Genomic DNA, 71,855 nt, shown 5'->3' with positions numbered 1-71,855 from the left:
GGTTTCTGAGGCAATATCATTGCCTCATTGTTTATTGGGTTTCCTGACTCCTCAGAGTGAGCTGGCTTGTGCGGAAGCCACATCCTCCTGTTCGTCCCCTGCCTGTCACCAGGCAATGGCACTGCAGGTCAAAAGCACATCCATGCAGGATGCTGCCTGCCGACTGCGCAAAAGTCTTGCTGAGTACAAGGAGATGCTGAGATGTTTGAAGGCATTTTTTTGTTTCTTGCGGATTACAGCAGTCCAGATTATATAGGAGGCTATTTTAAAAAGACTGACTTGTTTAGTTTTAGGTCAGATGAACAAGGATTGGGGGAAATTGAGGCTGGGCTTACCAGGGACAGCACAAAATGATGGGATGATGGGCAGGGCGGGGGATGCTCAGCATGGAGAAGTGTTTCTGCACCACACAACCTGGGGATGCTCGTGGGTATTGGGGAATGAGGGAAGCGCAATGAGTAATACATGGAGTAGGTGGTCCCCAGCGTGCTGACCAAATGTTCTTCCCAAGCTACTATATTTGTATACCACAAGCCAAGTGATTTCACTTTCCTGTTTAAAAACAAGCCCCCTGAAGTTACGTTGCTGGCTGCTGACGCTCGTCGAGCAGCAACCCCTCCTCTCCCGCGGGTAACCTCGGGCAGGACAGGTTCTGCCTGGGAGTGAGGGGCTGCAGAGCCGCATTGCTCCCCATTTAATTGTAACCAGATTCCCCTAGAAAGGTCTGCTGAAATATTTATAAATAACATAGTCAGCAGCTGCTAACGCCAAACAGGAAATTTTAAGCTGAACAAACTTTTCCACGTTTCTAAGTGGGAAAAGTAAACTGTAGCTAAGACCAGCATTAAAAAAAAAAAAAGAAGTCTAAATAGCAACAGGCTTCTTCTGTTCCATATCCTGAGAGGAGTTCATGATTTCTTGAAATCTTAGTCCCCTCCAGTTTGGCCATTTTCTGTAAGCAGTATGTCTGCACAGTTATACAGAAGGTGGCTCTAAATTAGAAAATTGGGTTATACCTCAGCATGTGTAATGGTACAGCCTTTAAATCGTGTTTACATAGTGGAAAAGGGCCACTGGGAAGCTTTCAGTTGAAGGTATATATGTTGTACCTTGTGTTAGTTACCCATCTCAGGAGACTGGGATTTTAAGCTGTTGGTTAATGTAATTTTGAGGAGAGAGAGGAGAAAAAACAAAAACAAACAAACAAACAAACAAAAACAACACAAAGAAAATCCAGAACTAGAATGGAAATCAATGAGCCAGGGTTGAGGCTGGTGGGAGAAGTGGCCACTCAAGGAAAGGAGCCAGTTTTGTCTTGCACTTTGTATTTTGGGCTTTTTTTTTTTTCCTGTTCTCCCAAGGTTTTTTTTCTTGAGTTTTTTTTCTGCTCACTCATTACTTGGTATTGAGACAATATTTTGAAGCACTAAAACCTAGACAAAAGGGAACAATAAATCTTTGTGGAATTATCTGTTTTAAACAGCTTCTTCAATTTACAGATTTTCTAAATTCATCTTTAGGAAAAAGCTGTTTACTAAGCTTTTGAAAACTGATTCACAGCACTTCATAGTAAATGGTACTGAAATTGCATATTAATTCTAAAATCAGATCTTCCAAATGGTGAAGTTAAGATCTGTAACCTTGAGCTTTTTGAGGAATGAATCATCAAAATAACTCAGTCTCTACCATCCCTGCTGTGGCTTTCTTACATGGATATTTTTATGAGCTTTTTTTCAATCAACTCTGACTCCTGTGTTACCTTAATGGAAAGAGAAGAGCTTTCCAAAATCTTGAACTGACGCTGATATTTTTTGTTTGTTTTCATCTTCCAGCTGCTGGTAGCAAATCCTTACCCACTACTTTTATGCGAGTTAATTTTCTTTGAAATGAGTCAATGGTGTATGGCGAGGTTGGCAATAAGAGTGCATAGGCTGAACTGCACTTCACTGTCTGTGTGGTTTTTGGTAAGCAGCATGCATTTTAAGAGGCAAAAAGATCACATAAGGAAATGAAGTGTTAAGAATTCTTGTAAATTTTAGTGACTAATAGTAGCAGGATCTCAGGAAGGCTTTATTACAGTATAAAATGTGGAATTCAGCAGCAAATTTATTCATAGCTTTTCTACTTGAATGGACTCTATCTGGTTTAATTCTGAGTGGGAAATAAAGCACACAGGTGGGCAGCCCTGTGAACACTTGATTTTATTAGGAGACTGTGATGAAGGAAGGTCTCAGCCTGGTGTGGGATGAAGGGGACTATTGCTGGCTGGATGGTCTGAGACATCCACGTTGCCCAGAAGTCCCTGCCAGCTTCCTTGGGAACGTGGTACACTATGTTGCCAGCTCACTATCCAGAAATTCGTGAAACTCATACAATTAATGAAATTCATGAACTTCATACAAGAATACTGCAGGAGTTTTAGCCTTAAAATTCCCGGTTTCCATTCTGCTGATCACCTCTGTAGGTTGCTGTTAGACTTTTGGCTTTTAGGATTGATCTTTCTCAGCTGTTACGTAGGTACCCTGCAAAGATGCAGGTGGGGCAAAAGAAAGGGTTCAGTCTCCTTCCTTTGCAGGCAGGTGGTATCAGCACTGATCCTGCCTGGGCTTTCCCCACACATAAAACAGCCCTTTGCAATTACTCTTTTCATGCTGCCACTGCAGATGCTATATGAAAAACCAATCTGAATTTTTCAGCAGCCAGAAAGACACCATAGCAGCTGAAAAGAAAGGTGGGGAGCTTTGAGTAGGTAGTATCCACATAAGTGTTTTTGCTCACAAGAGTTTTAAATAGTTTATCTCACTAGTTGTTTGTCACCAGGTAATCAATCCTCCAGTTCCCTTTAATGCCAAATCTCCCTCAGTACACAGGTTTGCTAAGGGCCAGTCTGCCACGCTTGAGTGCATTTTGCTTGGAAATTGCTCAGAAGTCTGTGTTTGTCCTGTTGTGGAAAGTGAATATCTATCTTAGACCCCAAGTCACCTGCGTCAGAGACTTGACGACTTCTTCCAAGTTCTGGCTGAGTAATATGTACAATGTGCAGACTCCTTGGCAGCTCCCTGCTGCCACAGCATCCTCCTGCTGTACCCTTTAAAGCATCACTGGGTGTTCCTCTCCCTGCCTGACAGGAGGCACCAGGGTTCCCTGGGCCAGAATAGGCATGATGGAGCATGAGTCACGAGTTCTCCATGTTCTAGTATCTGGAACAACTTTCTGAGTCTAATTTAAACCAGACGCTTAGCGAGAAAATGTGCATCTGAGCCTCTGCAGATGTGTAGACAGTCAGGAGGGGCACATCTTAGCAGAGGGAGATGTTTTGTCTCACTCCTAGTTAATACTTAAGAGCTCCAAGTGAGGCTTGAGAAAGCAGTTAAAGAATTTGCTGCCACTGGGTAAGTCTCTAAGGTCTTTGATGTACTCTTGGATGCAGATCTAATAGTGTGAAGCTGGGGTACTCCACACATACCTTTCTTTCAGAGGTATGGCTTTCTGAAATCCTTAGTAATGGCTTTACCCAATGGCTGGTCAAAGTCTTGATATGAATCTTGCATGCATAGATGAGTAGATGATCTAAGGTCTGTGTTTCCCCAGATTTGTGCATCTACCACCACTGGAATGGCCTCAGCTTTTCATTGTCTGCTGTCCTGTGACTTGTTTAGATTCAGATGTCTCCACGATCAATGTCTTCCTCTTACCATATGGATTTAGCAACATCTAAACATGCAGATCCAAGACAAAGCAATTGAGCTGCAGTCAGATGCCACTGCTGTGACAAGGTCTATTTACAAGTCTAGTTTTGCAAAGCCAGCAACTAAATACATTTTTTACACAATTGATGAGAATTCTGGCTGCCTACCACTAAGCTATAACTAAGAATGTGGTTTAGAAAAAACTTTACTTTCCCCAGAATGTGGTGCTGTATGGCTATGGGCTACTTTTAAGTCTCTGCCCATCAGCTTGGATGGGCATTGCCTGACTCCTACACAACTTTTAAAAATTTTATTTATTTTAATATGATTCCTAAGCTGCTATTCTGATATTTTTCTCCCAACCTCCACGTGATGTATAGGAGTTGACAGGAACGGTGACGCTGAGAACCTCTTTTGCGGGGTTTGGGGAAGAACACTACATGGGAGTGCATAGTCGTGTCCTGAAAGGCAAAGCTGACTCACTCCAGACCAAGACAAACATTGAATCAGGAACACATTGCTCTCCACCATCCACTGCCAAACACAAGATTCCAGATGGTTCAGAGCAAGAGATCACCATGGCAGCTTGAGTAGTTAGACATGAAAAAAGGAGCAAGCTACAGATCTAATAACAGCTGCCCACTGCAGATTGGGTTGTTTAAGGTAAAGGCAAACTGGAAAGTCCATAAACAGTGAGAGGAAGGTTGCTGGCCAAAGCACTGTGCATCATGTCCCTGCTGAGGTGGCATCACTCCACATTGCCTCGGGTGCTGGAACTGCGGCACTTGGAGATCTGTTCTGGAATTTTTATTACATTCAGGAGCAAATTAGATCTGGTTTAGGAATTTTCCAGTAAAATCCTTTTTTGCTGGGAAACGTTGATTCACTGAACCCAAAACTTAGCATAATAAAAAGAAAACTTTCTCATTATATCCTGCATGGGCTTTTTGGTAAGAGAGATGGAGACCATCACGGCATAGCTCACACAGGCTTAAGACACTGAGGTTGATATTTCAGACTGGATTCAGGCTAGAGAGGAGCTCATCCATACCTCAGGTGCAACTTGGTGGTTTCCGCCCTTTGAGAGAGGCAAGAGGTCTCCCAGCTCCTCATATGGACTTGGGCAGTGCCATGAACTGAAGGCTGAGGAGCATCAGAGCTGACTGTCTCCTTACAAAGCCCAAGGGAGCTCTGGAATACCAGAGGAGAGGATCTCCCCTGACCAGCCATACAAGGCTTAATCGGCTGGTCATGAGACATCCCTTAAGCACACAGAACTTGCTGGAGATTTACAACAGGTGGAGATTAACGGGTTCACATCTGGTCTTGGCTCTACAATGCAGGGAATTAACTTGTCAGGTTTAAGCACTCCACATCTCTTACAGTTCCACAGACTCTTCCCAGTTGCCATAATGGAAGAGGAAATTAAGTTTTATTAAATCCCCACATGCATTAAAATGTACTATGCCTGTTTACACCCTGCTTCTAATACTTCACCCACAGAGCAATGACTCTTACCTTGAAATTTTCTTCCCTGACTTCTGGGACTGTACCAGATGCTCACCAGGGATGGCAGCTGATTAGAGTGATCGAAAAGAGGAAGAAGTGCCAAATCCTGGTTCTGGGCTGCTCTGCAAAGGGTGACTTTTCTGCTCCATGATGGAGGCTCAGCTGAGCAAGGCTGTTCCACTTTCAGCAGAACAGACCCTTGAAATAGTTTACCCTATTGATTAATCAAGCTTCCTATTAGACAGACTCTTAGAATGAGTCTGTCTCTCAGAAGGAATGAGGCTCTGCTGCAACTGGAGGCTGTGGTTGACCCTAGTGGCATCCACACAACAATGTGCAGGTCAGCTGTATTACAGGGCAGCAGACCTGGATACAAGAGCAGAGCATAGTGGCCACCAGCTCAAGTCACCAGCCTGAGCACCCATGTCCTAGTAATTCTTGGGCTTTTTAATTGTATGGATTGTGGCACATATACCTTGCTGGGCTGACTTAGCCTGAGAGTAATGCCTTTTGGTGACTTGTGTGTTGGTCTACAAGCAAAGACATGTATTAGTGCTGCTGTTCCAGAAGAGCTCCAGCCACCAGGGATCTAGTCATACATGTACCCTTCTGCACATTCAAGTTGTCTTCTTCCAGCCCACTCCTATGTGGAAAGATGTCTTTACCTTCTGTTTCCCTTGTTATTTTTCACCAGGGTCAGAATTCAAACAAGGATATGCAAATGGGAGATAGTGATGGCACCTGCTCACAGCCCTTTCAGAGATGGCCCTGACCCTGCTGCTGGTTTGGTCCCTCCTGCCCCATCTCGACCTTGAAGACCTCAGCATTGTGCTTAGGATGATGCTGAAGCTCAGCTGCAAGTGTTTTGGCTACTGTTGTAAACTGCCTAAATAGACTGATACATACTTCAGTGTACCTACTATAGGTACTTAAGTATGTAATACACAACAGTAATACTACTGTTACACCTATAGCAGCAGCTGCATCCACGTAGTAAATGCATGTTCACATTAGTGTGGCCTTTCAAACAATGGCACAAGGTCTATTTGTGAATGACTACCTGCCCTTTTGCAACTATGTGCCGATGGGATGCAGACATCTGTGAAGTTTTGGTCTCTAGTGGCTGTAATTGCTGCTAGCTTAGTACTGGCAAAGACTCTGGAATTTGTTCTGTGTTTCATCTGTTGGATTTTAATGAGGATTTTTTCTCCATTGCTGTATGTTTTGCACATAAAGATGCCTTGCATTTTATGAGCCTTATGTAGAAAACATACCATCACTCTAAGGTGGTAGTATAATTACGTTTGCTATGAACTCCATCCACATTCTTCTGGTTCTAGTGATTTGTTTCTGGAGACTAGATCGCCAGGTCTCTGGTAGTCCAATATATCATAACCAAGTCGCACGATTACTGTAGAAGCAGAATTTCTGTCACTTGCAGCAAGCGTGTGTTTTTGTGTACAGGCTGACTATAATTGGAACCACCTGCTGTCACAGAAGCCAGGAGCTTTTTGGCTTCAACAGACTTTTGCTGAGGAGGCTAATGCAATTACTTATGTGAACTAATCTGTAAAGGATGTTTTTTCTGTTGTCTCTGAATTAATTGTTTCCAGCTTATGGCATGGGAATGTTATTGGCCCTGGCTGGCCAGGGGGAGAAGGGAAAGAAGAAACGTCAGAAGCAAATGGAAGATTTGGATGAATGCAAGAGATACTTGAGTTTTTTCTTCCTAATCCTACATTAATTAAATCATGGGAACGGAGGTAAAACTATTTGATAAAGTCACACTCAGTAGAGCAGGCCATGGTCTGCCGCAGGGCAGCTGTGAACTATTTTATACCTGCAAAACTTTCTTAATGTGTCATATGGGTCTGCAGGGGTCTCTTGCTGCTTGGGAGCAGGTTTTCAGCCTCCCTTCTGTCCCTGGGGCAATGAACATGCTCTAGTAAAGGTGTGTGTGGGATTCCTCTTTTTCCAAAGACCCTACAGGCAGACTTGCTGTCCCAAGGTGGCTACTTTGGGATCCTGTGGCCTTCCTCAAGCTTTTCTGCTGCTCCCAGTACACAGAAAATGGCTATCAGTAGCTTTCAGCCTGAATGTTATTCTGACTCAAGCTCCACTTGTCTCATCTCCAGCAGCCAGTCTGATCCAGAGAGGCTGCATGGGCTAGACGACCTTTGCTCATTAGCTAATGTATGAACATCTCTTCCCAGCAGTAGCTTCCACATGCTGAAATTACTCACTTGACATCCAAATATTAATGGAAAATGTCTTTTTAATACAGAAAGCTATTCCCTTGCATTCATGTCCAAACTGTAGCCTTTTGGATAAGCTTCTGGCATGCTGCTGGTTTCTTCAGAGCAACCATCTCCTGTGAATGCTAAGCAGCTAATGGAAAAGGAAAATCCATTTGAAGCACTTGGAAAGAGAGATCATGAAGCTACTTCACAGAAAACTGCAAATTTTAATCCCAGATGAAAAGACAGTAGAATTGTTCTTTGGAAATACATATTGCTTTGCATTATGGAGTTCTCCTGGGTGGTTGTATAGACAATGAATAGGAAGGCATAGAGCACACAGCCTGATTGATTGTGATGATTTATGGCTTATTCCAGAAAAATAATCAAAGAGTGAGTACCAGCAGATTTTAACTGGCTGTTCTTTGCAGGCATCGAAGTTTCTCCTATGGGAGCAGAGCAGGGAAGGCAGGTGTCACAGAGCGTTGCTTGTCTGGGTATTCTGCATGGTTCTTTTTGTGGTTTTCCTGGGAGTGTCTCTCCCGTTACCTGTTCCTCTTTTCTGTTCCATTTTGAAAAAGAAAACTACTTGCTGTTCCAGTACTCAGAGCACAGTGCCACAGCAAAAGGCAGTTTTGCTAGATAAAATGTAAGCAATATATTTGCCTGTTTACATACGGTTTCTTGAGGCATGTCAAGTATGTTAGCTCTGGAAGGAGCACAGTCATTTTAAATGGTCAGACTGTACACAGACAGCCTAAGGATTTCAGAAATAATTTCCTTAAATTTATTGCTGTTTCAAGCTTTCGTTTTGTCTGTAATGTTGTGTTTTACTTTGCAGTCTACTCACCATCTGCAGTTGTTTTAAACCTGCTACCATATCTTGATCAGTTTCCTCAATAATCAACATTTTGTACTAAGTGCCTTCACTCTGCTGTGTAGAATCCTGATTGATTTTCACTGAGCCTTGACTCGACTGTCAGTCCCAGGACACCTCATCCTTTCTGCAGACGTGTTGGTGATCTAAACAGGACCACCTTTCAGAAGCGGTGACACCAACCTGGGCCAGGTTTAGGTTGTGATGTGACATTCAGAGCATCTCACCTGTCTTTGCAGAGATGGTGGCTGCAGGGCTGGCTCAAAGGTCAGGCAATGGCTGGAGGTTCCCTCTCCCGTGCACTTTCAGGAAGGTCCTGAAAGGAGAACTGTGCATTGTCTTGCCATTCCTGCTCCGTTTGCTGCCTGTGGATCTCCACACCAGGGCAGCTCTTCCCAGCCTCCTTGACAGAGTTCTAGATTCCCCTCTTCTTGCAAAAGCCTCTCTTTCTTGCTGGCTGTTGGAAGGTGGAGGGATGGGAGGCTAGTGCATCTGGATGCTGAACAGAAATGGATGGTGAAACAGTGAGGTCATTGGAGCAACGTCAGACAAAACCTTTTGAATGTCGTGTCAGTGCAAAAAGGATGTGACTGATGGGTTGCATATTAACTTGACATTTTTCCAGCTAAACCTGAATTAAAAAATAACTTGATGGCTAACTACGTTTCGATAAGGAACGTTAATTTATGGTCAAAAGCAAAACCAGTACAGTGTCATTATTAGGATTCTTGACTACTGCTCTACCATGTGCCATTTTTTCCTCAATTATAGTCAAAATATTAAATTCCAGGTTTGACCCTAAGGTCTTGAAGAAAGCATTTGTCTCTGATTTTACTCAAAAAATATTCTGTTTCTATTGCAACCAAAAAGCCCAGGTCTTTGGCTGGGTTCTGCAGTTTTCAATGGCTGTGGCTCTCCATGTGGTTTTGTTATTCCATGACCAGTTTTGCAATCTGGAACGCTAATGCAGAGCAAGAGCCAGGCATGGACTGTGCACACACCAGCTGGCTCCTAATTTAACATTTCTAGCAATCACTGGTTGTGATGCTAAGGCACGCTGGAGCCTTAGATTCCCTGTGACTGAACCTCCTCCAGAGCCAGTACTGATGGTATAGTCATGAATTCCTTCAAAAATCAACTATTAATCTCAAGTTTCAATTATGTCTTCATCTGTTAAACACCAACATAAATATGTATCCATTACCATGTAATTAAGATCTTTTTCATTTATATAACAGTGTCAGGACTTGGTAGACTTGCTGTTACTCTGAAAAGTGGAAGAATGTGGATGTGAGCTGGTAAATGGGAAAAAAAGTCATCTCCTAAGTCCCTCTGCTGCTGTTGCAGCAGTACGATGTACATAAACTGTGAGGAATACCTTCAGTTCCAGTGTGGACAGATGTAGGTCTCTGGGCATCACTCTGGCTGTTCTTGCAGGAAAACAGCCCAAAGGTGTGAAGGTTTTTCTAGAGGCTGCTCATCATTCCTCTGAGCCTTAGTTGGGGCAAGAAACCTTTCCTGCTCTTAACAAAGGGCTCTTACCTTTCAGGAGCCTTCTTGAATTTGCTTGCTCATGTCAGTGATTGCAGATTGAAAGTGACTCTATTCTTGCGTGAAAGTAAAAGATTTATTTCTGTATTGCCCAGTGTATGCTGGGGTTCTCCTGTATTGGGTTTTGGTTTTGTTTTGTTGTGTGTGCTCAGTGTGTGTGTGTTTTGTTTTTTTGGGATGTGTGTGGGGGTTTGTGTGTTGGTTTTGTTTGGGTTTTATTAGTGGTGGGTTTTTTTGTTTGTTTGTTTTCTTTGTGTGTGTGTGGTTTTTTTATTTTGTCTGTTTGTTTGTTCAGTTCTTCTGAATCACAATACATTTCAAGGTTGAAGAAAGAACTCTTGCCATCTGCTGTTCCTGTGCTGTAGTCTTCCAATCAGACCAAGAAACTGTCAGTTGGCAGGACTCAGTTTTGTTGTCCCCGAACATTCTAACAAGAGTTTATAGGAGGTGAAATTGAGGAGAGAGAGAGAGAGAGAAAGGAGGCTTACTAAAAATGAACTTAAACAAAATAAAATTAATGGGGTGCTGATAGGATAGGATTTGACTTAAAGATAAATGCTTGATGCTCCCAGAGCTCTTGGATGAATTCCTGGAGGATACATAAGGAAACTAGAGAATTCATGAGAAGTTTAGATGTTGGCCTCCAGGATGGATTTCTCTTTTGAAGGTCTATTTGCTGCTTTCTCAGCCTGGCAAACCTCCTTGCAGACCTGTCTTACATGGCAACAGTCTGCTTCACCTAAAACTGATGCCAAAACCTTCTGTAAGAGCTGAAGGAGATGCAAAAAAACCCTTATTTCTGCATACTCGTGCTCGTCCAAATTCTGCTGAAATTAAGAGAAAGTTTTTATTCCAGTATTTTGTATGTAGATTTCTGCAGCTCAGCCCTCTGCCTTGTAGCAGGAATTATAGCTACTGAAATAGCAAGGGGACCAAGATCCTTCATCCGTCTTTCATAGTAAAATGATCCCACCTTTTATGTAACATCTGAATTGTCCAGCCTTTTCTTCTGATGTGAAAAACATGCTGACAGTAATGAAATCTGCTTAGTTTCTGCAGGAATTACTGCTTTAACTTGGTGCCACTGTAAATTCTGGCATGCTTTTACAGGGAAGATGTCTGGAGTTTAGTTTATAGAAGAAAATTAACAATAAGCATGGAAGGCTGATAAGAAAAGCTCTGCTTGCATTTCAGCCAAGCAATTAAAGAATCAGAAAAAATGGTAGGTGAAAGGAAGTTTCCCTAGTTATCTAGACGCTAATTTTGTTGCTATAAATGAATTTAATTAAATGGAATTTTGAAAAGTTGAAAATTACACTTGCGGGGAAAAAAGGCAGTTGTCACTCAACCAGAATTTTAGAGGGAATATTACATTAATGTTGATATTTTAATATGTTTTCTTCTGAACTGCAGCAACCATAAAATCTGCTTTCTCATCTTTCAGAGTCAGGACAATTTAATTCCTAATACCAAGAAATGAGACGCAGAGCAAAGGCACTGGGATGTGTAGGGAAGATGATCCTGCAAGGTGACAGGGAATCACTGCACACCCAGTTTCCATAGTGTGAAGCAAGAATTTTATGACCATCTCTGATATTAACACTGAGTCTCTGGTCGTAGCCATGAAAATATAAGCATTAAGCACCTTCTGGGATTACACTTGGTCAATCATGCCAATTAATGTGGGAGTGTAATGAGGTCAATTAAGTTTGCACAGTGTATGTGTGTTAAGCATCGGAGGCAGCCAGTCAAACCCATCTCTCCTGTCTCCTAAAGGAAAAACATCCACTAAGCAGGGAAAGTGTGTGGTGGGTTTTCTTTCCTTTCATCTTCTGAACTTGATCCTGTTACAATGCCTCCTGGTATCAGTGGTCATCATCTGATAGCATCTCATTTTGCATTGGATCTGTGAGTCTTCAAGGTCATGGGTCCTTTTGGAACCCTGGAGAATGGAAGGATGATGTGGCTGGTAAAAGCCTTGGATTTGAGGTAATGTGCTTGAGACAGAGGGGGATAGTCCACAGGCAGGTAAATAGACATCATGGTATTTTCAGGGCACTGAATGACAATGAGAAATACAAACTGCCCAGAAAAATCCCCCGAAGTGGGGACTGGCTATGCCTTCCCAGAAAGCCCAGTTTCTAGCAGAAAGCATTGTTTATAGACGGCCAGTTGGGGACATGGACTTGCTGCTTGTCCTTAAACCATCCTGTCTATATCTGTCTTTATTTTAATTGGATAATTGTTGGCTCTGGAAGCGTTTCCTTCTAGTAATTACAGCTTTTGTTTGTTCCTCTGTCTCAAACATGTGGTGTGAGGGAGGTTTTGTTGCTTCTTAAGGGCTTCTCTCTCATTACTGCGTTTCTTCTCTGCCAGTGTCTTCAGCAGTTCCCTCTTAAAACACATCAGGGGCTCCTAAATCCCCTTAAATTGACTTGAGTGGTAGTTTGGCAAAGCGGACAAGGGTGGGTTTGGATCTGGAATACTTACTGCCCATGTCTGCTTGTTTTTCTGGGTGTTCTTGGAAAGCTGTCTTGGCCTCAATTTGCTTAAACCTTGTTAATAGATAAGGCTGCTTATTTCTTTTAAACATTTTGAAGATCTCCAGCTACAGAACTTACTGATGAATGACTTTCTGATGTCTGGATCTACAAAGGTGGTGGCGTAGCTCCTTTGCTTCTGCTCATTGAGATGTGAGGTAACAGCGGAGTGCTGCATTATGGCTTTGAAAAGCCCTTTCCCCAGTATGATTTCCAGGTATCTTTTTCCTGGCTCCTTGTTCTTCTGTTGCTGGTTACCAGTGAGGGAGAGTGGCAAGGGCTAGCTGACAGCTAGAGAATTGCTGGAGATCCCAGGGGAGCAGCATTCCTCCTGTGTGTCCTCCCTGGGAAGTGAGTCTGGGCAGGTATTTATTTTACTGCCATCTAACAAAATGCCTTTACAAGCTGACGAGGTCTTCCGAAGACCTCCTCCTTTTTCATGGTGATGTGCTGTTTCGAAATGGAGGCCACAGATTTCTATTGTGGAAGGTGATGCTTATAAGCAAATGCTGATATGAAGGAACAAACGAATTCCTGTTCAAGCACAAAGTCCTATGCTGCTGCCTGCCGTCACAACCTTGTGTGTGATGCCCGGTGTCTGGCCATTAAAGTATTGAGGTGACAGAAGGACAGAGCTCCTCACATAAACATCACTGACAAGACAAAAGACCCATTGGAGAAAGGAGCTAAATTTGGCTGTACACAGAGATGACTCACACAGAAATCTCATCCATTTGTAGGTTGTCTCCTGGATAGCAACGGGTCCAATTCCCCTTGGAGCCAATGGAAACACTTACAGGGATTTCAGTGGGAGTTCAACTTGGCTGTAGGGAATATTTTTTCACTTTGTAGCTCTTTGTTGTTTGGTTTTGGTTTTTTTTTTTAATTGTTTCTTCCAAGACTGTGGAGCATTAATCAGTAGCAGCACGATGAGGCAGGCATGTAATTCTTAAAACATCCTTACTTCTGCTAATGGTGAAACACTGCTTTGTGCTGAAATAATGTCTGGGGCATTGGGAAAACTGGGTTTGAAGCAGATGTTGGTGTGTTGCTCCCTGGAGATTGCTGCAGGGAGATGCTGCTAAATCACCCATCAAAACAGCATTTGCATGAGTGTGCTACTGAGTGAAAGCTGTGGGACTGGAGAGGGACAGTGCTGGGGAGAGGAGGTGAAAGTCTGAAACAAGTGGCAGGTCAGGAAAGGATGGGGTATTTCGAGGACACCAGGCAATGCTGGGGAAAGATCTGCCCTTTGCCTGGAAGGAGAAAACTACAACTAAACAGCACAAGACTAATGAAGGGCAGGCAGTTGGCAGGGGGCTGTCACATTCACGGAGCAGCAGCTGCCCTCGTGATGTCCCCAAGGGAGCAGCAAAACCAAGGGAGATCTGGGGGTTTTCCTTCTCTGTGGGGCAATGGATCACAGCTGGGGTACCTCACTGCTGGTGTTTGTAGAATGAACCCCCCCATGTCGCACCACAAAACCTGGGGGCACGGCAACTCCTTTGGAGGAGAGGAGGCTGGAGCAGCACATGCAGCGTCCCCGTAAACACCCGCCCCACAGTCGGCACAGCACAGGCCTGCACAATGGCCCTGGGGACGGCTCCCTTCCAAGTTCAGCAGTTAAAGGAAGTTATCATATCAAGAAAGGAAACCCCCTTAACATCAATACGAGAATTAATCTGCACATAATTCAGAGCGTTTGTGATCCTGAGCTTGCAGACATTGTTTCTCACTCGTGCGAAGGCTGCTTACTTTGGGCCTGGCCACTTACATAGGGAAGCACAAGCCGTTTGCAAAGGCTGCACAACACTTTCATGTATGAAATTTTACCATATAATTATTAAGCATTTCAGTTGTCAGCACAAAATTTATTAATAACCAGGTGGAGTCATGCATGTGGGTGGCTACCAGTTTTTTGAGGTACCATTTAGGATGACCATTTTTATCATTATTGAAGAATGCTCCACAGTAAAATTATTTTTATATCACACAAAAAAGGATATCTGATTCATTGTGCATTCTGGAAACAGAGATCAGACCCCAGAGAAGGGAAAAAGGGAAAAGAATGAGAAGTTAAAACACGAATGGAAAGAAGAGACAGGGAGGGAATGGGTAATTTGGACACGTGTACAGCAGGAGTCTCCCCACTCTGCAGGCACTGCTGGAAATGTGGTTGGGGATGGCTGCAATCTGGCAGGTACAAGGGATTAATGTGCTTTAACAACAGAACTAAATTTTGACACAGCCAAACCTCAATAACGCACCAAGCATCCTCAAAATTCCTTAAATCAGAAGGATGTAAGAGGTTTTCTTGTGGCTATAACTACAGCTTCCATGGTTCAAAATATCCCCTCAAACCAACCCCAGAGCTGAGTCCATCTGCTTCCAGTGCCTACACAACAAGAGAGTTCTTGTTCTTCCTGTGGTTTAATTCCAAGGTTTTAGTTTCTTTGCTCCTAAAGCATAAACCATAAAACCCCAAAATATTTTAAAATAAATCCTTATGCCCACATTCTTATTATCAACCTATAAATTAATACAGTGACCAGGGCTTAAGCGCTTTCTGTCCACTGAGCTATGGTCTCACCATGCCAAGTCTTCTACCTAAAGTACCTCAGGAGAGCCTGGAGAAGAGTGTTCCTCACCTGTACTGACACGACGAATTTCCAAGATTGCTCTGGGAGGATGACCTGAAATTTATTTGTTTGGTTTTATTTTTCAGTTGCCTCTCGGAGAGGGGAAAAAAAAATAAATAGGATTTTGGAAAGGAGAAGGAGCAGCCCAGCAGCCCTTGGCTGGCTGCCTGTGGCCAGTCCTGGTGGGAGCAGGGAAAAGGAATTCCCTGGGATGACAATACAACATCTGATGCTGCCATAGAGTATAGCAAATAGGCATAAAAGCTTAAGGCCTCTTTTGTGAGGGTAGTTACACCAAATTATACTTTATAAGGGTAGTTGCTCTGAATCGACGCAGAACCAGGTGCCGAAATGCCAAATCACTGGGTGTCCCTGTTGCTTTTTAAACTGAGTGCTGTAAAAATTGGTGATGCGGGTCAGAGCTTCAGCATGGATGGAAGCACCGGGTGGTGCTGGGGCTGGAAGGAAACTTCTCTGCTTTAACCAGCTCAAGGGAAAGGGGTTTAAGGTGTTATTTTCTGGTGCTGCCTGAGAGCATCACATGTGCTGCAACAGAGCAGTAATTCCCATGCATTTCCAAAGAAACCATCTGGAAAAGAGGGTTAATCACAGGCTTCTGCTCACAAATGTTTGTGTGTATTTACTTGCCCCAAACCCCTTCTCCAAACAGCCTCAGCAATTAAACTCTATCACAGCATCTCTGCTCTGAGGCTGCTCTTGCTAACTCAGGCTAATGTGAAAAAGCAATATAATATTAACTAGCGGCTGTGGGTGCCGCTGGGCCACCTGCCCTCCCCATGTTACACGACTCCCTGGGTGTTTGTGAGGCTGGGGGTTGCTGCAGGTACATGCTGGCACAAACTGCCCCTTGAGCAGCTCTGTATCCTTTTCTCCTTGTTTTTGCTGCTCTCCTGGTGATTTTGGGAGGCAATCTAACCTCTAATCCAATTGTTGTCAGAGTTTATTTATATTTGGGGTCATGCTAGAAAGAAATTAAAAGAAAAATCACCCAGCAGAGCGGCTGGGGCTCAAAACTGCTTCCTTGGCAGGTTCCTCCTGCCCCTAGACCCTGCATGAGCTGAGGATCCTATTAGGAGAGGGAAGAAGAAATTGTTCAGCCTTAAATAGTCACTCTGATAACATCCACTTGGTCTGTGCAGCCTTGAATCTACCCACGGAGTGGTTAATCATGCATGGCTCCTGGGCTTTGGGCACCACGGGTGTTCTGCCTCTCCTCCGAGGTGTGGATGGGGAGTTTCTGCAATGAAATGGTGTTTAATGGGAGACGGGGAACCCAGTTTCTCAAACATTTTTATGCAAATGTACTGATTTGATTTCACTCTAGTTAGGAAATCCCCAAATCAGAAGGAATTAAATGAAATTCTTACACAAATGTTAGTGTGAGGAATGAAAGTTTCCATTCCTCTTCAGATTTAAGCTACAAAGTCTGGTCTGAATTGGGTGGAAAAGGAAGATGATTCTCTGTGAATGGTACCGGATCTTGAGACGTTTGATGTGACACAAGGACTGTGCATGTGCGCTTACTCTTGTTCGATGAGGTTTGATTTGGGATGGATGGAGAAAGGCAGAAGCTGTTGACATGCTGAAGTCCCTATGTTCCCAGTGGTGATTTATCGGCAGCTTTGCCAAGAAGTGAGGCCAAAACCACCTTGTCACTCCTGCACCTCCTTCCTCGCGTGTGCTGGCAGCAGCTGTTGCCGGAACAAGGAGGGTGTGTTGTTTCCTCGAAAATAAGAACAGGGCTTTGCTCTCCTGGGACCTCTGTAGTTACATCCCGAGATAGTCATCCGAGCCTGGGCTCAGAGCGAGGGCTGCTGTTCCTCACCATTGCTGTGCAGGAATTTGTCTTCAGCGAGCAATCTAATTTCATGATGGCCACACGTCAAGGGGCACCACCAAGAGTGGGGCTGCCCTCTGTTCTCCCCCCATGCCTAGGGGAGGGGGGTGCTGCTGCATTAGCCTCCCCCTCCCTCCCCAGCAAATCCAGCTTACTTCTCCAAAAAAGCTGAACCCAGGTGTTGACCCAGGGAGAAACACATGGGTAACACAGCTGGGAGCTGCCTCTGCCCAGCCCACGGTTCACCCTGGGGCAGGAGCTTGGTAGGAGCCTGGTTTCCCCAGCTCTGAGCAAGAGGTCCCTCTGGTGGGGATCTCTGCTCTAAACCGAGCCCAAAGCAGCACTTGGACCTCTAGCCAGTCTGACCAGTAACTGTCTGCACCCCTAGACATGTTCCCCACAGGCAGTGTAAGAAAACAGCTGGTTTGCCTACCTGACCCTGTAGCAAGGAGGGGAGGCTCCTGCTTTGGGGCTGATTTCTGATGCTCCTCTTTGCTCGCTGCCCCTCCTCACTAACCCTTCCTTGCTAGGTCCTTTGGCTGAACACTGGCCAGTGGCTTTGGCTTTATCACACTGCTCTGCTTTTGCAAACACACCAGGGGATTTGCCCCCTGTGCAGCCGAGCAGCAGCGCCAGGGCTGGCAGATATGCACCCAGCGAGGGGATCCAGGTTCTGTCCATGTGTAGGAGGGTGGTGGGGGCTGCAGCATCTCCCTCCCTCACAGCACAGCAGGGCTGCCCAAGCACTGTGTTTGCAGCTGGGGGTAGGCAGCAGTGCATGCCCCTCTCCCCTCTAATTGCAGTCTCCTTATTGCAAAAATAACCCAGGAGAAAAAAAAAAAAAAAAAAAAAGAAAACATCAGGGACAAGAGTTTGCTTTATACTTTGAAGGACTTGCTGATAGCACAGCAAACTCCCATTACAGAGGTCAGCGGAGAAGCTTTTCTCTATGCTTGCTAGGGGAGGGAGAAATCACCTCTCCTCAGCTTTGGATGTGTTGTTGGTCGAGCCTTGAGTGTTGTGGCTTGCTCCGCTTTGTTTATGATTTCTGTGATGTCCCCACCCTGTGTCCAAGGGCTTGGCAGCCTTGGGGAGGGGAGGCAGCGGGGTGGGAATGCTGCCAGGCAATGCAGGCACAGGGGATCCAAGTGCTCGCGCTGGGCCAAGGTCAGCTATTGTTCCAGGGGTTATAAATAGCTGTGCTGGTAATAACGCAAAACTAAGCCTTGAAATAAAACCATCGTTTCTTCTTTAGTTCTGAGGTGAGGAAAGTGGAACAAGTTACAAAGCAGTGGCAGGGCAAGAAAGAAGCATCTGCAGGAACATCCCCACCCACAGATCAGATCTATAAAATAAGATTATAAAGTTATACCTGAATTTCCCACTTACACCAATAATGATGATGATTTTGTGTTTGTGGGGTTTGTTCGGTTTGTTTTTTTTTCCTGCAAACCACAACAAGTAAATCTGCTCCAAGGAGAGATGGAAAATAATGAGGGTGTTTTACCCTGTTATAAACAAATTTGACATTTGTACCTGAATGTGCATGGCAATGTCAAAGCTGGCTTTAAATCATAGAAGTGGGAGATGAAAAACTACTTCTTATATAATGATCCTCCAAAGTCAGGTTCAGAAAAATAAATCAGGTTTCCGCTTAACAAATTTTCAGATGCGAGAACTGGGTAGTGGTTTGTAATGGTTTGCTTGTTTGTTTGGGGTTTTGTTTGTTTGTTTCCAATAGCACAATTAAAACCTAGAAAAACCCATTCTGTTAAGGCCTTGTGTTTTGCCACTTTGGAGAAGGACTGACTATGTCCAGGCCAGGAATGCTCCCCAGGTCTCTTGCAGTGTAAGTTCAAGGATGTTAAAACTGAAAACACTTCTTGTTCGGTGGTTCCTGGTGCTGACTTTGAGCCTATTCAACGTGGTCTGTGGTTGAAATCTCATTCCAACTGACCTTGGCTAAAGGGGTTAATCCCTTGCTAAACCTTTAGGTGATACTGTCTGACTCTTGACTTTCCACATTGCTGCCCAACATGAGAGGGTGACTTTAGGAGACAAGAGGAGCAAAATACCCCTTCTTATTAGCAGGGTTCTCCTTTCAAAGGAGGGGCAGGCAGCAAGCTAAGACCAAGAGACTTTCTGTGTCGTGTCTGCTCTGTAGCCAGAGGACATCAGCCTTTTAGGACCGCTATAGAGAGAAAGTGCAACCCCCCAGGTAGTATGCTGTCTGGACTGTGGGAACCATGGGTTCAATATCAGGCTTATCATGGGACTTGGGGCAAGATACTTGGTCTCTCTGGTGCATGCATCCTGAAATTATTTTCACTGAAACAAACAAACAAAAAAGTGAATTTAGTTCCCCCCACTAGAACCCTCATTTCTCCATCTGAATTTCACTTGAAAACAATTATCGACCTAAAACTGATGCATGCTTTGTAAATCATGGGTGCTTTGAAGGAAAAAGACATCACAGATTAATTTTCCATTAGGTAAAGGGCAGAATGCATGTGCAGATCCTATACTGGCTGAGAAAAAGCAGTTTCAGAGAAGCTGCATGAAACTAATGCCTAGTGTTGTGACAGTGTGAAATAGTTTCAGACTTTCTCAGAGCCTTTACCCACATTCATTGTGTAGTTGTTTTTCTTCTGTTTTATTCTCTACTTTCTTCTATTCTAGAAATTGACTAAAAACCTGGATTTGCATCTCAGGCCCTTTCTGTGAACCAGAAGCTGTCACAGGTTGCTTGTGCTTGTTTAACTGGATTGTGAAGAGATGAGATGGTCTGTGCCATTTAGTGATGATGCTGCTGTGATCATGCATGTGACCAAACGGAAAGCTGTGCACTAAGGCTTCAAAACTCCGACTGCAAGAAAAGTGCTCTGAAAGTTTTGATTATATTAATTACAGCATTACTGCACATTATAGCTTCAGTGAATGTGTTAGTTTATATCTTGTCTTTCTCTGTCTTGCAAGACCAGAAGAGAGATAATTACAGCACATCTTTCCTTTTTAAGTTTCCTGCTGGGATATTTTCTACTTGAAATCAATGCCTGCCAGTGTGCCTGTGAAATTTCCTGAGGAAGTAGTTTAAATGGTGCTGTAAAAACCAGGACTGATTTAGTAAGCAGGAGCAATCCAACATTGTTTCCAGAGACCCATGGCACCGAGGGAAATAGAGGGCAGAGGGGCTGGGGACCTTGTGGCACTGTTTGCTGGTTGCGCTGCTCTGCAAATACCTGCATGGGAATGAGGATAAGTGGGGGAAAAGGGACACAGATACTGAAGAACACAGATACAGGACATCAGGAAAGATTGTCCTTTTCAGTTTCAAACAGGAAGGTCTAATGAAACAAGGGAAATAGCATTATTGCTTCAAATTGCTCTACTTACAGAAGGTGTCCTTGTCTCTCATTAGCACAATCTAGAGTCATGTTATGGGAAACAGCAGAATAACCCCTTTTTATCTCTTCCAGCTGCCTCGGTTTTCTTAGGTTAGGATGCACCCAGCCCAATAGCAAGAGTCTCTTTGCAATCGTGACCTTTGCTGCCACGCACTTGGCACCAGCAGCAAGTGGGAGAGTAAGCACTGGCCAACTGGGAGAGCTTCCCAGTGCTGCTTTCCATAGGGAGTGCAGAGCCAAGCAATACAGATCTGTTTCTTACTCTCCTGTCATCCCTCCCTTGCTGTGATGTGCCCAGAAGTGGAGGATATCCCTTTGGCAAAGCCTGGGGATGATGCTGTTGGCGAGCCTGCAATAAAAAAAGCAGTATTTCTGATGGGAGGACACATCTGGGAGCACTGCCAGGGTTGGGGAGGAGGGGATGAAGATTGCCCCTCTTTAAGTGTCTCACACAGGTCCTGGGCTACTGCCCTGGGGATGTTAGACTGGAGCCGGTGGTCTGGGAGGCTCCCTCCAGATGTGGCTGCGATGGGCAGTTTCACGCTATCACTCTCCTAAGCACCAAGTTGCTGTGATAAAAGCATCTTGAAGTTTTGGCATCCTCTGGCAGGCTTTCCACACCCTCCTAAACACTGGAGTGATTTTTCTGTGTTCCGGTGAAAACATATCGAGAGGCTACTTGTAGCTATTCACTTTTCACTCTGAGAGGTACAGGTAGTTTCCCTATTGTTGAAGGCATTATTGTTGCTGGCTGGGTGCATTTGCACCCTGCCGTGATACTACCGAAGGAGATGTTGCTCGGGATGGAAGCTGAGAGCAAAGGGACACCTTCTGAGTCAGACCTGGGCTCTCACTTCCAGGGTTATGGAAATGTTTTACATCAATTCGCCATCAGATGGAGCAGTTTTGGAAGTAAAGACCAGAACTGCTCCTCTTCCACCCTGCATGAGCTCAGGACCCAGCAGCATGTTATATTATCCTGCTCTCAGGGCCAGTGAATCTTCAATTATTTGCCTGTGCACCTTTATCTGCAGGGTAAAATAACACATTTACAAGTAACTGCCAATAGGTTGGTAGCCCTGGAGCTCTCTCGGGAGGTGCAAGTGGCGGCTTTCAGTTTCTTCATGCAAAAAAATAGGAATTCAGCCTGGAGCTGAGGCTGCTGTGTGAGTGCAAGGCTGAGAGCAATCGCACCTTATGAGATGCTGTGTCTGCAGAAGAGAAACCAGGGGATGCCATGGGGACTGCAGCAATCTGGGGCATGTGCAGAATTTTAAGTGCTTGGCGATGTTTCAGGTGACGTGTTAAAGTGCTTTCCCAGGTAAGCAAGCAGGGCAGTCAGGGTTTTCAGGGTCATAGCCTGGGTCTGAAGTGCACAAAATGGGAGATATGCAGAGTACAGGTCAGACGGACATGAGGACACCCCTGGCATGTCAGGAGACTCCACCAGGTCTCCTGTCCCATGCTTCAAACACAGACCTGTCCTATCTCACCAGCAACATCGCCCTGGTTTTGTTTCTGTGAGCATTTGTTTAATCAAGCCAGCCTGTGCTGCTTTGCTACAAGAGGCCACAACAGCAATAATCAGCTGTTTGGGGCAGATATGTAAGCTGTGCTCCAGGAGCTTGCTTATTTATTAGTATTTACTTTGACACTGCAAGTGCAGTAGATAAATAAGTACCTCTGTATTTAGGCATTGGTGCATAAAGGCAACTTTGCTGGAATGGGGCATCTGAACTGTGGTGAAGCACACAGCAAGTGGGGGACAAAAGCTGGTGGAAGCAGGGGAGAAGTATACAAATTCTGGATCTTTAAAGAGCAACTGAAAAAGCCATTTGCCTCTGGCAGGCTCTGGGGAGAGGGGAAAGAATATTTTTGTTTCCGACTGTTTTTTTTCAGCTCTAGAAAGGCACAGGCTGAACGACAGCATGCTGTCTCCATTAGCATCTCATGTGCTTCAGAGAAATACACCTGCTGATTTCTCTGAATAATAGGAGTTAAATGAGGTACATTAAACACACATTTCCTTGTCGTGAATTTCCAGGAGCTCAATAACGCTGTTTTGGCAGGTTAATTTGGCAGTCCCTGCCATGATGGCTTTAAAGGTTCATTTAAACTCTTCAATGAACTCTTGTGTTTTCAAAGCAAAAAACTAAAACAAAGGTTTTTGTGAATAATAACCTGAGTAAAAAGACCAGATAAAGCCTCCGTTACAATGTGAGGGTACCTCATCCTTACGATGACGGTACCATCATCCTTATGACATCTCGATGTGGGATAGTATTTAATTGCTTGGAGCTTCCCTGTGAACATGCTGTCTTCAGGAGCTCTCCTGCCCAAGGTGTGCCCTGTCCACCTTGAGCATTTTAGACCGGGTATCACTTCTTGGTGACAGACAGCTAGAGGTGTTAGGGGCAAGGTCCTGCCCAGCCCTGGGCACTGGCTGGGGCAAGGAGCTCTTCAAAGTGAGCGGATTCATCTCCCTTCTCCTGCATGGTGATGTGAAGGCAGCCTACAGCTGGGGTGCAGAGAGCAAGCAGAAACCACCCCTGACAACCCAAGGAGATGACAACCTCCCCCGCATCACCCAGCCCTGCCCCCCCATAAATCTGTTCTATTGGTTTTGGCCAGTAAATAACAGCCAAGCTGAGGCCTCGATCCACAACTCGGTCCCAGTCTGCGTGGCAGAGCTTGTACATGAACCAACAAAAGACAGATTGTTTTGGTTAGGAGGTTTTTTGCTGGTTGGTTGTTTCCTTCCCTAACCCAACCAATTCACTTCGGGTTTCACAAATGATATGAAGCCAATAATGCCTGTGTCAACAAATTGTGACGATTTTTTTTAAACTATTATTATATATTTTTTTTTAAATCCTGCATCCTGATATTTGCAGTCCTGGTTGTTTGGCTGGCTTCTTCCCTGCCTACCAAACAACCTTTCTTTTCCACTCCCGGGCGGCTCTCTGCCTGGGACAAACTAGGAATGGTTCTCCTGCCCCAGTAACCCATGCCAGCAGGGCTCCTGATTCTTCTGCTGAATTAGAAATTATCCAACAGCGATACCAACCTCTGCAGAAACATTGCCGTGATCTACTATGGGATAGGGGCTAACGAAGTACTGACACGGGTAAAAGCATGGGGTTAGGACAAGGGGAAAAAGGGGGAACATCGCTGCACGTGACAACTGGTTAATTTTCAAATGGCCTGTAGCTATTTTAGTTACCATCTCTTTTAAGGAGATCAACACTTAGGGCAAATTCCTTCCCAGATAAATCATGCTCATTCCACATGCACAAGAAACTGGGGAATTTTGTTTTTTCAAGTGGCTGCTTTGCATGTTTCTCTGGCTGGCAGATTGCACATCAGTGCCAGAGCTGAGTTAATTGTGTGAGGGATGTTTGTCACTCCTGATGAAGAGGGGAGTTTTAGCCTCTCGTGATGTCTATGGGACAGATACATACATGTCTATAGGTATACCCTCCTGAAACGACACTCTGAAAAGGCAAATGATTTTTAAAAAAATCCTTTTAGAGAAGGTGTCAACCCCATGCTCTTAATATTTTGGGGGGTGTGGTTGTGGTTCTTTGTTTGGGGTTTTTTTGGGGGGGAGGGGTCGTTTGTTTTGGTTTTTTTTTTTTTTTTTTTAGAAAGTAAGGAGAAAAACAGCCTCAGGGCACAAGCTGCTTTTACTTCACCTGAACAGGCTTTGTTTAGATCCTAACATGGGGCAGCTGCATCCTCTGTGCTCCCTGCACTGCACCGCGGCTGCCCCAGGGCAGGGAGGGCAGCCAAGAGCAACACCGGCACTGCAGCCATCTCCCTTTCGCAGGGCCCAGCTGTTTCCGATGTCATTTTTGGCCTGAGCTTTGCTGTTCACCTGACCCTGTTCATATGGTGCTGCAGTTCCTCCACAATATCCCGTAGGAGATCCATGGCGGTCGGGAGTGATGTGGTGGTGAGGACCACAGATGCGGCACGGCTGCATCCCCTTGCTGGCACTCTGAGCATCACCTTCTCACGCTTGGTAATGACAGATAAGGAAAAGTTTTGGTCTTTGTGGCCTTCTTAGCACGTCAAGATTTGATTGCAAATACCCTGGTGTAGAAAGAGAATGGAGGACCTGAAATGTGGTGAGCAGACCTTTCCCATTCATGTATTTTGTTATAGCTGAGTGTGGAGGTTTCTTTTTCTTTCACTCTCATCTGTGAGCTGCGTGTGTGGAAAACAGGGAATGCCCACCTGCATACAAGCAAGAAGCTCCACACCCTCCTCCAGCACCATTGAAGGAAAGAGCATTCCTCTGGAGATACTTGGCCCACATGAACACCATCAATATTTGTCCATTTTATCTAACAAGATTTGTCTGCCGCTTCTCATGGTTGAGCCATTAAGTTGAATCTTAGTTCTAAATCAGCCATAAACACTGTGTAAATTTTCCATGTCTGTTACTGTGAATTAGGAATGACTAAAGGAATTAAGATGTATTAGTCGTTAGAAACAATGCTGGTAACTTTGATGCAATCTGTATAGGTTTGTGCTGCGCAAGGAGGCCAGCATTGCCTTTGGATAGTTTTAAAACACTCTGCATGTTGTAATTGGTTTATAAAATTATGGCAAGCACTGTGAAAGGGACTTCAGTAAATCATCTAGTCTGTTCTACTGGCCCGAAGCTAATTTGACTCTCGGGCCAAAATAACGGATTTGGCACCTATTAAAAGCTGGAGATGGTTTTCTTACATTTGCAGAAGCAGCTCTAGATTTGAGGGTTAAACTCAATGCATCTTTGAAGGAGTCAAAAACATGTGGCTTGGGGTGGGAATTCCCCCCTCCCACTGTGTCTCAGGGACTCTCGTGCTTTGTGTGCATTTTTAATTGCCTATGAATGAGCACCAGCTGAAATTTTCTGCTCCTTGCTGTGGATAATAGCGTCTCTTAAGAGGAAATGCTGCAAAACTGTTCCTATGTTTTTCAGTAGCTCTTGACCTTAAGCCAGGCCTTGTTTTCGTAGCTGGCTCCTGTCTCCAAAAGAGACTGAATACAAGGGCTAACTCAACTAGACCAAGTGAACGCACGTTCCTGGTCTGAATTCTGCCTCTTGAGTCTCTCTGTCACTTGGTTCATTGACGATAGTTGGAAATGAGCTCGCAGTGAGCTCTCCTCTGCTCACATGAAAGTGCTTTGATTTCCTGATATGTGTTGTGCATGTTAAGCTTCTTGAGCTTTGGGCAGCATCTGCTTTTCCTAGTTTCAGCCCTGCTGCAGCCCTGGTATTGTTTCACACGAATCTGAAGGCCATGTGTGTTTGTCCCTTCCATGGATAATGTAGTTTCTGTTATGAACCATCACGTGCTTTTTGTTTTGATCCTTTTCCCATGTGCTTGGGGTCATCCTTTCTGCAAGCTGCAGATCACGTACAGAGCAGTGAATATTTATTTGCTGGATTTACAAGAAAAGCGTTGACTGCAGTTGCAAATAAGTCATCATTACTCCATGTCAGTGGATTTGATAATGAACTGTTTTCTTTGCAAGCTTTTATTGCTGTGGATTCACTTTGTCCACCGCAATAGGATGTTCAGAAATAAATATAGGGCTTCTGTTTCATTTAGGCAATTCTGAAAAGTGTATTTCCACATGTTCATAGACTGATCTTTTATTCTGGTGGGTTTGTTTTGGTTTGTTTTCTTTTTGAGTTTCAATGTCTGAAGGTTTCTCTTTGCTTATGTTTCAAATATCACCATGGATTTGAGACCCTGCATGTGACTACCAATGCTCCTTTCCCATGCAAATTTTCTCAAAAATAAGGTTTTAGTATATATTCTTGGTGCATAGATGGGAAGGCACAGACTAAATCTTCCAAGAACACCAAAGTGGGCTGGTTACTGGAAGCCACTTTTGGGGGAATGATGTTTATCCCATGCAAAGAATGTCAGTCTCTGTCAGTGAGGCTGTCTGAAAAAATACTCAGTGACAGGTCACACACAACTAGAGATTTAACTGGTGTCAGCCCCATCTCTTTGAACAAAGGCCAGAAATGCTGTTTGTCTACCAGAAATACTGAGATACTCAACTAAAGTCTTTCTTTGTCGGAGTTTCTGATAGGAATTGCTACGGTGAGTTTTTCTGAACAAATTACTGTGTAGGGTGGGTGGGAGGCAAGCCCAAGGTGACACTTTTATTACATGTTTCTGAAAATCATCTACAAACACATCTATTGCTATCAATGCTTTTAAAACCCTTAAAAAAAATCAAATTCTAGAAACCCAGCTTCTATTGCTGCCTGCTTTTGAAAGCCTTCCTGTGTATCTTGGAGCCCAACGCTCCGGCGGAGCATGAGTCTGTTCGGGATTTAGTTCAAAGGGGCTGGAAGGAATTCCTGGTATTGCAAAACAGACAGTGCTGGAGGCCAATCGCTGCCCCGCTGGCCCCTGCGCATGCTGCACGGGACTGGCCGCAGCCCAGGGATGGCAAGTTGGTGACTCAAAGCTTGGGTTAGTCACCACTTGACAGGGAATCCAGTAAGACGTCTTGGAGGATTGCGCTAGATAGGATGTTCTCCAAACATGGCAAGGAAAGAGTAGCTAAAACAACTGAGAATTCAATGCATGCCTTAATTTAAGCATGCCTTAATCTTCCTAGCAATATATTACCATGACAACTCCATCCATATTTCGAGAACAATCACTTCCAGCCATTAAACTATCAACTATGTACTCAGTGTAACAAAATAATTCATAAACCAACGGACTAAGTGCCAGGAAAAGATGTGATCAAGCAGTCTTATGATACTCAAGAGAAATACTGTACTGTTCCAATGTGCATTTGAGTTTATTTTTTGTTAAAAATAGATGGAGATGAATGTAAACTGAACACAGTGAATGTTTGAGATAACTTACAAGAAATGCCACGGGTGTTGAATTTGCAGCACCAAAGGAAAAACACTGCAAGATCTTACAGGATTTGATAAGAAGATATTCCTTTTCTTGTGGGCTGCTGAGCTCTTAAACTCAAGCATTATTCTAGTATTTAGGAAAATGTAGATAACCTTAATTTAAATATTTCAATGACTGGTGGGTAGGTGAGAGCTGACCAGATAATCTCTCCATCCATGGTTTTGATATTCACAGTTTCAGCACACTTGCAGTGTTTTTGCTTTATCAGAGCAGAATAAAGCAGCAATGCCTGTGGCCCCTTATAGAAAGATCTACAAGGAGCACAACTGGATTCCCAAAGGACTTATTTTTTAATGAATATCTGACAGTCTATGCCCAGAAAGTTTAGGACCACCAAGCAAGGGCACGCAGGTCTACATGAACCCTGTCTTTTGGGTTTTTTCCTTATTAATAAGGATGAATACGACATGATTTCTGAGGGACTTCCTAAATATTTCCTTGGTGTAGCCTACTCCAGCTGATTCTCTAAAATGTTTTCAGGCCATTCTCTAAAATGTTTTCAGACCATGCTTTTTTTCTACTTCTTGTTCATTCCCTGGGAGACTGGCTGTGCAGAATGAGCCTGCTCTGTGCTTTGCACCCCGAGCAAAAGAGGTCTTGTGCAAATGGGGGCTACACCAGGGCACCCCAAAGTCCCATCAGGCACAAGTGCCCTTGTCCTGGCAGCCGGCTGAGCCCCACCACCACGGCCGTGCATTCCTGCCTGTAATCCAGGGTGAGACCAACCACCAGATGTTTGACCTTCTCACCCTCCTGGCAACACTAAATGTCCTTTCCTGTAAACTTCTGCAGGGTTTTATTTTCCTTTCTTTTCACTGTCTCCAACTGCTGGTTATTGTCATTATTAAGCATAAATGGCCTCTTTTACACTCCGCAAGGCGAGCGCTCCCATGAATAAAGCCTAACTACCGTGAAAGGGTTTACATGATGATACTGCGAGTGATTCAGAGAGTGTCTTGCAACTAAATTAATAAGAGAAATGAACATTTTGAACCCAACTGACTTTGTAGGCAAGGAGATACGCTTGGATCAAGAATGTATCCTGTATTTTACTTCTGCAAAGGAAAAAAAGACCGAGGAGAAGATATTTCCTTAGAGTGAGGAAGCTATCAGAAGCACAGCTAGGAAAGAGATTTAAAAAATTGAGCAGTGGCAAAGTATTAAGATCATAGTTTGACTCACAGCCCAAATGAGCAGTTGTTTTTCAGAGTGAGTGCAATTGCCTAAAATGAAATCTGGCAAAGAGCATCCATCTACAGTACCTGGCGAGGAAAAAAAATTATATATATGACATGGAACAGACGGGTATTGCATTTACACTGTACTGTTAATTTATCATCCGGCACATCTATGCACCGAGGGCAATCTGAATGCAAATGTTATTTCTATTTGCATGAAGGGCTGAAAATAGCTGAATGCAGGTTACAGTTACGTGCATGTAGATATCAAAAAGCCTCTAACCGCATCCTGTTACAATTAATGGTCTGTGCTCATACCACTTCATGCTGTGATGCCCTCAAATATCACAAACTAAGCAGAGTCGAGCAGGATCATTAGGAGGAAAGGAGAGCTCTGAAGAATCCTCCTGTGTTGGCAGCTCGGGCTGCTCTGAGCTGGCATTGCACTGACTCCCAGCAGAGCTGCAGGACAGGCTGCTGTACAGGGGCAAACTAGAAACTACACAGCCTGAGACTGAAATACAGCAGTCTGAGAGAGATAGATACATTATATTTTATATGTATCTATATATTTTGTTTGTTTAAGGAGAGAAGGGTGTGTTTTTCTTTTGGTTCCCTTCATCATGGTCAGTGCATAGTTCCAGCATCCTGCTATTTCTCTCAAAAGACCAGGATGATACGTTGCTACACCAAAACCCTGTGGAGTTCCTCCCTGCTGTGAAAGAGCCTCTTTACCTTTTCTAGGCTTAAATAAGACTATCTCTTCCCCCTTCAATGGAGGTGGGAACTGTGACCCCTGCAGGTGAAGGGCAAGGAATGCATAATGTGGTATGAGAGCAATGATGTGCAATCCTTTTTCCAAGAGGAATTGTGAATATCAGTGATGTTTTGGAAAATGCATCCCACAGAAACATCAAATACGGCATTCAGTTATCAGAAGGAGGTTCAATCCAATCTCACAGATCATTAACACTCACAAAATTCAGATCTAGAAAGGCAAAGGGATGATCATGTCCCAGCCTGAGCAGCTGCGTGTTGCCGAGTACGGTGATTTCCTTATGGCTGCCAAAAGCCCCAGTTTCTGAGCATGTTTTTTTTCCTGTTTCCCAACTATTTCGCGGAGGTATCAGGACATCTCTAATACTTGGAAAAAAAAAAAAAAAAGTGAACATCATGGTCATTTAGCAAGATTTCCCCCCCCCCGCTTCTCCTTCCTTTTGTTAGAGCAGAATGAGGCTGGATGGACTCTTGTTTACAGTCCCTTACAGTGGGCTCTTTTACTGCCAATGCCACAGATGATGTCATTTGTTTAGCAGGAGGCTGACTATTAGAAATGCCAAATGTAATTAGGATCTTTACTTTCAATTGTGTTTCACAAACACTGATGGTGAGAAATGGCTCCTACCTTTTGAACTTTCAGACTAACGGTGGGAGACTTCCCCTGAAAGGAAAGGTTTCAATGCGGGGCAAGAATAGATTGCACATGGTATTTGCAATTCTCTGAATTTGGAAAGTCCATAAGATTTCAGCCAGGAGGGCAGTGACGTCACTGAATAGAACTCCTCTCCTGGGCAAAAAAAAATTAAAAAAATAAAAAATCATTAACTCCTGGACATTGCAGAGTGGAGGCTCTGACTGCTTCAGGTCCCCCTGAAGTCAGGGAGAAACCAGGCTGAGCCTGGCCAGATGCTGCCAGCTGGTTTGGAGCCAGTGTACTGGGATCCTACTCCACCCATGACACTTAAAGAGAAACAAAGGGTGTAAAGGGTGTGTTAGGGACAGGAAGAGGCGTGATGCTTGTGACTGTACTCCAGCTATTCTCCACTGTCAGGAGCCCCCTGAGGGAGGAGGTGGGAGGAGGCGAGGGGAGGAAGGCCAGTAGCAGATGGCATTAATTTAGCACAGCCCAAGGCTGCTGCTCAATATGTTGAAGCTTAGTCCTTGTTTAGAATCAGCCTTAAAACCTGCAGCCCCATGCTTGCAGGCTGCCCTTTTATCCATCGTGCAAGGAAAAGAAACCTGGGCATCTGAGCCAGTCCTGAAAGTCACCCAGAGAAGCTCCAGCTGACAACAGTCAAGATGTTGTTAGCATGCAGTGAAGCTCTGGGGGCCCATCCCAGCACTTGCTGACGTCAATGGAAACCTTTCTGTTGACTTCAATAGACTCTGGATCAGGCCCCTGGTTTATAATTGCAAGCATACATGGCTTCTCTCCTTCCTTCTTCTGATCAGAGACGGTAAAATAGTGTACAAGACATCTATTCTTCAACAGCTCTGGCTGTTGAAGCACCTTCCTTACCCTGACAAAGGGAGCATGTAACCAGAATAATGTGTACACAGACGCTATTAGACTTAGAGTATCTTATTGTGGTTTAGTTTCAGGGTATTCAGCATTAAGAATGCCACTCTTGATGGCAGCTGGCACTGCTGTGACTGTGGTGTCCAGCCCTGCCCTCTCCTCTCCCCTTCTTCATCAAGGGTCTGCTTCTCAACTTGATTTTGAATTATTAGCTGTAAAATTCACAGCCAAGCAAGTCCAAAGGGTGTATTTTATCTATTCTCTATTTACAAACCACCATAATTCTAATGCCTGTAACTCACAGGTCCTATCTGTTCTTCTGAGCAGATAAAAGCAGGTTGCCCACCAAAGAGCCCAGCCTGCAATCTGGCAGCTTTGTATAGATGTGAAGAAGCTGAACCCAGAAACCTCCTGCTGCTTCTGATCCTTTGATGCCAGATCTGTGTCCTCCTCAGAATTGTTCCTTGATCCTCTGGAGTGCTCCCATCACCGCCTCTTCCAGGGATTTTTGTGCAGGTTATTTGAGGATATGGAGACTTGAGTGAAAATATGATGATGAAGCACCTGTGTTTTGACTATACACTGTCTTTTGCTGCTGGTTTTAATGTTCTGTACATTCCTGTGTGATTACTTTTTCTGCATTGCCTCTCTTTCATTGAGCTTGTGAACACAAATCAGTGCTGGGATGTTATTAATTTTCTTCCAGCTGATGAAATGTCTGTGAGGCAGGAGGGAGCACGAAGTCTGGTCCATGTCCTTTGAGCACAAACTGCATGCAGCCAGCAATTTTACCCTGCAGTTCATGGTTATTCCCATAATACATGGATCAGTAAAAGAGTTACTAATTTCATTTTCAAAAAGTAGAAAAAAAGGTTTTCTCAAAATTCTCAGAAAACTGAAACAAAGGGAAGGGTGATGTTATCAAAACCACAGAACTGATGAAAAAACAAGTGACTGTTACCTTCTTGCTGCTAAATTTACTAAATCAGTGTCACAAACCCCAGCCAATACATGATATTCCTTAAAAGGGCAGTCTAGATTCATGGTGCAGAGCTTATGAAAATGTTCTCCTGATTTTGTGTAAATTTGCTACCATGTTGTAGAAACCTTGTTATTGTTCACTCCAGGTTTTGAGGCTAAAGCTTCCTTTCAGCTCTTCATGTTACAGGAAATCAATGAAAAATCAGGTCGAAGACAGATCCAAAATATTTTTCTGCTTATTTAAAGCTTCTTGGTATTATTTTATTGCAAGCACTTTAGTTTACACACCTATGCCATTGAAGCCATGTAGCTACCTATTTTGTTAACTCCTGAATCTCTCTTCTGCTGGGTCAATAGGAAAATACTGTGGTACTGTTCTTAGGACACATTCTTAGCCAGTAGTGGAAAAAAAAATTCCAAGCCACGTTGTAAAAGGAACATTGTTAATGAACTCTGATTTTTAGGGCTTGTAAATCAGCACGGAACAGCAGAGATTTAGAGAGGAGGTTCTTAGATTTCCTGTTACTGTGAAAGCTGCATAAATCCAGTTCACTGCCATCTTTCTAGTAGAGTAATGGACCAATTTAAATATTTATTTTTCCCTTCTGCTTTTTTACTTTAGGGGCAGAAGACAGGATGTGACGCTTGTCACTGCATGTAAGTAACTTGGTGTCCATTGCACAGGTCAGACTGCAGCTGATCTGGTGCACAGGCTGGGCAGCAGAACTTTGGTTTCAGTGTGGGGGTGGGCACGACACCCATTTCTGGAGGTGCATTATGCCATGGGTACAGCCCGTGACTTCTGGCATGGCACGAGCCAGCACGCTGCTATGGTCTCTGTACTTCACAATCCTGCTTTTTACAGCTGCTGGCATGCTGGTACTGTGCACGCTGAGCGAAAGGCCAGCAGAACCAGGGCAGTGACCATCCCTCTGCACTGGACACTGGTGAGGCTGCACCTCGAATCCTGGGGTCAGATTTAGGCCCCTCATGACAAGAAAAGCCTCGAGGTGCTGGAACAAGTTCAGAGAAGGGAACAGAGCTGGGGAAAGGGCTGGAGCACAAGTGTGATGGGAGCGGCTGAGGGACCTGGGGGTTCAGCCTCGAGAACAGGAGCTGAGGGGAGACCACCTGATCTCTGAACTGCCTGAAAGGAGCTTGGAGCCAGGGGGGATTGGTCTCTTCTCCCACATAACAAGGAATTGGATGAGAGGAAAAGGTCTCAAGTTGTGCTAGGGTAGGTTCATATTGGATATTAGGAACGATTTCTTCACATAAAGGGTTGTGAAGCACTAAAACAGGCTGCCCAGGGCAGTGGTGGAGTCACCCTTCCTGGAGGGGTTTAAAAGATGCGTTGATGAGGTTCTTAGGAACATGGTTTAGAGCTAGAGTTAGGTTATGGTTGGACTCAATAGTTTTGAGGGTCTCTTCTAACTGAAATGATTCTGTGATTCTAAATGAAGAACCTTGCACAGATTGCTCAGACCTGGCCAGGTCTAGATTTGCTAAGCAGACCCCTGGACAGGTTGTTCATGGCCTGATGCTCCTGATACTACTACAAGGAGTAGCATCAAAGTGAGTGGTCTCAGCAGGGCAGCTCTGTCCCTTCCCTGGATGTCAGCAGGAACTGATTGGGCTGTCTGTGCAGGGAACTCCCTTTCTTTGCAAGAGCTTAGCTTGAGATGCTGCGGTGGGGCCACCCTTTGTTCCAGGCAGAAAACCGGTGTAGGACCCACGTCCTGGAGGCAGGGAGGAAGGAAACCCTAAGGAAGGAAGATTAAGAACACTTTGAGTCATGACCTGTGTCTCAGCCTGCCTCTGAGCAACGTGTGTCCTGCTCATCATGAGTGGGGTTTCTGGAAAAGTGACAACAGATGCTCCTGATTTCAGTATCATGAAGAAATTGCTCTTAGATTTTCAACTTAACATTCTAGAATTCAGTTCCTAGATTGTGTTTAAAGGTGGATGTCTGGGGGAACAAATATTGTAGTGGTTTATTTAAGAAATGTTAGTGACGAGCATATATCAGTGCATAAGGCAAAATAATGAAGGTTGCACTACTGCTAACGCATTGCCCCGTTTGATGTACCATCAGAACTGGTGGCTTTGGCCAATCCCTGAGAGATTTCACAAGTAAGCCCAAAACAGAGCTAGCAGGATGTTATCAGACTGAGAAGACATTGCAGAGGTTTTGTGTCTTGAATTCATCTTGAGGATATAAAACCCTTCCACCACTGCCATACTTGTTTCAAAGAGCTGATAAAGAGTCAGGAATACTCAGTAACTTCTGGTTTGAACTGTGCTGCGAGGAGCTTTGAGAGAAGGAAAATGCTCTTTCCCCTTTTCCCTGGTTGATTCTTCAACCCTGACCTGTGTCACAGTCCTTTCCAGGCAGGGCCGCTCCCTAAGGCAAACCGACCTTCACATATTTGATATTGTAAAAGGAGGTTTGGATGTTTCACATAAATGAACTCATCAGAGAAGTTCATTAACCAAAGGCTTGGTGCAGTTATTTAGCTGAATGTGGTAATGACTTTTAGTAACACAACAAAAATGGCAAACCTGTCATTTTCTGGTGCTGGAAACATAGCAATTGTTGACAAGAATTTGAAGATTATCAGTAAGAAGGTGCTAATGGGGAACACAAACATTGTGGGGTTTGACACCAGTTTGCTCTTTGCTCTGCCCATGCAAATTCTGACACATTCAGTCTTCAAAGAATTCACAGAAGAGACAAAGTCGTCAAAGTTTTAGATTAAATCAATACCCAGGTGAAAACAACGCACATTTCTGAAAACAAAGGCAGTAAAACACTGAATGAAGGCAAAACTTCTTTTCTAACCTTTGGCTCTTCAGCCTCAGATCCCTGGCAATGTTTGATATCTTAATACAGAGATGTTCTTGTTTGTTGCTTCTCTCCAATCTTTCACGGTCATTTGAAAGTTAAAACAGATCCTCCTCCTCCAGACAGTCTAGTACTGTGAAAGCAGCTTGTTACAAAACATGGTTAAGAATGTTTAAATAAAAATATGTAGAATAAAGAAGGAACTATTCATGATGCGTCACTCCTGTGACAGGCTGTGAAGTTATTTCACCCTTCAACACAAGTGCTAAAACATAATGGAATCCCTACTGAGTGTTTTCATGCCTACCAGAACATGGAAAAAAAAAAGCATAACAGAATGCCCAGTGTGCCCCTAACTATGAGCTTGGATGAGTAAGGAGGCCAAGAGAAAACAGTGGCACTGTGGGAAATATTTGTGGCAAGGGAAGGAAACAATAACTGAAAGTGATAAAAATGGATGATTCTCACACAACCCTGCATCGGCGGGGGAAGCGCATTGTGCCCCTTGCTCTGGAGGACAATCTGCAAGCAGAGCATCAATATAGACTATGTGCTTTTTTTTTTCTCTTTGTTACCATAAAGAATTTTAAAAGCCAGATTTTAAAAAAGACCTCCAGTTGGGAATGGAGGCTGTTTCTGGTCCTTTTGGTTACAAAAAGGGCCATTCAGTTTATGAGCAAGCCTATGTGAGAGGTACTTAGAATGCGCCATCTTAATCTATTCTTTTTTGCTTCTAATTTAACTGAGAACACGAAACGGGCACAGACGTAGCATTACAGTGTGCAAAAGTGGGGCACTAAATGGTGCATTAACATAGAGCTGAATTCTGCTGTCGTTAATCAGACCCTATTCAGAACGAAAGCAGCCAGGCTTTTGCCTGCATAAAAAGCCCATATGACTTGGCCTTTAATATACAATAATCTCATTTAAATTTTACTGAATTCACTGCACTTTATGAAGTCAGAGTGGTTGCTCAGGTACACATTAATGGTGAACCGTCTGTAAATGGTAATTTGCTCCAAAGAAGCTATTAACTCTTACTGCCTTTTCTTTTTTTCCTCCTCTGATTTCCAGCACAGACTGAAAGCACTTCTGAACCCTTACATCTTATTTGATGTTTAAATGCAAAGAACCTCAGAGGAATTGTCCTGAATTATTGTCATTTACAACAAGGAAGTGAACTTTTTATGGAGGTCCAAAGGCCTTTCTGTACACAGAAGCTGGGATGGTTTAACTTTGTTCTCCCTTCACATTGATGTAGCTTCATAACCACCCAACGGGAAGTGATGGTTATAGTGTTGTAAAACTGGTGGAAATAACAGGATTATCTTTGACTAACCATAGGTTTTTCCGTGTCCGGAATTTGAACAGCCTGAAACCATTCTGCCCCTGGATGTTTGGGGTTTTTTGCCATTTTCGAAGAAAGGACTTAATAATGTACTTAGGGCTTATACAAGGGCATTATGCTCTACCAAGTGGAAAGCCTGGAAAATAAAGGAGAAAAGAAAGAAGGCAGGCAGGGGAATTGATCAGCCAGATGACAGATCTCTGCGAACCAGAAATACTATTTCTTCAAGTTAGAAAAAGGTATCTGTGAGTCAGGTGAAGGGCAGGACCTGCTAAAAGCCATTCTACTCAGCATTTTTGTTGTCCACAAATTTTGGAGTCACTAGCAGCAGTGCCCATATGCTGTAATTTGAGAGAAAATCCTGAGTTCTCATTGCAAGCTTCTCATAGTCTCACTTTATAAAGAAATTGTTTACACTGAGGGTGGTGAGAGCCTGGCCCAGGTTGCCCAGAGAGGTGGTGGATGCCCCATCCCTGGAGACATCCCAGGCCAGGCTGGACAGGGCTCTGAGCAACCTGAGCTGCTGAAGATGTCCCTGCTCATGGCAGGGGTGGCACTGGATGAGCTTTGTAGGTCCCTTCAACCCAAACTATCCCATGATTCTATGATCTTCGGTGTGTGTGGCACCCCCAGCCCCCTGGTTATCCCCACAGTCCCCTTCCAGATCTTGCAGAGCTTCTCAGCTCTCTAAACTGGTCGTGAATCCCTCAACATATTCAAAAACTCGTGGGTTTGAAGGTACCAGGTTTCCTGTTTGAAGTTCTCCCAATATCCATTCGGCATTGTTGTTCTTCTGCTAGGAATATTTTTTTCCTGTATAGAAAATAATTGCAGTAATGTTTACAAGATAAAAATCAAAGCATGCTAAGTGCACTCAATGTAATTTTTTTTATACCAGGCCTTCGTTAATACCACTATTCATAGAAGTGATTATATGGAAAACAAATTCCAATTTTGCTGGGTTTGCTTTTGGTCTGATTCTGTAAATACAGTGTTAAAAAAATCTGAAAATATTTTATTTCAGGTTAATTGAGATAACTATGAAAACATGACAAAATTTATTTCCTTTAAAATTGAATGGTGACAGAATTGGCATTATTTTATGTCAGTTCTCAATTTACATCAGCAATACTCTAGCCAGTGGTGTAAGATGGTTCATGTTAAAATTTTTCAATTTTTCTTTTACTTAAGATGGCCACTTCTTTGGTGAATGGATCAAATGTTTATGACATTTGAAAGGGAGAGTTTTTTGAACCATGTAAGATTTAATAAAATCATAATTTTGCATTTTACTGCTTTTATGGGGAAAAGCTGTTAATTAGGAATACCACGGTAAAGAAAACTTCTTTTTGGTTCTGCCAGCCAACTGGTTTATGCTTCTTATAAACAATTGGTCCCACTTAGTGACCAGACCATGCTGTATTTACTAGCTACTGTCAAGCATTCCCAGACCTCATAGTTTTATGATCTTACCTCATGATACAGAATCTCTCTATTCAAGTTTATACATGACGTGGTAAATCTCCAAGATGTACTCCGAGGTGTAAAATTAGCGTAATTCCCCTGGAATGAAAGAGACGTGCCAATTTATATCCAGTGAAGCTGTGGCCCACAATGTCTCAAAGACTTTTGCCTTTGTCTAGCAAACAAGCAAACAAACACTCTTCATTTCAATGGAAAATAACGCTTATGTCTCTCCTTGCTCATGTACAGAAGGAGATCAAAGACGGCACAATCTCTTCTTGCAAGGCAGCGTTTCACTACCAGACAATTAATATGATACTATCAGGGAAATGAAAATCTATTCCATGCCTAGGTGTTTCCCCTCACGGACTGGAAAGCTACTCGGTTTATCATTTTCTGTCTTTAGGCAAAAAGGTAACTCTTATTTGCATGTTTGTCAGTTTGTGCTTGAGAGTACGAAATTTACTTAAAAACAAGCTCAGCCAGCTAAATGAAATGCCAATAGTCTCATTATCCTGAGAGAGCAAAGCACTTAAGCCCATGATTAAAATGAAGTTAATTGAATTTAGCGTGTGCTTCAAGTAAAGCATAGCCATAAATACTTTGCTGAATAGACAGAAGATTATTCTCATGGTTAAATGTAAGCACTAAGCAGATTTTCCTAAAACCAATGTCTATGGCCTTCTATCAGCAGTTCCAACTATCCCACTAATAAAAACTGGCACCAAAATCAGAGCTTTTCTAAGAAATTTGTTAGACAGAATGGAGATCAAGGTCCTGCTTTTGTAATAAATTGGCAGAGTAGGTTTGAAACGTGAATACAAATATCAAAATCTGGGTGTGATGAGTTATGTATAAGAAAGGCAGGAAAGAGCTTATTTCAAGTTGAATTGTATGGCTTTCTCAGAAACACATCCTTGGTAATCTAGAATGCAAACACCTCCTTGTTCTACGAAACCCCAAAATGTCAGTATTTTGAGGTTAGTGGGAACTGCAGTGCAACTACCACTGCTCTCTGTTTTTACACCCGAGATCCTCTGTATCAGGTTAATCTTTGGAACTCAAAATCAGGGGTTGAATTGAAAATATCAGCTCTGAACCTGCCACTGATATATCTGACTGATTGTGGACATGTGGCATTTTCTAGCTGAACTTCATTTTCTTTGCATTTCTAATGGGAATGAAAATGTGTTTCTCTTTGAAACTGTAATAATTAAATATTTATTAAGTATTTTGCTGTCATTTTGAGCTGGACCAAAGAAACTCTGGCCTAAATCTGTCATATATAATAAATTTATTAAAATACCTTGTGAGATATGCTGCATTTTACTCCTAGTTTAGGGAAGGAGGAGAGCGGACAGATAGAAAGTTCAGCTGCAGGCCCATTTCAATGCATACGTTTTGGAAATGACTTTCTCATTAGATGTTCCTCGTTTCAATTACTGTTTTAAAAGAATTTTTCTTTTTCTATCAGAACACAACTTTTCAAATGCCAGGTGATTGTCCTCCCTGCTACCATTTTACCTTCACAGAAAATGTAAAAAAGCCACCATTTTTTTCCTGTTTGGCATGAAGGGAAGTTTCCCATTCTTGCACAGCTCTGGTGTCACTGGAAGAGACCAGATGCACATTTCAAAACAAAACGTTCATTGTTGAACATAATGATAAAAAAATGTGGATGAAAAGATGTTATATGGTTTGTTCAGTTAGTCTCTGCTTTGGACTATAAGCTCTGTATAGTTGTGCTTCACCATACCGAAGCTTCGCTAAATTGAAGCTTCTATTCAAATTACCTTTAACGTGGAGTTCTTAGTAATAGTTTCTTAATGTAACTAGAACAATTAACGCATTTTTGAGTTACCTAGTATAAATGCATCACTGACTTTCGGAAGCTTTGCTCCTGAACATAGTGAGAGAGCCAGCATGGTATGCTGAACAAGAATTATTTCACAGTTTTTGACCAGGAGAGTTTTATTCCTATTAACAGATGCATTTATATGTGTAAGTATGTACCAATATTTGTAGAATGGGGTAACACAACAATTTGGAAAAAAAATATACAGCAGAGTTTGTGATATTTTTGACAATAAAATATGACTGTAGCGAGACAGGAGCTTCAGGATGGGAAGCGGTTCTCCTGACAGCACGTGAAGACCACGGGTAGGACCCTGCTGGGGATCAGAGGTCTGGCCAGCTCAGCGTCCTGTCCAACAGCTGGCATGGGAGGATGCCCAGAGGAAGAAGGTAAGAACAGGGCAAACGGTAATGCCACAGAATTCCTGCCCAGCAATTTGCAGCCACGGGAGTTCCAGAGCCAGAGGTTGGTGTCTTTATATTTAGTGACCTTTAACGGGTTTTTCTTTTGTGAAATTGCTCTGTCATCCATTTTGATTTTTGAACTTGTGTAAATTTTTAGTACCCACAACATTTGGTGGCAGAGATTTGAAGCCTTTATCTCACTTTTTGTGAAGAACTACCTTTGTCTTCTCACAGGCCTGCAGATAAACTTTTCACCTCCTCCAGAGCTGGTAGACAAAGCTTTCTCTCACCTTCCCTGTTCCACTTGGGCTTTTTGCAGGTGTCTGTAATATCCCTTCTTAGCCATTTCTTTTCCAGACAGAAGAGACTATTTAGACATTCCCTGTGTGGGACCCATTTGGTGCTTCAGAACACTCTTTTTGGCCTTGCCTGTACCTCTGCCAGCTGCAGCATTTCTTTCTGAGATGAAGAACCGGCCCTCTGCAGGAAGCCTGGGATGCAGGTGCACCGGGAGCTCACAGCATCGCAGTGATCTTCTTTGCTTTGTCTGCCATTCCTTTGGTAGCAATTTCTGACATTGAACACACTCCTTGGTGATCAAAAATGCATTAAACACCTGCATCGAACTATTATAGAATATTATTCCCAAGCAGTCTGTTAGAGCACACCATCTCAGATGTGACTTCACTCCCAAGTGTGTAACTTTATATTTACACCAAATTTTGTCTGTCTTTTGTTTTCTGTTCAGCATGGTGAACTCCCTCTTCGGTTCTTCATGCTGAGTCCCCATCTTCACTTCCCTAACTCCATTATCCACAGATCATCCTACTGCCTTCTCCAGCTCACTCACCAACACATTGAGCAGCACCAGTGTGAACACGCCTGTGAAATTGCACTTTCCTCTGCTCTGAAAAGTAACCAGATATTCCCACTCTTGGCTGCCTTTCTTTAGACCTTCTTAGGAGACCATTACCTCCTTTTCCCTGGCAGATCATTTACCCTGAGAAAGGTGGGAGACATTTCCAAGAGTCTTTTAGAAGTCCAGGTAGAATACACCAAGAAGAACATTATCTTCTTCACACTCTGGCTGAATCCTTCGAAGAAATCCAGTAGTGATCTGCAAAGTCTGACTTTCGGTTGACAAGCCATGCTCGTCCTTCCCCACCATGTGCCTTACAGGGGGTGTCTGCACTTTCCTTTCGACTTTTGGCTCAAATCTTGTCAGATCATCGGAGCTCTGGCAAGGGAATTCACACTCGCTGTGTGAGGGTGATACGAGGCTTCTCACAAACCAGGGTTTGAGAGGGTAAGGCTGATCATTTAGACACAGCCCGGGTCATCTTCATGAAGACCCATGGCTAATGGCTAGACGTAATCACAATAATATAATTATTTTAGTAAGAAATGCTTTGATTCTGCAAGCATCTAATCAAAGAATTTTATTCTCTGTTTTAAGTGGTTCTTCTAGGGTGTGCAGCTGTCAGACTGTTCATATGAACTGGACTTTGAAACCTCTATGAGCTCCGTTGCCAACAAGACTAATCGGCTTGTATTGTGTTTAACTCAGTAGATTCACAGAGAACGATCCATCTTTCACAGACTTACACTCTCGTTTATACATGTTACTCTTTGGTTTTGACATCTTGTATATACACACAGTGTGGTAAAATGCAAATGTAGAAGGCCTGGTATGAAGATCACTCATACTTTATAATTGTATTTTTTACATGAAAAGTACCATCATCCTAATTAAGCTGGCCTATTTTGAGGTGTGTGTGTGCCTGTGTGCATAGACATACCATCTGTATGCCCTAAATGTGTATATATTTATTTTTATGTGTATATTTATTTATACATATTATGCATGTACAGACACATTTATGTCCATTAAATGCATTCAGATTGCAAGTATTCTTTTTGTGCAGGGAGACCTAATGCAAAGAGTCAATACACTGTGATTGCAGCTGTTCCCATTTTCCAAACTAGATAAATTATTCACCAAAAAGGATCAGCCAGCTCTGGTAAAGCCAGGATTTACACCAGCAAACTGCTTTTGATCTACAGATCGCACGAAAAGACACAGCACAAAAGATGGCTGCGTTGCATCGGACCGAAGAGCGTTATTACAGGATGAAGGAAGGAAACAAAAATAGACTTGACACACAAGTATTGCAGAAAGTTTCTAAAGTGGGAATTTGAATTCTGTGCAGGCAGCTGGGGGGGTGCCGCTGGGTGTTACCCGAGCCGGTCCCCGCGGGCTGGGGACCCTCCGCACGGCTCCTCCCCAGCGCCAGCAGGAGCCAGAGGAACAAAAATCACTTGGAAAGGAGCTAGTGAAAAAATCCAGGGTGAGAAAATGGAGCTGCAGTAATTTTCTGGAAGGTAAAGTTGTGTTCATTTGTTATTGGTTGTTGTGGTTTTGGTTTTTTGTTTTGTTTTGTTCGGTTTGTTTTGTTTGGTTGGTTTTGTTTTGTTTTGTTTTTTTGCGAGCGCCTGCCCGCCACTTAATTTAAGCTTTGAATTATGTTTTGCAGCAGAGGGAAGGAGATTCACAGAGATGGCGTCACTTTAGAAAAGTTTCCAGATTTTACTGAGCTTCTTGTTTGTTTTCTTTTTTTTTTAAGGGAGGGGGGAGGTTGTACTATTTGTAATGCAAGTAGGCGATGTGGCCGAGATCTAAATATACGCCTGTGGAAACAGAGCCCCTGAGATAGCGACATGGATAGCAGAGGCTATTGTTAACTTTTGGGATTCCAATTAAATCCTGCAATGTTAAATATTTATTTAATTACTCGATACAGAGCAGGAATTCTCTCTGACTACACTAATGGAGTCAGACTGATACAATAAGGGAGAGTTTTTTCCCCACTTCCAAATCTAAATAGCTATTGGCAAGCACAGGCTGGAATATGAACATTAAAGGACAAAAAGTCTCAGCTTTGTTTTAGGAGTTATATTTCAGTGGGTAAGCAAACTATATTGCATGTATTTTTCCGTATCTTCAGCTCAATCCAAACATAACATTCCAAAGGATAAAATCTGTTACAAAATAAAATGGACTTCGTGACAGCTGAACTTCTACACAGAGTCTAAAAATTATCTAAAAGCGCCTCGAGAATCTTAAATGTCATTCCCAAGATGTGGTGAATTGTAATTAGGGTTGTGAACTATTTTAGTGACAGTGCCTTACATGGGGCCCATCTAAGCAGCTGGTGCAAAAAGTTTATGAACTTTTTGTTTTTTCCTTTACTGTGTGAAATATGAAGGTGTTTAGAAAATAATAATAATAATCCTAATTTATTTCAGATTTGCAAAAATGTAATTAAAATTGAAACTGTATTGTTTGCCTTTTGATTTTCCTCCATGTATTTTCTTTTAAAATTTATGCCAGAGGACACAGCTTAAAAAAGGGAAAAAATCTCATAAACAATAAAATAGTAAATGAAAAATAACATTTTTTATTGTGGTGATGAGAAAAAGAAACAACCCTATGTTGTTATTTTCTCATCTTACTGGCTTCTCCAAAAAGTTTTAATTTTTATTTTAGAAAAGCAAATAGCTTGCAACACGCAGTCCAAAACCTGCACTATACTATGCCCCAAAGCACTTTAATTTTACAATAGCCATTATTATGATTGTATATGTAGATCTTGATACTGTAGCGGAAATTATTAAACCTAACTATTTGGTCATGAGGGTGGAAAAAAAGTTGTGTCCCTAAGTGTGCCAGAAAATTTAAATATAGGTTGTAAAGGCCCAGAGCCCTGTAACTTGGGGACTTGGGCAGGAAAACGCCCAGAAGGAGAAAGTCAGGTCCTGTCAGTTCCTACCTGAGAAAACTCTGCATTGCCATCACTAATTGTTTTGGGTTGTGAAATCCTGAGGTGATAAACTGCTGTTAGAAAGTTGGCTTGTGAGTAATTAAGTGTAGGTCTGGCTATTACAACCTGATTTGTTACTCACAGGCTAGGCTCATCTGCTGCCTCTTCTCTCAAGATACAGATAAACTCAAGGTCCTTTCCATTGGTCTAAGCCAAAAAGATCTGCATAATGAAGGGAGAGAGATTTTAGCGATGGGTATTGTTCAGACACATACAATGAGATGAATTACCTTTATCATAATAGGTACAATCATTGTAATAGATCACTTCTGGTTGAAACTGTTCCTTTTTCCTTTCCCTTTATTTATTTCTAGAAGAAATGCTGGAGGATGTGTACCTTTCTTAATTTAAAGTTTAAAATACTGATTTTACTCATAAGCAAAAGTGGCACTTTTTTTTTATTTAATTTCTGTTTCAGAGTGTTTCTGTTTATTACATTGAAGCTCCTCCATAGAGTGGGTGTAACCAGGAGAAGAATTTGGCCCATGATGTGAGCTAAATTTTCAGTGCTTCCACTATTTAGAGCTCCGTTGTGCTAAAAATAGTTTTCCTGTGGTTTTTACCATGGAGCCACAAATACAAGTTTTCAGTGCGCAGTTATTGTGGATGTTGGTCCCAACTACTGCTGCAAGAAATGGAATTCCAGCTCCTGACTGTGTCAACAGATGATGGAGTGACCTTAGTTCTCACTGTCCCAAAGCGAGGACACATCCCACCCAAATGCCAGTCACCTCCAAAAGGGACCATGCTCAGAAGGCAGCATGTGGGCTGGGGAGGGAAGAGCACTATGAAAATTTGGTCTGTGCAGGTGAAAACATTCAAGAATACACCCCAGAAGCTCCACGTTTGGCTAATGGTGTGGGACCTAAAACAAATGGTAGGCAAGGGAATAAATATTTAAGAAAACGAGACATAATTTTGTTCATGGCTAGCTTTGGGCAGAGTTTACACAAAAGAAAAAAAGCTCATAGCAATAATGTGCTTATACTAAGCAGAAGAAAGTTAAGATTCATTCTCTTTCTGTAGTAACTTTTGTGTCCCACTTCTATGGTCCAACTTCTCTGTTGTCCACAGGATTTGGTCTGGTTCTTGCAGACAGCTTTTAGGGTGCAGGGGCTCTCTTTCTTCTGAGTTTAGCAGTGGGTGTCAGACTCCAGAAAGTGTTCTCATAATGTGAGGTCATGTTCTAGAAATAGTTGAAAATCACTGATTCAGAAGAATGGGAGTAATACATGTTTCTGTACTGCTGGTGCAATGGTGAGGGCAAGCTGGAGATGGTCTAGAAAAACAGGAACACTGGAGGAATATTCAAAGGAATTGTGTCATTTAAAATTATTTTCTTTATAATTTCCTCTGTCACAGCAGTGTATCACTTCTTGTTAATCAGCTATGGCATTTTTTCCATTCTTCTGGGAAGGTTTGCACCCCTCGTTGCCAGAACAGATCTGATTTAGCAGTACTCTGGCCTGACCAGGCTGTCCACAGGTATCAATGGAAGAGGGCTCATACTCTTATACAGACTTTGTGCCACTTCTCAGGCAAAGGCTTCTCTTATTCATTACTTTTTACATGTCTTACTCTTCCTGCAGTGACCTTTTGCCCTTCTTATGATTTTGCCTTTTGTATAAGTTTTTCACACATTTATTTATTGAATTGCATGTTCCGTTTTGCACCCTTAGTTGACTCTCAGATCTGTCAAACTGGATACACCATCCCAAATATATTCACACTTTTATTCTGTAGAGTACGAAACGACACTGTTGAGTTGAAGTTACAAAACCTTTACACAATGTTTTTATTTCTGACATCTCCATAGATGTACCAGTACTCATGTACAAGTCTCATCTCATTTATTATTTCAGTCTAGGAAGAAAAGTCTGCAGTTTTAAACTTGCTGGGAAGCATACCTTTGGCTTGTCTTTCCCTCCCCTGGTCTACAATTTCATGTTAACGTCTTATATCTGTAGCTTCAGGACACAAGACTAATTCTTCTCTCCCTTTCACTGTACTGCCGTGTGAGCTGAGTCATGCAAGGTACCAGAAGTGTGGCTGTAACAATAACAGGGTACGTAATTTATTCTCCTAAAATTCAAAGGCTGTGAGCCAGTAAGCGTAACTTCACAGGAGCCCACACTACCCAGGGCCTTGTAGGTAAACGTTTTTAATATATTTCCTCCAGATGCTAAACAATTTGTTTTTCATTTCCTGACACATGATGTGATGTACACAACGTTTGCATTGCCTTCTTGTTGTTAGGTAGCCACTTTTCATGTACCGTGCTTGCTCTCAGCATGCTGTTAATTGTAGGGTTATTTCAGAGAACCTGATGGCCAGAGTGAATGCCACCTCCCTTTCCACTTGCTGAACTCTACTCAAACATAACGCTATGTTTCTGCCTCAAAAATATATGTAAAGGTATGTATAGTATGTTAGCCCCTCCTTAGCCTTTCCCACCCTGAAGCTTTTCAAACAGGGATGGCATGTTCCTCTCTTCACTGCCAAAAAAAAAAAAATTCCTTTCTTAGCATTTCCCCCTTCCCCCATTTCTGCTCAGCTGACAGCTGTGAGTGGGACTGTCTTGAGCTATCCTATCCATTTTTCCCCAACCCTGTTTTTCAGCTAGGTTGGGTTTAAGTGCCTGAGCCATCTTTGACACTACAGGAGTTTTTTAACATAAAGCAGCTTTGCAAAAATAGACATGGTGATTATTCATACATACCTATATATAAAAGTATATATATATATATATATATATATATAAAACAATATTCTCCCCTCCCAGCTGTTTAAAAAGTTGATAGAGAATTAAGTTGAACAATGCACTCATTTTAGAAGTCACAGGAAGGCCAAAGTTTCATAATAAAGCAACTTTTTTTCAGGACTATTTCCTTATAATTCAAACAATACGTTTGATTTTCAAACTATTCATTTCTAACCAAACAAAAATCTCATCAAAAATACAGGGATCATGTTCAAAACCTGGAGAGAAAAATCAAAATAATGTAATTTAAGATACTTGTTGAACTTCATGGTTGCTTCTGAAGCATGCAAGGCCTGATACAAACGGGTGGTAGTTTTTCTGTTGATTGTTCCGTACTTTGATCAGACTGCAAGGTTATAGCTGCCTCCAACATAAACATTTACAGTCACATAGGTTTATGAGTTTTCTCTCTTCATTGCCACCAGGCTGTGCACAAAGGAATGTGACACAGGTACTTGTACTTTCATTGACTTTACAATGCAGGACTAAATCTATAAACGTCTGCAGTCGCCTCTGCAGAATCTGAACAGACAATTAATAATTAAAATATTCAGGTAAGCAGATGGTTAGCTAGTCATTTTTCCTGGGATTACCACAGCTGCATATCTATATATTGTTAAAATCCAGGTTTGCCAATGTTAAAAGAGGATTGACGGTTCCATGAGTTGTGAGATTCATAAATTCATGAAATCATGTGATTTCTGGAAACTCTGTTCAAGATGCTTTGAGTCTCCTTGTTCTAAACCCTTTATTGAACTTGATACATTATTAGACTGGACCCACTGGAGCGAGGCACTAGAGATTTATGTGATGGAAACCACGTATGAAGTAGACAGTGGTGGAAGTGATGTTAATTTTTTTGTGACCTTAAGGATATAAAGACTTGTATAATTAGATACCAAAAGTTTTTTTACTTTGTCTATAACTCTCTCCCATTGACTAGAAGGAGATAACTTGACTTCAGACATTTGGCTTTTGCCCATTCAACATTAGTCTGTGACAAAATGGGAAAAAACAAAGAGGAAAACAATTTTGTAGCTGGTAGATCATACTAATTACCATACTCCAAAACAGTCTGTGTATTGTGCTTAAGAATCACTGCTTTCTGAGGAGTGGTGTGCTGCAAGCAGACATGCCAAAATTGCCTGCAGTTTTAACCTGAGAACATTTTGGAAAACTTAAGAGTTTTCTTTGTCCTCTCCTGCACACTTCCATGAACACCTTCAGCTTTCCTCATGACTGGAACTCTAAAACCCCTGCAGGAGGAAGCTCATCAGGGCTCTGTGCTGTAGCTTCATCCAACAACATCCAACTGTTTTGTAACTTCTCAACCAGAGAACATTTTGTTTCATAGAGACATCATGGCTGGCACATGAACAACACCTAAAATGCCTGCTGCCAATTTGTTGTTTGTTACTTGGTTTATTAATTAAGTTACACAAAAGATCTGGACAAAGACCAACAGGATTTTTTTTGTCCCATATTTTGGACTGCCTGGCCAAAGCAGAACAATTGCTGGTGCAGAGATACACGCGAGTCCCCAAAGGTTCGCTCCATTCTGCGACTAAATCACACCAAAGCTTTGCTGCTTCACCGCTGTTGTGAACTTTAGTAGAGATGCCCCATTGGGCTATTAATTAACTTCTGTATAGATCTGATCAGAGCACACTGGTGCTAAAACCTTTGTTTACATAAAAAATAATCAAAAGCCACATAGTTTTGAACCAGAAGAAAATTTCTTCAAAACCCAAATTTGAAATTTAAACTTCAGTTTGGCTCACTGGATATTCTTCCCTGTTTCTACAAACTTTACATTGCTTTTTGTTGTTGTTGTTGGCATTTTACCTTCAATTTACACATGGAATCTCATGTGGTTTCTTTTTAGCCTAATTATATACGTATTAGTATATTAGTACATATACATAAATATGGATATATAAAATCACTTTTCCTTACATTTGCTCATTTCTAATATTTTTTTTTTCCAAAAGGATTCTATTTGATACCAAGATTCAGCTGGCATGCCAGAAGATGCAATTGCAGATTTTTAACTTCTCCAAGACAGTATAGTTACATGTCTTACAACAGAGACACAAATTTACTTACAAACGATTATTTTGCCTTGTATATCTGTTCCTAAACATTTTTTTGCCAGAGAAAGAAATTTTCTGTCGAAATTTCTGCAGTGGATCAGAGTAGGATTCAGTTTAGTTCAGTAGTGTGTCTGAAGCAGGCTCTGATCAGCCTCTGAGGAAGGCAGCCTTTGGGTTATGAGGTAATCTTCCTGTAGAAGTTTCCTCTTAAAATCACTTTATGGGCTGAAGTGTGAAGTACTTTCCCCTAATTGTGGATGTTCCTGTTACCCATATAAAGCTAAATTCCTCAATGCCACCAGAGTTTGGGCCTCACTGGTGCTTTGTGGCGGGCAGTTGCACCTGCTCATGAATAGATCGAAAAGCAGAGCAGTGTGTGGTTCAGCCCTCTACACGTCGCTCTGAGGTATCTTGTCTTTTGTACGAGAAACAAGACTTTGCCAGTCCTTTCCTATGATGAGAGGCCTTAAAGCAGACAAGTAATTTTTGTTACTGATTCCAGTGGAAGTAAACACATTCTTCAGATCTAGTGGAAATTTAGGCATTTGGACTTCCAAAAGCCAGTTGTGTATTGACAGCAATTTGAAAAATGAAAACATTCTGACATCAAGTCACAGTGTAGAACCCAATTCTTCTTTCATTTGCCCTCATAAAAATCAATCTACATAGTTAAAAATGATGAGAAACCATTATGCCTGCAGTGTGCTTAATCAAGGTCAGGCACTGTCGTGGCGTGTTGGAGGTGGTTTTGCCCCAGTATCTCTCTGAAACTTTCTTCTGTGCTGTTCAAAAAAATAGCTTTGAGGAAACACCAGTCATTTCCACTTCATGCAATGAGGGCAACCGTGAGAAAAGCAGAAATTTGTCCCACTATATACAGTATGAAAATCCTCATCCATACAGTCCTTTCTAGAGTCATTCCTAATGCTTCTTTTCCTGAAGCTTTACCGTGTGGTTTTAGTCATGTACTGCGAGATGCAGCCACCCGAAGGACCTCAGCACTGCGGATAAAACCCAACCTGTTCCACAGAACAACTTCCGAGCACAAGGCCCGACGCCACGGGCCGGCAGCACACGACCCCGGGCGGGAGGGGCCGGGTCTCAGCCCAGCGGCTCCATGGCGGCCCCGGGTAGGCCCGGGCTTTCTGAGCCTCCGCCTGGCGGGGTCACGGCAGGCCCGCGCTGAGCTTCAGAAATTTTAATATTGCTCCATCTTCGGGTAAATTACTTTTTCCACAAGTAAACCTGAACGCTTCGCCTTTTTTTTTTTTTTAAATTTTATTTTCTTATGCGGTTGCAGGTTCGATACCCCCGGGGCCCTCCCCGCCGCGGCCGCTTCCTCCGCGCATGCGCGGCGCGCAGCCTCCAGCCCGCGCTCTCCCCCCCTCGCGCACATCCGGGTCCCGGCGCTGGCCCCGCCGGCGCCGCCGCGCCGCTGACCCCTCCGCGGGCTCCACATAAAGTTTTGTTGCGAGCGGGCGGCCCAGCCGGAGCCTCCTGCCTCACAGACACCGGGCCCTGTGTCGCTGCGGCGGGGAGGCCGCCTCGCTGCGTGCCGGGTGGGTCGGGGCGGAGAAGGGGAGGGTGGTTGGGACGGCGGGCGGGTAGGGGCACTGCGCTTCGGGTTCCCGGCGAGGGGGGAAACGGGCCCTTTGGGAAAGTTGAGGGGCTGAGGCCACCCCGGCTGTGTGGGCCTGGTGCTGACAGACTTTTGGGGCGTCCCGGGCCGGGGCTGGCGGGGGGGCGGGAGGGGGAGGAGGAGGAGGCCAGTGAGCGGCGTGTGGAGGAAGGAGCAGCTGGGGAGGGAAAGGGGAGCGCGGGATCGCGCTGCGGGGCTGTGAGAACACGCTTCGTGCTGATAAAAATAAGTCTGTGCACGTAACTGTAGGAGCAAACTGTTGCAATGCTAATGAGAGACTCGGTGGTTTATGCTTTTTTTTTTTTTTTTTTTTTTTTTTTTAATGGAGGAACTCCGCTCCTAACTGGAGCAAGGCCTGACCAAACGAGAGGGGAGACTTAGCAATTCCACACGTTTCAAACCCGTCGGTAAAGAGGCAATGTCAGGGCACACACACCTTGGCCTTGTGTGCATCCTGTCCTGACAGCAACCTGACAACAGATGGACCGCTTAAGCAATTCAGAATGGCAGTTTTTTGTTTTCTGTGGGTTGTAAACTTAATACAGGTCTTGTGGTTAAAAGCACAAGACTGGAAATCAAGTGATCAGTGCTCTGTTCCATTTGTGTAGCGTCTGATGTGACTTTAAGTTGATAAAATGAATATTTCTCAGTAAAATGAGATAGGGAGGAACTGTAGTAATTGAATTAATAGGTTCAAAAATAGCTGTTGAGTCTTTTGGTGGAATCTGTAGGGATTTAGAGGCTTTGATGAGTGAATGACTTGGGTTCTCTGCTTTAACAAAACCTCCAAGGAATAACTGTCAAAATTTTCATCAACCTGTAAGTTTTGTCTTGCTATGGGAAATTAGATTGTCATTATGTTATGTTTTTAGATGAAATCTCTTGCTGGTTTGTATCCCTTTCTTAATTTCAGATAATATACCTGCCATGAGTGGCTTTAAAATACTGAAAACTGAAACAAGTGGTGCTCATTGCAGATCTCATTTACGGAAGTTCTGCGCAGAATATCCTTCTAATATTTTGAGGGATCACAGAATTTGATTGAAGAGAAGGCGGGGAAAGGTGCAAACACACTTCTCAAACACGCTTTTGCAGTCACGTGCCCATGCTCTTCAAAAGCTGTAATACTTCATGAAGTTGGCAGCTGGTGGTAGTGGAAGTTAATAGAAGCAGCAAATAACTTAATTGAAGATGTTCATAATTAGTGTGTTGTAACTTTGGAGAATGCCCTGTCTGTGTAGGGTGCTGTTGGATTTAATGTCTTAATCTCTACCATTTGATAGTGGTTTGCTCTTACCTCTGATATTAAAATTTTGTTCACTTGGCCTTGAAATTGCTGCTAAGTGCTTAATGGTGCTTATTTTTGCAAAACAAAACAAAACTCCAACAAACCATTTGCTTATTGGGCTACCTGCCTTTGCCAAGCCTTTATTTCCCTTTAAAACGTGAAGAAAATACATTTAAGAGAGGAATTTTCTTACTTTGTAAAGACAGCTTTCCTAGCGGAAGCCCAGGATGGACAGTTGTGATGAGGATGAGAAAGGGGAAAGGAGGAAGAGGAGCTTCCTCTGCATTTCTTTCTCTTGATGACAGAAGATCACAGCAGAAGGGCGTGATGCTGCCTACAGCTGTGCTGGCTGGTTTTTGTGTGAGGTTTGGAGTTTTAACCTCTGATGGAGCCTAAAGGAGCTATAACTGTGGACCCTGTACTGCTTGGTTATTGTTACGAAGTCAGGTTTTTAATCTTGCACCTTGAGTGGGTGATCTCCTGTGCGGAGTTTTCATGGTGATAGAATATTATCAGAGCTGCAAGAAATTCTGTCTCTCAAGATGGAGTGCTCAAGCTCTATTAAGTGTAGTTTGTGTTTTTGGGTGCATTCAATGATCTTTGCCAATTATGTTGTGATCTTTAATATTCCAGAGGACACTTTTAATTTCCTCTATATTTTCTTTTTAGTTAAGAACTCTTTTTGTTGCTGTTGGCTGAATTCTATACCTGCAGAAATACTACTGTGGCAGTTCTGTACATGTCCCTGTATCTTCCTTCCCTGCCAGTTGTTTCTTTTTTATTAAAATGTAAGATTCTTCTAACTTCTAGGATAAATTTGCTAAAATTAGTTTTAATGTATTAATGTTTCCTCTTTAAAGATCGTTAAATGATTTTTAACAGCAATATGTAAGGAGCTCATGCTCAGAATTAAAACATTTGTTCTTATGTGATCTGAGAACACTTTAGGTATTTCATGGCTAAATTTGATAACACGTTAAAAGCAAGTTGAACAGTTAATTTAAGACTTTTGCAGTTATCATTAGCTGCAGTTCAAGTTCCTGCACTGTTTTCTGGAGGCCTTTTTAGCTGCGTTCCTGTGACCACGTGGAAAAGTTTGGCTGGCACCTCAGCGTGCTTGACCAGTGTGGGTTGGCAAGGTGCGGAACGCTGCCTGCCAAGTCTGTATCCCTGCTGACCTACCACCAAGGTTGAGCCTGCCAGGACTGTCATCCTTGACAGAGGATCTTTGTCAGAATCGCTGCTACTGATCCACCAACTATGAGGTAGTGTCTCTGAATTCTGGGTCAGTGGATGTCACAAACTGACAAATTTAGAATACTTTGCCATTCATTCATTCTGTGGAAGGGGGAAAAAAAAGCTTGCTGAATTACTATTATCAGTGTTCCCTCCAAATCCTGTAGCTTTTGTAAACTTGTCAGAGTCTTAATGCAATTCAGTTGGAGTGGAAGTGTATATGCACACATATATACATCTTTATTTTTCTTTCCCTCCTTTAGAGCTTTAGGAAAGTCTGTCCAGTCCCTGCTTTCAGGTTACACATCTTGTTGTCAATTCACATTTTCAGTGGCAGTATTTAGGGTCTTATTCTTTAAAGTCTTGCATACGAGCATCTAAGTTTCGGAAGGCTTTGTCCAGCTTGTTAATTTTTAACGTAGAGTTTGTGAAAAAGTATAAGATGTCTTTTTTTTTTTCTTCTTTTCTTTTTTTTTTTTTTTTTTTCCTCCAAGTGTACTAAGGCCATTCCTAATCACCCACTTGCCTGTCCATGTCCACTAACCTACCACTGGAGGCACAGGCTTTTGTTGTCATGTTTAGTGAAATTCGGTGATGCTCTTGTATGTAATTTTAATTAAGAAATAGATGCTAAATTGTAGGTATCTGCTGTGCTTAGAGTAGATCTTAAATAACCTTAAAAATATGAGGCATTTTCAGAGCAGACTTTCAGATGTGCTGACTGCTCTTGATGATGGCATTTTTCAGCATAATGCTTCTGTTGGGAAGTGCCAATTAGCTGAAATAGAAGTGTGAGAAAATGCACAGTTCTGACAAAACACTTAGGGGAAGAGATTTTGGTTCTAAGAAGGAATTTGTAGTTTTTGAGAACTTCTACAAAAGCTAATTGCTCAGTAATTAGAGTTGTTGCAGAGGCTGGGGCCACTGTGAGCACTGGATTTTTTGTGTTCTAAGTGGATGCCTTAGGAAGTAGATACTAACTTTTTTAGGCTTAGGAAGTGTTTGGTTTTACTCCCCTTCTCTGTATCACAGTTAAATTCAAATTTTGTCATGATGCGAAACAAATTCAAAACTTTGTCCTTTGGTTACACTTTTTCTGAGGTTTTCTTGGCATCAGCTGGAAGTGAGGGTGCTTTTGAAAAGCAGTGGAGTTCTATTAGTGAACTCTTTTGTGACATAAATCATTATCACTTGTATTTTTTTTAACAGTGATTTTTGAGAAGACTTTGAGAAAAAAACAGAAACATCGCTTTTGCAACCGGGGCTCTATGGCTTTGATGCCAGTTCTTCGATGTAGGATGTGTTACATGCTGCTTGTGCTTGGCCATGTCTGAAGTTTTCAATAAATTTTTTGTTTGGAGAGCAGTCACGGTTAGTAAAATTGGTGAGGAGACCAGACAATTCTTCTCTGTTCTTGTTTACATGTATTATTAGTTAGAATATATTGCCTTACAAGGCATGTTTGAAGCAAAGAAATCTAGTGTTAGTCTAAAGCATTTATCATAGGTTTGGTGAACTGCATGTGCATTTGGATATGCAAGCCCAGTTCTGATGAAAATACCACAAGTTCCTTTTTGGTATAATTCATAAAATCTCCTTTCATCTTTACTTGCCCTTAAGGGGAAGAGGGGAAAATGATGAGTTAAAGTTGATATTCTTTGAGTAAGATGTTGCACAGAGTAATTGAAAGATTTTTTTTGTTGTTGTTGTTAAGTCTGTGGTAATGGTAGGGAACATATAGGCCCTTCGAGTTTATTGCCCAAATTCTTTAACCACTGTGTAACTTTGGGGTTTATTTTGTCCTTGATATACATGAAGAAACTATGGAACCAATGTTTCTTTTGTATTTGTCCTCAAGAAAACGCTCTAATGAATGCCATTACATGGGACCCTGTGCTAGGCTACAATGTCAGATAAAAGCCAAGCACAATCCTGCACAATTCCTGTCAGGAAACTTATAAGGAAAGAAGGACCTTAATAAACCCAGGTGAAATTGATGTGCTAGATTGTAATTTTAGGTAGTTTTAAAGAAAATATTGATAACTGAAGGTACTATGATATGCTGTCTTATACTGTAATTAAGTTTCTGAGCTTTCTGTATGAGTGTGTAATGTGTTAATGTGTGTATGGAGTCAAAATACTTGAGCATTTCTAAGTTGAAGGGGCAATAAAGTCAGGCACAAGAGCTGACTGTAAAACGCAGTTTTAACTGTGAGTCTGCAGCAGCTCGAATGAACTACCAATTGTGTAGCTACTTATAAGTGGTGGTTTGTTTATGTTATGAAATTGAGTCTCAAAGCAGCTTCTAATCATGAGTAGGGATGGTCCTTGTTTCAGATTGTGTATGATGCTAGAGGAAGCTTACTTAATTTGCAAACAAGTAAATTAAGCAGGAAAAGAATAGTGCTTGTACATTTGCAGTATAGGCTTAGTATTGACAGTAGGAAAGGATGAACACCAGCAGTTGTTACCCATTTTACTCTTATGCTTGTGAAAAGCATCATTCATTGCTGTACTAATCGGGGTGATGGGCTGCTTGGATAACAGTACTTTAAATTTAGATTTTGCAGGTGGGAAATTAGTTTGGAATCAATGGCAGAACATTTTACTTAAAAAATGCATCTCGTTAAAATAAATACACCACACATAATTTTATATTGATCTGTTCTGCTGTGAGTCCCACTTAGGCCCTTTTAGCCGGAAGAATCTTTGATAGCAAATGAAATTAATCTGCTAAATTTGGTTGTTTAATATAGTAGGGTAACAAAATCTTGGAAGAGGAACCAGAAGGTCTTTGAGTTCCTTAGAATTGGTGATGGTAGGTAGAAGAAAGTGTATTTCTCCCATCATTCACAAATGAAATGTAATTTGTAAATTCTGCTGTTAACCAACTTTGTTTATATCTAGCTGGCTTGATGAGGTATTAAGAAGGGGTTCAAACAATGGACCTGTTCACACAACTAGTTTCCTTCCATTTGCTGTAGTCAATAACAAGAACTTTTAATTTATAAATAATGCCTGCCCCAAAGTCTAACTCTGATAGAGAGATTACTTCCTTTCATATTCATCCATTAAAAACCCCCTCATGCTACCCCATGTGATGCATTACACTCACTCCTTAAAGAGCATTTGTAAATTTTTTCTAAATGTAATAACATGTTTTTCAGTTGATGTTCTCTTGTAGCTCAGCTGCAAAGTTACTTAATAGAAGAAGGTAATGCATACTAGACCCTCTGCCTCTTAAGGAAATTTAAGAAAGCTTTCCCCCCCCACCCCCCTGAAAGTTGTTACCAGCTGCATCTGGAATTGCAACAATACGAGTAATTTGTGCAACACTATTAATGAAAATGTGACTCTTTAAAGCATTTGTTTCTGTGGTCAAATCTTACAGCGATGCACAGTTGTACTGCAATCACAGCTCATAATGTGCACTTTTAAAGCCTCAGAAGAATTTGATTGTAAATATAGATGATCTGGTCAAGTTGTACCTAGGAGATGTCATGGTTAGTTAGAAACCTTTCAAAAATTACATGCTGAGATGACATTGAATGCAAGTAAATGTTCTAAATGGAGTTGATGCCATTTATTCAGAAATTTTAAAACCCTACAAGAGTTGCAGTTTTTACATGAAAAGGTTTGTTGTATAGATAAATGCCTGAACCTACTGCTTTGTTACCTGAATAGCTCCAAAGAAGGGAATGCTTTTAGCCTAAAAATAGTTCATTAATCTTTTTAATACTACCTTGTTGTATTCCAAAAAAGCAAAAGCTGTAAACCTTCAGTATTTTTGCCTTCCAGAATTAACTTCTGAAATGCCCATAATGAGAGAAATTCAGTGTTGTTTGTACGCCTCAAATCCTCTTAGTTTGTTGCAGAGTTTCTTTTTTGCCCAAGCTGGTTTTGAACAGGTAAAAATACACTTCAGCATAAGAGTCTTGAAAGCCTCATGCATGGCCAGAATGAATTTACAGTAAATTCTGTTGGAGTGTTCAACTTCAACAATCTTGTTTTTCAGTGGTTATGGGACAGGCATGAATGTGGAAACTTTTTGTTTTTTTCTTTAAGAAGTTGCAACCGTTTGGATCAAGTCTGTTACAATGCTTCTGGGATACTTGTTCTACTACATTTTGCTTGATAGGTATTCAGACTAATGTAAAGTTTTCAGAGCTAATTATGTTACTCAAGCAGATTATTTTTTCTAAAATCATAGTTTATAGGACAGAATCTTCTATCAAAATTCTTCTGACGCTTGCCCTACAAATACTAGTTAGTGTAATGCATCATTTTAGTAGAACTATTCCAGCTTTCTTTGCTTTTAGTTAGCTTGTTTATTCCACAAGCATACTTGCGGGTAAATGATGTTGAAGTTATGTACAACCAGTAAAATTTCATTCCTAGGTGTTGCATGTTAGCGTTGTGCTCAAAATACTAAAAACAAAAACCAAAATACTTGATCATGGAATAGAATCCTAGATCTGTAAGCTTGATTGCATGATATAGGTGGGGCAGATATGATGGAATAGATCAGGGTGGCAACAGTTGAGACATTTCTTAAAATCTTATTAGAGCTCAACTTAATTATAGAAATTTCTAGTGTCTTCTGCCTTGATGATGCTTAAGATTCTTTGAAAGCAGAGCTGAGAGACAGAAATAGAACTTTTTAATTGTCTTCTTGCTGGTCTGAGATTGTAGGTGGGTTCATTTCCTTTTTTAGGGGTGTGAGCAACTGCTGATAACTTACAGCTATTGAATGTACCCAAGGCTTGGAAGTTAATTGCAACTATAAACAGCTTTTACTTTTTAGAACAGTAAACTTTTATTCCCAGTAAAAGAATAAATTTAGTCTGAGTTCTTGGCCAAGTTTATCTCCCTTTATGTATTTCCTGTTACTTTGAAGGGTGCAAAGGTTCTCGTGTGTAATAGTTCTAGGGAACTAAATTTATACATAAGGTGCAGACATGTCTTTATTTCTGAAGAAATAAGGTGATATATAATTGGTGCTGTGGTTGTGTTTTTCTTTTTGTTTGTGGTTGTTTTGTTTTTTTTCAATAGGACGTACTGAAGCAGTGAGAGACTTCTTTTAATTTCTTTTATTCATTTTGTTCTTATGAGAGCTTAGGAAGAAAGATCTTCAAACAGTTTTTCTGTTTGTTTTGCTTTTCCCATTTTTTCCGTATTATTGAAACAAAGCTGAATGATCAAATAAGTACCAATAGGATTAAGCTACTGCATGGAATAAATGGATTTTTATTTTTCCTGTAAAGGGTGTTTATAAGTTTTTAAACTTACATTCTTCATTTTAGCAGAGTGTCCTTCAGTCTGTTATCTGCTCTTCTCACCTCCCTTCTCCCCAGTAGAAAATCTAGGATGATTACGTGTGACTTTGTAAGTGCTTTGTCTAGGGCATGTTTGCTGTATGTTTGGCTGAGGATATATGGTTCTGTTACAGGGAAATACCCATGTCTGAGGGAGCTTGTAAATGTGCCTAGACACTTAAAAAAGCCTTATCAGATTATTTTTATTTAATCAAAGATGGGAGGAAAAGAAAGATCCCCTTGATTAAAGGTAGCAGTCTAAGAGAAGCAATACAGAGGCACTTAAATCTTGCTTTCTCCCCACACAGACACACCCCCCTTTTTCTCTTATGTGCAGATTTGTTGTCTCGGGGTATGTTAGGTGTTCTAATTCACCACGGTTTGTCAAAAGTTGAGAGACAATGTTGTTTGGCAGTCTCTGTAGCAAGAGAGGAAGCATCTTTTGTTATTGACATCCTTTCTCTTAGCTCTGCTCTTGCTTTTTGCCAGCTCCTCATTGTCTATACTTGCTTATTTAGTATTCACAAGGGATTTTACAAGTTCTTATCAGTTCGTTGCCACAGCACATCATTTCCTCTTGTCATCGTTACTCCTTAAATTGGTGGGGGAAGGATTTGCTTTAGAGCTGGGGAGTGGTAGAAAACACCACCATTCATGAGCACTGTTGGAGCTGCTCAGCTCTGTTCTGCTCCTCTCCCTCTGAGGCAGTTTGTAGTAAAGGTCACATTTCTCCTACTTACTCTGCCATGCCTTCTCTCCTCCTCCCCCTTTTTCTGGGTAAAAGAAAACGTGTGGGTTTTTTTTTGTTTTTTTTTTTTTTTTTGTTTGTTTGTTTTTTTTCTTTTTTCCAAAGCTAAAAATATCCAGTGCTTCAAATGTTCTTCTTAAAAGATATAAGGAAGTGCAACATAAAAATAGCCACAGCTGAAAAGGTTGACTACCTTCTTGAGTGGCTGGGGAGGGGTTGGTTTGAGATTTTTATTGGTTATTCTTTTAATTGTTTTTTGTTTGATTTTCTTTGTGTATCTACAGTTTCTTTCTCTTTTTTAATACTTTTCAAAAAATACAGGGTACCTAAGTAGAGCTCAAAAACAAATAGATGCTTTAGCAATTTTCCTTTTGGGAAATAAAAATCTGTTTGAGAAACTGGCTACTTCTATGAAGTACTGACTGTGGAACTCCAGGTTCCACTGTGCCTGTTCCCTATTTCTTCAAAGCAAGTGGATGTTTTCTGGTGAAGCACTGTGACAGGGATATAATACCAATTTCAAAGCATATTCTCCAAGCCTGTCTTCTGAAGGAAACATGCAGATTTAAGGCACGTTTTTAACGGAAACTGTGCTGTCCCTTGACTATACTTTTCCCGCTAATCAGTAACGCAAGAACTGGGGACTTCGATCACATTTTACTTTATTTAGCTTTGGGATCAGGTCCTAGTAGTTCTGGGATTCTGTTTTGAAACAGAATCAGGTGCAATGGCTAGGGTTGAAACAGGTGTTCTTTTAATATCTACCCTTTTGTTTTACCACATTCTTGTTTACTAATTACTTGTTAACTTTTCTTCCAATTTAGTTCTACTAAAAAGATTCAATCATTATTTTTGATGTGAAGACGTCACTGGCATCTATATGTTCATTCGTCAGCCTCCAAGAAATAATACACCTCATCTATGGCAATAACTGCTTTTGGTATACACTGACATTCATTTGAAAAAACAAATAAACAAAACCAAAACCAAACCAGACAAAACATAACAAACTTTGAAGACTTGTGTCAAATGACGTCAATGGCCAGTTTGTTCTCCTTTACTAGCCCAGCTGTAAAGCGTCTGTTGGGCTGGAAACAAGGAGATGAAGAGGAAAAATGGGCAGAAAAAGCTGTTGATGCTTTGGTAAAAAAGCTGAAAAAGAAAAAGGGTGCTATGGAAGAACTGGAGAGAGCCTTGAGCAGTCCAGGACAGCCTAGCAAGTGTGTTACTATCCCCCGCTCTTTAGATGGACGACTTCAAGTTTCTCACCGGAAAGGCCTTCCCCATGTAATTTACTGTCGTGTTTGGCGTTGGCCAGATCTACAAAGCCATCATGAGCTGAAGCCATTGGATATTTGTGAATTTCCTTTTGGATCTAAACAGAAGGAAGTCTGCATCAATCCATACCACTATAAGAGGGTGGAAAGCCCAGGTATGTCTATCTAAAAACTGAACAAAATCTCCTCTTGTTCGCTCCCTTATCCTCCTCCAGTACTGTATAACAAGTTATATGTGGTGTATGGGAGAGTTTGGAAGAGGAATGTTCAATGTGTACTTTTCTAGTGGGGTTTTGCGGAGGTGTGTTGTCCATTCTGTACCAGCTGTTTTTCTTTTGTGGGAAAAGTGTGATTTACCACAATTTCTTAAACTTGCTACCCTTAAAGTTGGTAGCAAAGTCCTCATTCATAAGAAAATAGGAAAATAGTAATCAGAAGACTTTACTTTCTTTGAGAAACTTGTTTAAAAACCTCAGTCCTTACAAGGAGGTTGGTAGCCTTCTTTCAGAGGCTTAATATTTAATCAATGAGTTACATGAATTGAGGAGATTTAAAAAAAAATTCTAGGGTGCAGTGTTCCCCACTTCATTTCCCATTAGCAGGCAGAAGCGCTGAACAGAACTGAGTGATGATCAGTTAGAACAAGGTACGTACCAAATTTGTGTCAGGTAACAAGGCTGCTGTTAAGGCATGTTGCCATGGGAGAAGGTAAGGAGGATTGTGGTTATGAGTGGGAGAGATGAATTATGTTGCTCTGGAAAACATAGTGAAAAGTTGCTTCCGTTGTTCTACAAAATGGTTGCAGTTCTACTGCAACCAGCTCTAGTGCTCAAGTGCTCTACTGTAGCACTTGAATTCCAGACTCCAACACTCTTGAATTTGAAAGTTAAAACTTCAGCTTAGCAATAGTTACATATTGTTGTATAGATTTTATTTTTCCTCAGTGAAAGTGACTACATGTAACTATATAGTTTGACTATAGTAAGATAGACTGTATTTCCATTTTTATTGATTTGATAATGTACACATACAGTGGGTTTGGAACATCTAAATCAGTACTTGGGTACATGCTACGTGGCATTTAAAAACAAACAAAAACACACAAAAAACCCCACAAAAAATCAAAACCAAAAACCCCACAGGCAAAAATCTACTTCCAATAGCGTGAGATATTAAGTGTGGTTTTGCTCTGATTTTTGCAAGAGTAAAGATTGAGTCTTCCCTGAAGCATAATGTAAAAAAATAGAGAGGATGGAGTAAAGGCATGACAGATGAATACTGCCCTTTCCACCTCACCTAGTGTTGAAATTTTCATGATGAGCAGAATAGCACATTATTTGTATCTGTTCTATCTCAGTTTTTAATGGAAGTTTCTCTGTTTTCTGGTTTGTTTTTTCAGTTCTACCTCCAGTGTTAGTGCCTAGACATAGTGAATTCAATCCACAGCACAGTCTACTAGTTCAGTTCAGGAACCTAAGCCACAATGAACCACATATGCCACACAACGCGACATTTCCAGATTCTTTCCAGCAGCCCAACAGCACTCCATTTTCCATTTCACCGAACAGTCCCTATCCGCCTTCTCCAGCCAGCAGCACTTACCCCAGCTCCCCAGCTAGCTCTGGACCATCTAGCCCATTTCAGCTACCCGGTAAGTAAAGCCTAAATGTCAGCTCCATAAAAATAATTGAGATGTTACATGCCATTGTGACATACTACCTCAGGAATTTGTGATAACTTGCAATAAATTGCTTTTCCATTTGCATCTTGAGGGGTTTTCTTCCTAGCTTTGTCACTGGTCAGAGTTAATTGTTATAGTTTAATTTTTCCAAATGTTTTTTGTCATGGATACCATAGTGGTGAGTTATTTTGCACAGCTTCAATGTAGAATACCTGATACATACTTCGGAAGAATATCTGGCACTGAAAGGAGAGCAGATGTAGGAGACTGAGGAAGAAGTTCATTGGTGTCTTTCTCTGAATAAAGACACATGTGGCCTTTCACTGGAAAAAACAGAGCAAAGTTTTGGTAGGAACTTCAACAGATTTGGGTGAAAGTAGGGGAAAAAAAATGAAGGGGCAAAGGAAAGAAGTCTTATTGAGTTTGTCTGGTTGTTGGTGTGGTTTATAAAGCAAAGAAGTTAATAAATAATTTGTTTTTCCAGTAGCACAGTGACCTCATCTTTGTTCTTTCTGGTTGCCCAGTGCTGCAAAAAGAGTGTCCGTTAAGTGGGGTGTCCCTCCCGGATAAGGACTGTGATCACTGGGACAGATGCATTCATGTATGTGGAGGGAATTTCCGAAATAGGGGTTAATAGCGTGTTGGTACACTGACTGTTGTGCTGAATGGAAGAATGCAGAGATCCACACTTTTATAATGAACTCAGCCTACAGAAGCAGCAGAAAAATACCTGGTTTAAGGCTTTGTTATGCTACAGCAAATACAGTTCTCTCTTCTACTACTTCTTTCTTTTTGAACAAAGAGAAGAGGGTAGGTAAGAAAGCTGATGTTTGTGTGGAAAAAGTGGGAACTATAGCTGTCTTGGCCAGCTGCAGGACTGCAGCTAAAAAAATGACCAAAAGAAAAAAGTACATCTCTTAGTTTTCCTCAAAGTGTCTGATCTTGGTTTTAGCCACATAAGTAAGAATCCAGCTGTTGAAGGAGGTTACTGTAAAGACACTTGGCTGGGTTGTCTTTAGATTACTTTGAAAATGGCTCCAAAAGTTTTAATGTCTCTTGTTCAAGAGTATTTTTGTGTGTTTACAACTGTAGAATGAACAAATAAGTATAGTAAATTGAGGTTTATTCTGGTTTATTCTTATTTTTCCATGTTTGTAGCTGATACTCCACCTCCTGCATATATGCCGCCAGATGACCAAATGGGGCAGGATAATTCTCAGTCTATGGACACGAGCAATACAATGATCCCTCAAATTATGCCAAATATATCTACCAGAGGTAAGTTGTATAGTATGGTATAAGATTAATGTAGTTTGACTTCTTAAAACTCATGACTCAATTTGAACAAATAACTTCAAATGGCCCAGTAGAATTTATTGACAAGTGGAAGTGTCCTCCAAGGCAAACTGGGGCTACAACAGGAAGAATTGAGAAATAAAACTTGTTTATTTGCATCTCTTGTTTTTAAAGCCTCAGGTGCACAGTGTGAATTTTTTTTTTCCAGAATTAGTCTTTTCTGCTACTTTTGCCTGCTGTTAGAATTGTATATACACAAAGGCTGTGAAAATTGAGTCTCAAAATAGCAATTAAAACAGGTTTTTTTAGAAGTGGGCAGAAGAATCATGTTTCACCTGATGTCACAGTCATCTCTATTTTTTTTGTAGTTTTTTGTTGTTGTTTAAAATCAGGCTTAAAATAGGAAAGTAATTATAAAATCAGTGGACTAGCTAAAAATGCATGAAAGTAAAAATCATTAAGATCTTAATCAGGACTGTTCTTGCCCATCATAACTGTTGACTAAGCTGTTAGTTATCTGTTGATAGTTTAGAAGGCCTGCTTTACAGTTCTTAGAGTTAATATTTTAACATTTATGTAAACTGGTATTTCCATTTTGCTTATTTTCAGATGTTCAGCCTGTTGCCTATGAAGAACCCAAACACTGGTGTTCGATTGTGTATTATGAATTAAATAATCGTGTTGGGGAGGCTTTTCATGCATCTTCTACAAGTGTCTTAGTAGATGGGTTTACAGATCCCTCCAATAATAAGAACAGGTTCTGCTTAGGTTTGCTCTCAAATGTTAATCGCAACTCAACAATCGAGAACACTAGACGACATATTGGAAAAGGTAAAGCCTGGTTGTGTTACACACGCTTAAGTTCTTGGTTTTATTTCAGTTCCTCTATACTGCAATGATTATTCTCAGCTAATATATCACAGATTACTGCTGCTATTCTTGTCTACCTCTTCAGCATCTGAAGGCAATTGACTTAGACATAGTTTGATTCTAATTAGTCTAGGAATTGCATGCGTTTTTCTTTGGCACTAATGTAGGAGATTAAATACTACCTCTTCCTTACCGACCTATATTGTTATAGGGGCTTGTTTGTTATGGTTAAGGATAGTCTTTATGTAGAATTTTGTGTTTCAGCACCAAGAAACATATTGCAGGACTTCTAATTTTCTATGTTATAGCTGCTGCTTAAATCAAATTCTCCATACCACTTTACAGTATATCAAAGATTTTTTTTTTCGTTTTGTTGTTTATGCAAGGTAATACACTGTGGTCTACAGTGTCTTCAAATATCTTGCATGAGTTGGCAGCAGGACTTTGAAGTGCTAATGCAAAACTGCAAGGGCTGATTTGTCTGAGTGAATCCAGGGGGTGTGTATGTGTGTGGGAGGGATTCCTGAAGACAACAGGTTTTGCAAGATCTTCTAGTGCTGTTTGGCTGATAGCACAACTAGGTGCGTGGTTTTCATCTTTGGAATGTGCTTGAATTATCTTAAAATGTAGTACTCTTCCTGAATATCTCCTTTTTTGTAACTAAGTCCTGAAAAGAGACCCCTGTTTGCATTGCACATGTCTAGAGGCCTTTTTAACACCTAAAATAATTTGGTACAGTTGGTCTTGAGTTGTTTTTTTTTTAATGAAAGTTCCTGTTGCTTGTTATATCTCTTGAACACCTGTCACTTATCAGTCTTTTAATTAGAAACTGCTATAAATATGGCAAAGTTTTGTAGATAATCTGTAGACCACAAGATATTAATATCTGGTGGAAACTTGGCTCTGCAATTCTGTTGTCCAAGAAAATTTATTATTGTTTATTGTGAATAGTTTTCTCAAGTTCTTTTGTTTGGGCTTGCCCCTTTCAGTGGTACTAGCAGAGGAATCTTGTGCATCCACCGAAGGTCAGAAATGTAACCAAGAGCCAACATCATGTTGTAGAATAGTGTTGATTGCAATGAGCTCTAAAATATCTACATCTCTAATACTAATTATTAAACTAAAACTTTGCTTTATGGTAACAGTTCTGAGAACAGTTTGTTTTGGGATAAATGTTTATTTATGGCTTTTGTTTGGCAAGTCTGAGTTGTTTTCCTCCTTAAAACTACTCAATCCTATTTCCTCATTTTTTTTTTCTGTAGAAGCGTTTCATTGCAAGCATGACTTCCGATTGTGCGTTGGATTATTTTTTAAATGTCTGTTTTCTTCTCAAACTGCTATATTATCCAGTTCCCCTGTTCAGAGGTCTCACAGGTCTTTCCTCAAAACAGGTTAGCTAGCACATTGTGGTCCCTGTCTTTTTAAAGAAATAGGGTTGTGTTGTGAAAATGTATTCTTGCCCTCCTCAGATATTCTAACAGCCACTTATAGTTGATGAAGCCAGTGGTTCCTCTGTGTAACCTTCATCCTACCTTAGTCTCAAGTGGATCTAACAATGTTCTGTGCTGCTGTCTGAAAGATCAGCTGGCACCTGTTGAGGTGCTGCAGCCTCATCTGGCAAACCATGGGATAGTCTGCAGGGGATTCTCAGGGTGTTGCAGGAAGATGTGTCAAACTGAACTGTATCCCAACCACATAATGGTGGGTGGGGGAAAGGGAGAAGCTCTGGAGTAAGGAGGTGAGAATGTCAACCAAAATAGGAGTGTGAGAATCCGTGTTGGGATCCTGAAACGATCAACCGCTTTTATATATTAATTTTTATTCAGATGTAGTGTAATATTGGCTTCAGAACATGAAGGGAGGGAATAGCTCATGTGCATAGCTGAATCCAAGCAGATGTGATAAATCTAGGAGCTCTGATTTTTAAGGTCTGTAAAGCCTGATGGTATTTAAGTTGTGCAACTAAATGGACTTAACTCTTCTTTTGCCTGATAAAATACGTTAAAAATCTGAGCAGACCATGGATATACTTTCTCGTTCGTGTCTGTCACAGCCTCTTCTCTTAGGCACTTTGATTTCTGTTGGAATTGTCATAGGCAGAAGCTAACAGTTTTATAAAACTGGAGTTTTAAAATCCCCATAAGTTCTCTAGGAAAATACCTTGACTTGTGACAGTAGTTTTTTCATTCTATTCTGTAATTGATGAGAGGAGGACATCTAGTGGCTGATGTATAATGAGACCTACTGCATTTGAAATGAGAAAATATGTTCTCGTGTGGGCTAAAGAGCTTTCCTGTGAAGCTCTTCAAACAGAAAATTTACTTTGTCTCTGATTTCAAGGGAGCTGTATGAAGTACTCCTAGGAAAAAACAATTTGAAATGTTTTTATCTTTGCTTTCAAGGAGTTCATCTCTACTATGTTGGTGGAGAAGTCTATGCTGAGTGTTTAAGTGACAGCAGCATATTTGTACAGAGCAGGAACTGCAACTACCACCACGGCTTTCATCCAACAACTGTGTGCAAGATTCCTAGCGGATGCAGCCTGAAAATTTTCAACAACCAGGAGTTTGCTCAGCTTTTAGCTCAGTCTGTCAACCATGGGTTTGAAGCAGTATATGAGCTCACCAAGATGTGCACCATTCGAATGAGTTTTGTAAAGGTAAACAAATTATTTAGGGGGCATTTAAATTTATTGTGGATTTGAGTATTCAGCAGTAATTACATTAGCACTGAAACAATGCAGCAAAGCTATTCTGACCTGATGTGGTTCTCAATGAAAATGGTTAATTTGGGAGGAGGGAAATCAATGCAAGACAGTAAAAGCACAGATTGCTATATTGAATGTTAGCTGTGTATTTAGTTACTTCAGTATTCAGGACAGGGATTTAATCATTGTGGTTGCTATAATTTTATTAATGGAGATTTGAGCTCATGCTCTAAATTTGAAGGAACAAAGTGAACTACAAGACCACTAAAAGAATGTGAATAGAGAGGAGTGTAAGTGATTGCAGGAAAAATTGCAACCCCTTCAAAGATATTAATATTGTTTAAAAATTGACAATGGAAAAAATACAATTTGAATTTATGCTGCTATTCATACAGTTATGTTTTCTCAGTGTTGTTCAATCAAGATGCTGTCTGTTTCAGATGTAGCATGGAGCCTAGGCTTGGACCTTACCAGGGGTTTATGTCTTGCCCAAAAGATGTCTTGTTTGTTTTGTCAGCTATGATAAATGCTGCTCGGTAAAGGAGTGTGGAGGAGGAGGAGGGAGAAGCAGAAGAGAGATGTGGCCATAGCCAGGGGTCATTCTCCAGTCAGCAGTGAGCTCCACAGAGCAGCTTGTGTAGTGCAGACAAGTCTCGGTTCAGGCTTCTGGTGCAGCCTCCCTGCCGCTTCTTCCCACCCTCCTTTTTTCCAGTTAGATAAGAACTGTTGCTAGATTGTGAGTTACCTTGAGAGAAGGATCTTAAAACGTGATTTCCTGCTTCTTGTTAGTACAGTTATTTTGAAAGACAAGCATGTTCTCAACTTGCCGGATAACACTTTGTTCGTTTTTATAGGGCTGGGGAGCCGAATATCACCGACAAGATGTTACAAGCACCCCGTGCTGGATAGAAATTCATCTTCATGGGCCCCTCCAGTGGCTGGATAAAGTACTTACGCAAATGGGTTCTCCTCTTAATCCCATCTCGTCTGTTTCATAGTGCTGAAGTTCTGTCTTCAGCCTTATTTTTAGTGAACTTATTCTAATTATAGAGAAACTTCCAGTGTGGATACTGTGAGCTATATGGAGAATGGATCTTACGGTTTAACTATTTTTTTTTAAATCCCTTTGTGACCAATTCCATTGTGTATAGCTAATCAGTTTTACATTTCAATTTGTTCTTGTGATGCTTAAGTGACAGTTGAGCCCTAAGGGAAAAAAGTCTATTGAAAAATTCAGAACACTTTTCCCCTCCTTCAAGTAGAACTTAAACAGGCATATGTCTTAACTGGAAAATTTTTTTCATTTTGTCCTGTAGGGACAAGAATTATGAAGACTGACTTCAGAAAATAAATACGTATCATAGTTTGGGATTTTCTTTTTAAGTTTATGAAACTGTCTGAACATGTGCAGCTCCAGCTGGCAAGCTGTATTTTTAGTGTAGTTGTTTAACATCTTAAGGTTGACATCTGTCATAAGCAAAATTAGACTTTATTAGGGCTAATTCGCCTCAGATTGAACAATGTGATTTTTTTTTTTTTTTAAGTGTACACGTGAAATATACTTTTTACAAATATTGGAGTGGTGTAAAAACACTTGTATTGTCTATTGGAAAATGCTGTCATAAACACACTGTATATTAATACAGAATAGCAGTTCTTAGCCTTTTCCCACTTCAGTTTTGTAATAGCTCTTTTAACCACCATTTTAAATAGTAATTCATACAAGGTAAACACCTTGCACGTTTCTGGAGTAGTAATTCTTGTTTTGCTTTGATTTACACTCATGCCATTTGGATTTGGTTGCCAAGGGTATTTCTTTTTAGGTACCCTTCTCTATTTTAACATAAACACTACTATTTGTAAATGGCAGTGCTTGCTACTTTTTGGAAGGAATAAGTTTTTTGTTGTTTTCTTTTTGGTGTTCTAGCTGTTTATTTTACCTGTCTGGAATTGATCTGTGTTAGGCCTTTTAATCTCTCAGTAGACATTACGCAGTATTAGTGATTACACTGTATTTAATTCACTTTCAGTATGAGTTTGAGTCTCTTTGAAGACTGTGAGTGGCTTAGCAAATTAGTAACTGAATGCAGAAGCTTTTACTTCCAGATCATGTAACTTAATACAGACCTGTTGGTAATGACCAAAAGTAATCACTTCTTTGTAGCCTACATGAAACAGTGGTCTTGATCCTGTCCCTGGTGGCAGGTGTTCGATCAGAAGACTTGTAACTGTAGTTGGCAGCTTTATGGGGTGGAAGGACTGCATTAATATGATGATGAAATTTCTCTCTCACATGTAAAGAATCCTGTTGCCTGTGCTGTTGTATTACTCAGTAGAGAATTTAAACACTCTACTAAACACTAAAAGAAATCAGTTAAATAATGTATGCATATTTTTCCCCTCTAAATAATAAGAAAGGAGGCTGAAAGAAACATTCTAAGAGAATTAGAAGTGAAGTATATACAAAATTTATTTGCATGCAGAAAATGATCTATTTTTTAACTTCCCTCCCTCCTTTTTCTTTTTCCCAAACAGCCCTTCGGAAAAGGGTTCATTGTTTGGGGGAGAGGCTGAAAACTCCAAAATGCAAATACTTACTAAAAGATGTGTTGCAGTTAATTACTGCAATCCTGAGATATTGATTGCTTACACAAGTTCTTGTGTCTTCTATTGAATGACAGTTTCTGCTCAAATGTGGAAATCGTGCATCATATGGTACCTAAGTAACAAATGATCTTAAAGGAATAAAGTTGTTTACGTGTCGTTAAAATGCTTCTTATGAAATGCCTTAAAGGAATAAACTGTAATACTTCTGCAGAACAGTAATGTTCTCTTGTACAGGAATTTCTGTATTACTTGGTGTTTTGTGTTTTGTTACTTTGTTTTTTTTTTTTTAAGCAGTTTCTTGAGTGTGTTTAAAAACAAACAAGGGAAATACCATTATTTGCCACTCACCTTTGGGGTCTTCTCTTTCATTCTTTGGAACTCCAACCTGCAGATTGTTCTTTTGATACGATAAGTTGCCTAAGATCAGGCTTCTATTTTCTTTTCCCCAGGCCTGACTTTCAGTCAATTTGCTGCATATATGTATTTGACACTACAGGATTTTTTTTTTTTCCTTTACTAGCTTTTATAATAAATGTCATGGCACATTGGATTAAGGAAAGATCGAAGTTGTAGGTACAAGATTTTACTTTATCCAAAATGTTTTTCACCTGGCTTTGTGTCTGTTCACTTGCATGTTTAGAAGTGGCCAATGAAATGACTCAAGGCCGGGTGCTGAAGTGGGTGTTCCTGAGCCAGGCTGGTGCTCAGTGCTGGTATTGTGCTTAGATTGGCTACCCAGGCACTGAACCATAATTTCTGCAATAATATCCAGTTAAGCCACTTCTGATGCTGTCATTGAAGTTCTCCGTCATTTTTTTTTTTCCTTCTGTACATATTCTTGAACTGTAATACATACACGCTGGGAATATCTGTGTGAGTGCTGATTTTGCCAGGGTAGGCTTGCAGGAGCAGACCCAGGAGGCTTGTCTATGTTCTACTTTTCCTTTTAAGTAGAACTTTTTGAAAACTTTCTAGTTAGCAAATTTTGTGTGCTACTGGTTCATGGTATTTCTAATCACGTGTACATGCTGGTACAAAATTCAGGTATTGATGCACAGAGGACTTGGAAGAGAACTATTTGATCCTAGTGATGTTTTAAGTACAGCAATAGCAGTGAGTGCTGCCTCTGTTGCAGCATAATTGTGTATAAGTCACTTCTTGATCTAGATGGAGGGGAGTGGAGAGATTAAATCAACCAGTAATGTGGTAGTGGAAGATGGAGCCTTCCCAGTATAGCCCGGCTTAGATTTAATGTTACTCTTCAATGAAAACTGTTTTGGCTTTCGTAGTGTATTTTCTTCTTTTGGGGCATCTTTCTACTTTGCACCAACCAGAGCATTAACGAACAGCTTTGGCAATACCAGCAAAGAGTCTGAACGGGCACGTACTGAAGTTCTTTCTGGGTTTGCTGTTACAGTCACTAAGATAAGGTGGTAGCTGGGATATTCTTCCTTAGAGGACTTTAGTCTTGCTGGCGGTCAATCCGGTGCCTTGTGTAAGTACTACGTTCATTTAATTACGTTAGGCCTGAAGTAGTTGTAAATGAAGGGATGACACTGATTTGTAGTATCAATAGGACCAAAGTAAAGCTTTCTAGTATGACTGACTGATGAGAGACAAATCTAACAGAACAAACAGCCTATTAGTCAAAAGAATAGTGAACCAGCCCATGTGTTATGATTTGGTATAGAATTGTTTAAAATACTGGAGTTCTTTTGGGTTTTGCTTGAAGCTATGATTTTATTTTTTCTCCCCCACAGTATTCCAATGTGAAATTTGAATATTCTTGGGCAGATACTCTCACAGTGTAAATCTAGAGAATTTTAAACTGTGTCAGGCTTTCTCCCTAGTTTGAAATAGTATTTTTTTCCCAGGATATTGTTTTGGTTGCTCAAAGTGTTGCTAGTGATGGTTTTTAGGAAAGAAACACCAAACAACAAAACAAAACCTTTTCTAAATGTTTTACTTCAAAAGACATGACACTTTTTTTTTCTTGTAGTTGTGAAGTTTCTGTTTAGGAAGGTAACCAGGTAACCCATTCTGAATTCAAATCAATAGACCAAACCATCAGATTACAACATAATGTTGCTTTATTGTGCTGCTCCATAAACCTGCTTCTGTGTTTGTTGCAAGCATAACCTTTATGCTTTTGTTTACATTGTAGGAAACACAGTTCTAGCAATGAGTTTTTTTTTTTTCATTTAACTCTAAACGTCTTTTTATTTTGTTAATTTTAAAATTACTAGGTTTTGCTATGTTATGTTTTTAAAGATATTTTTTGCATACTGCTGCTCGTATTTCAATAAACAAAACAAAACAACCCACAGTTTTTTTCTGATTTCCTTTATCTATAACTGAGTACGTCTCAAATATTTATTTACAAAAGTTGGTTTATGAGTTCTTGTAACACTGTACACTGATGCCTTACCATGTACAGATTCCTCCTCGTACAAATGTGGTCTTGTAATTTTAAAAGTAGTTTTCTATCGCTCTTGGGTGATGCAAAAGCTGCAGTGCTCACAGAGGCAGAGATTAAATTATTGAACTAATTTAAGAGTCTTCTTTTGTGGGGCTTGTAGAATGCAGCCAGTCAAAACCTCTAGTTACAGTAACAATATCAATTTGCTGGTATTTATAAAAAAAAGTGTCAGTAATACCAAAAAAAAAAGGGTAAGATTTCAGCAACACTGATTATTGTGTTTGGGTTTTTTTAGCCTTGTGGTTTATCACACCGTTTTTAAACGACTGTCATCGTGTCTCAATGTGTAGAGCTTTAAACTGATGAGTGGTAGCCTTTGCATGGAAATGACGGCTGTTCGAATAGCTCT

General features: G+C 41.4%; 1 protein-coding gene across 3 annotated transcripts; it reads left to right on the top strand.

Moving 5' to 3' along the window:
* Positions 1-41,769: 41,769 nt before the first annotated feature.
* SMAD5 (SMAD family member 5) lies at positions 41,770-71,353 on the top strand. Of its 3 annotated transcripts, none has more exons than XM_082063645.1 (7): positions 41,770-42,010; positions 59,414-60,021; positions 61,266-61,517; positions 62,706-62,825; positions 63,453-63,674; positions 66,116-66,372; positions 67,275-71,353. In XM_082063645.1, exons 2-7 carry the CDS (start codon positions 59,619-59,621, stop codon positions 67,416-67,418), a joined length of 1,398 nt encoding a protein of 465 aa, XP_081919771.1. In that variant the 5' UTR covers positions 41,770-42,010; positions 59,414-59,618; the 3' UTR covers positions 67,419-71,353. The 3 variants fall into 3 exon arrangements, with proteins under 3 accessions (XP_081919771.1, XP_081919770.1, XP_081919772.1); XM_082063644.1 differs by lacking the exon at positions 41,770-42,010 and adding an exon at positions 49,773-49,922; XM_082063646.1 differs by lacking the exon at positions 41,770-42,010 and adding an exon at positions 58,509-58,561.
* The last annotated feature ends 502 nt before the right edge of the window (positions 71,354-71,855 follow it).

The sequence above is a fragment of the Streptopelia decaocto genome (assembly GCF_964273445.1).
Source record: "Streptopelia decaocto genome assembly, chromosome: 12".
Classification (NCBI taxonomy): Eukaryota; Metazoa; Chordata; class Aves; order Columbiformes; family Columbidae; genus Streptopelia; species Streptopelia decaocto.
Note: the sequence above shows the minus strand (reverse complement) of the source record. Positions and strands in the feature narration are given on the sequence as shown.

Coding starts and splice junctions, on each gene's coding strand:
- SMAD5 (XM_082063645.1), top strand. CDS start 59,619: ATGACGTCAATGGCCAGTTTGTTCTCCTTTACTAGCCCAGCTGTAAAG. Junction 61,518..62,705: donor TAGCCCATTTCAGCTACCCG/GTAAGTAAAGCC, acceptor CCATGTTTGTAG/CTGATACTCCACCTCCTGCA. Junction 66,373..67,274: donor TTCGAATGAGTTTTGTAAAG/GTAAACAAATTA, acceptor TCGTTTTTATAG/GGCTGGGGAGCCGAATATCA.